We start from the raw sequence: 72089 nt of genomic DNA, 5'->3' as shown, positions 1-72089 counted from the left end.
TAGTCCAATATTACCTTTAGCAGATCAGGCATTTAATAAACTAATCTGATTATGTGAAAAAGTCATCAGGTCTAGAAGCCATTGAGGTTTTTAAATATCAGCTGAAGCTTGAGATAAAATTTTAACATTTCATAACAGAAACTATGTGAAAACAGTGCATAAAAAACAGCTTTCTTAAGTTTCTGGTCCTGGTGCATAATTAATAAAAACATTATTTCTGTTTCTCTTTGCTCTATGGTCTTGAATGGGGTTACAACACTGCCAGAGGAATCATATTCCTCTCTCGCTGATCAAGCCATGTGTCATTCCCCTCCATCTCCTTCACCAGGTCCTTTTGACCTATATTGTGTTTCTAAGAGTCAGCATTTTTTGTGTCTTTATGGACATGTAGTCAAAATATTTGCATGTCTTTTATTTCCTCCCTTTTCCTTTCCCCTAGTGTGTACTGATTCAGACACTCCTGACAGGCTGCCTCTCTTGGCAGCTTTGTTTTGCTTGAGTCCTTTTTCACTCTATGCTTGTATTCCCCCGTGTTTGTTTCGCAAATATCTCCTCTTGTAACAGCTGAGTTTTCTCTTCTGTTTTTCCTCAAAGACACTCCTGACAGATGTCAGCCTTTAAAAGAAGTAAAAAGAAACCTGAAAGCGGAAGTATTCAACCTTACACCCTCTATGTTCAATCAAGAATAGTATTCAGTTTAATTCAACGTTATATTGTTTCCCACAAATAATAACCTATTTAATTCATGAGTTTATTTGACATTTAGTTACCATTGGTTGAACTTATCTTTCTGTTGTCACCTTAGTCTGGTTCTGAATTTAATTTTTTAACTCAGGTGTTTGTATATGTCTTTTGAAACCACAAGTTCCTTCACCCCTGTCCCTTTCACTGCCCACACACACTTTCTGTCTGAATTACAGTTCTGCTGGTTGGAGTACTATTTGTAGTGCTCTCTCCTTCTTTCTCTGAACCATCAATCTAAAAAAAACCCCAAACAGTGCCTGGTTTATTTTAGCTTTGTGCATCACGTATGGAAAGACAAAAAATAAAATATCTACTGATTGACTGTGTCACATTAAGAATAGCGTTGGCAGTGCTGTTGTTATGACAGCCTAAAGACATAATCAAGACAGATTTTGTTGTTGGAAGCAATATCTTTTATTAGACCAGTTTGTGTCACTGGCAAAATTAGACAAGTTTTGGAGCATGTGAGTCCTTCCTCAGGTCTGAAATAGAAGCAGCAGATTTGAAATCTGAAGTACAAGTTGGGAGCATTATCTTCTAATTATGACACTAGCTGTGTCTCAGACCATATCAAAGAGAAAGTACCTGATGTTCCTGAAGGAAAGAGGATGCTGGAGGACAGAACAGAGAGAGGAAGAGGAGTCTGAGGGAGAGAGTCATCAGGTTGGTGGTGGGAGATTTTAATCTCTCAAAACTACTGTCTGTGAGTTGAAGTGTTTTGGTATCCAGCAGATTTGTGAAAGCACTCATTTTTTCTTTGGAAAATGTAGACTTCCTTCATTTTTCTTTGGAAAATGTAGGCCTAAGATATTCAAAATGCAGTGAATATTTTCTAAGAATGTTCCCTCCTTGATAGCTGTGTGCTTCTGTCCTTTACAGCTTGTATATGTTTGTTCGCACACACAGTAGTTGCTTAGTTTCACCTGCATAGTTACCCTGAGAGCACTTGACGCACTTGATGAAATTTATTATGTCCCCGGAAGTAGAGGCATATGAGTTGATTGCTCTGTGTTAAGGGGTATTTATTGTGAGAGAAGTTGGTTACATTTTGTACTTGGGAAGGGCCTAAATATATTCAATTTGTTTTGGCCGCAGGCAGCTTGCTTCTTGTAACGGGGTTTAGTGAGGTTGGGGCCTATGTAATTAGAGGGGTGGTTCTGGAAAGCCCTATTTCAGACCAGGATTGTCTTCTAATAAACCTTTCAATAACTGTGTGTGTAAATTCCAGCACATGAAATTGCAAGTGGGAAGGATGTGTAAGAGCTTGATGATACTCTGCTACCACTACACTATTTCAACACTGTGTGTATCTAGCAGTTTGTCTTGCTTTTCTACTTGTGGCAGTCAGTCTGATAAAATGTATTATTAATAAATACAAACAGAAAGAATATTCCCTTGCCTTTTAAGAACCGTGTCCTCGCAGCAAGAAAAGATAAATGATGCTAATGTTAGCTTTTGTATGGTCTGCGTAACCATGTGTCAAGTATGTTGACTGCACTATAGTTAAAACAACATTTATGCAACTGATTGAATCACTCTGTGGGGGAGGATTTGCTAATAGTGTTGCATTTAACCTACTCCCTAAATCTTTCTGTTTAGTTAGGATCCTAACCCCATCATCAGTGTATGATCATCATTAACGTTTGTTAACCTTATCTACATCTTGACCTTTCACACTTCTGCTAGAGTTGGTCATTCTTGGTGACTACTGGCAATGCTGAAATACAATGTCACCATTTAAGTGAACAGCCCACACTGTCCTGTTCACTGTAGGAAATCCAATCTGTGTCTAAACAACCAGACATCTGTTTATAGCACATTGGCCTTTTCCAAGAAATCTCCTCTGTTTGGGTAATTATTTATAATCCAGTTCTCTGGCTTCTCATAAAGCTGTCCCATGATGTCTTCTCTTTCAGCCAAAAGTTTTCCTCAAATTCTTCCTGAATGTCCAGATGTATATTCTGTCCTTACATGACCAAGTTCTCCACATGAGGGAAATCTTTAGAATTTCACTAAGTACCCAGTACAGGTGAGTAGTTTGCCTTTGTGGTTCTTGTAACTTCATTATTAAACTGATTAATATTAAACAATATTATTTCATATTAAACTTTGGAAGATTTATTGAAGTGGTGCCTTTGTAATTCTTTGGGGTTTGGGGATGACTGTGCTTTGTAGGAGAACTTCCCCAAGCTGTTGTATTAGTGAACACAGAGAAAAGAGCTAAATATCAGCAGCACTTTTTGCGAGGGTTAGTTGGCTAAGAACTTAGGGTGGTAAGGAGGAATAGCATCTAGACAGTTTTGGAAGATAAAGATGGACTTTAGGAAGATACCATTTGTCCACAGTAAAATAAAAATAAAATAATGAAAATAAAATAAAATAAATAAAATAAAATAAAATAAAATAAAATAAAATAAAATAAAATAAAATAAAATAAAAGAAAAGAAAATAAAAGAAAATAAAAGAAAATAAAAGAAAATAAGAGAAAATAAAATACCAAAAATGAAGCACCGGAGTTGCAGCAGTTCTTAATCTAGTGCTCCCTCACCTTGAAGTTGCATAACTTTACTTCTTACCAGAAGTAAAATCTTAATCAATTCATACTGTGAACCTCCAGGTGGGACAATATGTTTCCAAAATGTGTTTCCTCCTTTTTTTTCCATTTTACAGCAACATGAGAAACATGGAAAAGCCCGAGGTATTTAATAATGGTATTATTGTGTGCTGGTGTTCTCAGCATTTAGGGAATACTCATTTAGGAATAAAAGCTCTTGTAACTTGTGCTTTATTGTCTGATTTCAAAACACTGAGCAGAAATATTTTGGTTTAAAATTGTATCTTCTTTCACAACAAAACTTCCGGCAGTATTTCCGATATTTTTCCATCTGGCTCTAGCAGATACCAATATATGTATCAGGCATACATTGCTAAAAGCCATTTGTGAAGCTAATGATGTATCTTTAATACAGAATGTAACATGAGACTAATTAGTGCTCTTTAGAAGACAAAATCTCTGGAAAAAAGCAGTCCCCATGGTTATAGCTACAGAGGCTGTCCCAGGGTGATACCCTCAAGGGTCCTCTCCTTCCCCTTGAACAGGACCTCATGCTCAGGGCCTGGGTTTATGCTGTGGGGTGTGTTGCTCAGATATCAGGCAGATCCCAGCCCCAACAGATATCCCAGATGATGTGGAAGTTGCTGCATTACATAGTTATGTCCTGTGCAGCACACCTGAACACACCTGCCTGGCATGCTCAGGAGGATGCAGGCCCATTTCTTTGTGCAGGACATGCACTGTGTGGTTTGTCCCTCTCAGTCACCACCTTGGCCAAAAGCTATAAGATAGCCCTTCCCAGGGCAACACGGGGCTGTTCCTGCTGAGGGTTTGGCTGAGGGTGGAGGAATAGCTTTGCTTGGGAGCTGTGGCGTCTGGTAGAACCCCAGAGCACTGCTGCACTGGTGAGGCTTTATCTCGCCGTGATATAATGAAATGGCTGGTACAATTACAATGCCCGTGAACTCAGCCTCTTTGACATACATCCCTGTGTTGATGTATGAAGCTATGCTGATGTTTTTTAGCTGGGGTTTCTGGGGAGAAAATACTCAGTAGGGAGAATAAAACAGAATATAGGCATTTTTAATGCAACATTAATTTAATGTTGTCACTTAGGACTGTGGAAATATTACATAAAGAAATGCAAATATTTGACTGAAGAAGCTTCATCTTTTTCTTTTGCAAATAATTTTTCTAATGTATCATTTAGCTTAGTGACAAAGTACATATTCTGTTCACTTAGGGTTTTTTTCCATCTCCTCCCTGACTCATATTTCTGTTTGGGCTCCAAAGTTATGATTCAGAATATGTCTGGGTGATTATAGCCTACCTGATATATATATATATATATATAAATTTTTAATTCCAGATAACCCATAGGGTTATAAAGTATCCAGATTTGTAATCTAGAAAAGAACCTTTTTCCATGTTTAGAAAACAATAGAAAATGTGTAGTTTTGTTATTAGCTGAGAATACTACACAGTTCTTCTCTGTTAAAGCAACAGGTAAAAAGCTGTTTACTGTAAAAGTGCAATTTACACTAGCCGTTTCCCTTTATTAAAAGGGGGAATTTAAACCAATTCTGAATTAGAAAACGCAGTGTTAGCAGTATTTAAATTAATATCATGCATTATAGCTGTATAGTAATTAAAAAAGAAGGGAAAATTTCTTTGCTATTTTGTTTATTGTCTATATAACATATTCAAATATAGGTCAAACAAACTGCAAAACGTCCTTGGTAAGAAGATATCAGGGTACGGTTTTCACTACAGAAACAAATCAACCAAATATTCTTAGACTCAGTTTAAACTTTGTTCATAAAAGAATGGGAAGGAGGTAGATGGCATAAACTCGAATGTGCCATTTCTGTTTAAGTAGGCACTTTCAGATTATTTAACAGAGATCTATCTATTTCAGTCAGCATGGATCTTAGCATTCGTTTTTAGTATATGTGGCTCAGATAAAGCTCTTTAAAGGCAGAAATCCTAAAGTGCACTGCAGAAACACAATACTGTGAACCTATTACCTGAAAAACACAAGGATGTTCAGACCTTTAAAGACATAGTGAGCCAAAGAAAACTTATTTGATCAGTGTGTGTTAGGGGAAGATGATGATGCAGTACTTGAACTTCTATTCATGTACAGTCCTGTACACCTCCATGTGCAAGTCCTCCACTCTCTCTTTTTAATCAAGCAAATCTGTATTGCCTGCACACAACAGTATTACTGCCTCAGTCATGTGGTTTTGGAGCACTTTTATCAGTTGTGTGTATGCAGCTTAAAATCTGTTGCAGCACAAAGTCATCGGAGTACTTACGCAGTCACCCTGTTTATGCTCACAAAGTGCTCAGAATAATGTCAATGACTGAATAAATAAAACTAAACCCTTTTCCTCTGCCACCTTATTTTTCTAATACTAGGAAGTGAGCATTTGTGTGTCTGACAAGTGGGAAGTTCTTGCCTTCACGTTTACAACCTGGCTAAGAAAGTCAAACAGATCATGTCTCTTGTCAAGGACAAACCAGGATTGGTGAGGTAGCTGGGAAGAGCTATTTTCTGCTGTTGAGTCCCTAAGCTTTAACCCTGGGATCAGACAAATGAATGCAGGCAGAAGTCTGACCTGAAAATAGCAGGTTTTCAGTTAAGATCACTAATGAGGATTTTAATTAGTTGAGTAAGCCAGTGGCAATACGATCAGTAAACCAAGCTCCATGACCTAGCAGCCTACTTCTTTCTGAATGAAACAGTATTGTGGACATACGAATTTTGGGCCTTTCTCAGCCATTTTTTACCATTTATTGGCACAAATTTGGGTTCATTCATTTGTATTTTGATTAATTTCAAATAACATTGCTCTTCTTGGAGTGTAGATGACAGGTAAATACAGCTTTTCTCATCTGGGGCAGCCACCTATATCCCACAAGGGCTGATGTGGCCATGTGGCTCACTCGTGGGGACCTGCTAACCCAGTGTCTCCTTCGCCCCAGGCAGCTGGGCTTTCCCTGCTCCATCCTCTCCAAGCTGCCATTGCTTGCCTTTCATCTGGTTCCAGCAGTGGCGCTCCTGGGCTACAAAGAGAACTTTCCACTCAGTGCCAGTGGTTGCGGGAAAGCCCCTTCCCCAGTATCACTGTAGGTTTTCTGGGATGTTCCTGGGATGTGGCTGCCCCTTAGGTAACAACAACTAAAATAAACTTTTCAGCAGACCTTGTGTCCTACTCAGATTTTTACTGTTTTAACGTTACATGTTATGAAAGGGTTGGCAATGGCTATAGTGTTACAGCTTTAAATTAATCTAGATGATCTAGACATGTTCTGTGATGCAACAGGGTCTCTATCCTTTAAAACTAGAAAATCACCAGTGGAAACAGTTTGCTCCATTGGGGTGATTTGTTATTTCTGTGGTGTGAAGTCATGGTCACAGCAACAGTCAGCTAGAGCTGAAAGTTTATGAAGTAAAATAGGGAGCTTCTGAACTTGCAAATAGCTTAGGATGACTGCATGTATTATAAACAATAGCCTTGCAACAATCACCAGCAATCATAAGTGCAATACGTTGTGCAAGCACTGAACAGGAGAATCCCACATATCACAGAGCTTATAAAAAAGACTGGGTGAAAGGGAGAAGGGAGGCTGAAGTACGGCAAGAGAGAGAATAGTGTGATAGCTGGCAATCATCAGGGCTGCAGCATAGAGTAATCAGCAAACCAAGAAGGATTTGCTAATTAAAAGGGAAAACAGGCAAAGAAGTTTTCTTGCAATCTCCCTAGGATGTGAGGGAAAAGGAAGTGTGGAAGGGAGAAAATAGTACTGCTTTGCTGGACTCTGCTGGATGATTTGCAGAATGTCCCTGCTATGAGAAAGCTATACTAGCCTGGGAATATAATGCATAAAATGCCCAAAGAGCAGAGCTAGTCCTGGTACCAAGAACTGTTTCACCAGTTGGATTAACTGCTTTCTCAATAGCAATATGCAGGAAAAGCCCCATCTGGATAAAGCCTGCACCAAACTAAGTAAGTCCTGCTGCTGGAAACAATGTGTTGGTGAGGACTGTATTTTTCTGAATACAGAAAGAAATATAAACCACAGAAATACTCTCAGGAATGAGAATGCAGAGCAAAATGTCAGGTCTGATAAAGAAAAAAGTTCAGAATTAAATCAGAGCAAAATGTCTACTATCGACATAGGTCAATAAAGGACTACAGGCGCAGACACTACGTCATTAACCTTTTAAAACCTTTAAGCTGGGTTCTACATGCTATTGGGAACAAAATGTTATATTCAGAAGAGATGCTGCAAGCAAAGACAAAAATAAAAACTATTGTAAATTACTTCCTCGTATCTTGGTTATACAGACCATTAAGTGGCAATAGAGCAGTGTCAATTTGTATTAACTTCTGCCCTTAATAGCAGATGAAAATGTGGTTCTAATTTTACCCATCATTTATGATGTGCTGGTAATTAAGAAATATCATAGCTTAAAATAATTTTCTAATTCAGTAACTTTTCTTCTACCCTTTTATCTGATGAGTTCAGAGTGAATGAGAGAATTTAAATGGTCACCAATTAAAACTTTAACCAAGTTCTGTGAAGAGTATTAGATTTATTTTTCAAGTCTGAAACTTTTTACAGAAGCATGATCTTTCTGAAAAGGAAGTAGCAGTTTTTAATGGTGTTTGTCAACCAGCCTTGCAGGGAAGAGGAGCCCACATATATATCTAGGGTTTTCCCCTAGATACATGCTTTCCTAAGCACAACCCACAGGCTTTTGGAGCCTATTTTGACTGTTCTAGAGCCCTCTTTCACTTTTCTGCTCACCCTTTCCTTCCTACAGCAAACTCAGATCAATTAGTTTTAAATTTTACCTCTGTTGCAGGGCATTCCTACAAAATCATTAGCTCAGGTCTCAAATGGCTCTCTTCATTAAATGAAATGCTGCAAGGAAGTTAAGTTACTGCAAAGAAGCCTGTGCCACCTTTTCAGTGAAGAGGACTAGAATTACTAACGCATTGTGAGGCAGAGCTGCCTCTTGAAAATAGCTTTGGTCAAATTTTCAGCTAGAATAAATATTTTTGACCCCACAAACATTATTTTTATTTTTGGTTAATTTCTAATATGCTCAGAAGTATTGGTTTTATTTCAGAGTGTGGTCTAATTTTCACCACGCTTACCCAGATAACACTCAGCAAATTCTCTTTGTAAAAGTTAAAGACATTATATGAAAGCAATAGGCATTTGGAAGACAAACACGGTTCCTTTAGGACAGTGTATCCTGTTTATTCCTAAAATTGAACTGTCTTAGGTTCCTTGCATGTGAAGCTATAATGACAACTAAAAAGGATGTCGCGGATACCGATTATAATAATCAGTCTGCATGCATACCTAACCTGCAATTATAATTTGCAGGTTAAGTGATCACACCACAGACAATCTGGAAACATTATAAAGAATTTGTTCAAAATTAATTAGGACAAGTCATTAAAGAAAGTTCTGAGGGGGAGGAGGGGAAAAAGGAGGCAATGAAAAGAAATTGCTGTCGTTCATAATGTTGTATAAGGTAAAATCACTCTCAACTGCATACGGCAGTGAAATGGTAAAGGAAGAGTAGGGGAAAAAAGCAAGTGAAAAAATTGAAAAGAAGTAAACCATTGGTATAGGAAGGGAAAAGGGAAAAAACTAGATATATGGCTTTCTTAAATCTTTGTGTTTTCTGTTAGCTGCTGCACAAAGGTTGATGTTGTCCTTGGACAGCTATTTCTGGTTTCTTCCCTGGTTCCACATCAGCTGTCTGCACTCCTGTGACAACCTTTGGAAGGACTTCAATGAGGTGAATGAAGGGTAGTGCTGAGAAGGTACAGCCAGAACTGCACATCAGCCAGACCTGGAACTGCAGCATGACCACAGCTGCATGCTGATTGCCCTCATTTCTGGCTTTCACAGTGAATGTAATTGTTAAAATCTGTTAATTGTATTCCTCACTTTAAACTGTTCCATGGTTTCGGTTAAACCAGAACTTGAATCTTTTGATTCTGTAGTACTCCGTCCTTTTAAAACCAAAAAGTAACTAATAAAAGAACAAACCTCCCCAAACAAATGCCCTTTCCATGCAACATCATTACAGAGGAAAGTTAAAAATGCAACTAAAGTATAAACAGAGAATCTAAAAGGCCTGACGGAAAAGAATTCAACACTGCTGTGCTCTTTTAGATCTCATGGGTTTGGTTTATTGAGACCCTGATTTCTGACTTTTGAACCATAAATTAAGAGAGTGCTGGTAACAAAGTACTGCTGTCCTTCCTTGTTCCCCTCACAGTGCACTGCCCAGCCTTGCTGACTGCTTAGAGTTGAACAGCCCAATCACATAGCTCACACCACCTGTCAGCTTCCAGTCTAGCAAATGCAGGAGTTACTTAATTATAATTATTTATATTCTGGTAAGTGTCGAGAATGTGGATATTCCTGTTCTGGCTCTAGGATGCTGAGTGTCTGATTTGTGCAGAAGGCTGCCTGTGCCCACCTCCATATCCTCAGCACAGCTGCTGCCTGGTCTACCCAGCTATCATCTTCCCCTGTGCTCAAGCCATTGTCATTTATTCTTGGATGATCGTAGCACTGCAGGGCTGCTCTGGTGCCTGTTAGCCAGAGCACAGCATTTCCTCTATGGTGCACTAAAGGGGAAAAATGTATATCCTGACCCTGCTTCACACAGAGAAATCATTTCCAGCTGATTATTTCCTAGTGACCATGTCTGTGTCACACAGTTCACTCCTCTGAGATGTCTGACATGTCACAGAGCACCAGCACTTTCACTACAGATGTAGTGGTAGGACTGTGCCACTGGGGAGAGTGACAGACCAGTAACAGTCACTCAGCCTGTAACAAAAGCCCAAGCTCTGAGAGAGGTGCTGGGCTATTTACTCTCCTTTTATTACTGTCCATCAGAAAGTAAGTTAATAAACACAGAAAGACTTCAGAAAAAGCTAATTTTGTTTGTAAAATAAAAAAAAAAAAGGAAAGATAGATAATTCCACGGATAATGTTAGTTACAAATCTCCACTGACTAATACTTTTCATCCCCTGTGAATCGGTCTGAGCAAATTTTGCAGTATTGATACACGAGGATCAGCTAACACTGTTCACCCCTAGCCTAAAATAGTGTTACTCTGAGAGTACGCATAACTGAAGAAGGCTGGAATAGTTGCAGTTAAAGCCAGCATGATTTTTAGCAGTCTTTATGCTGTTTATTTGCAGGTTGCATCCAATACTATAGTACTATACTTCTCATAATTACTCACTAAACCAGATACTTCATGTAGGCAGCTTATGAAATGCCTTATAGCAAAAAGAAATAGTTTCCTGATCCTTTTCTCTGCCACACACTCCTAATCATTTTAAACCTGTTTCGGCAGTTGTTTACTACATGACTAGTCCCCAGTCAGCAGCTAGATTACTTGTGAAGCTGTTTGTGAAAGTTAATGTTTTCTGCATTCAAAGGCAAAATGTTGCCTTGTTTGTCTTGATAAATTGTAGGAGGACAAGTCAGTTTTAACAGAGGAGAGGGAATAAAATCACGGCCACATTTCTCTTTGTGCTTCCCTGAACCTCTCCTGGGCAATTCAGTCTTACCTGGTTTCTAGTGCCCTGTCTTTTGGAGAAATAAACCTATACCTTGAGTGTGCAAGGCACTCAGTTAATTTTCTTGCTTCAACATTTTATTGTGAAAGAAAATAATTGCTGTTTGCTGAACAGAATAAAAATATTTATTCTTTTTAATATAAAGGTTTTATTTCCTCATTCTTTGCTGCTCCTGAGACCCACCAAAAGAGGAGGTTTACAGCAACGTCTAAGGCTGGTCAGACTCAGACAGTGGTCCGATGGTCTCTGAAAGTTTGTTGTACAGCCAAATTCTTACCTGGAACAAGAAGTGGATTATATAGACATCAAAGCTTTTAGAAAGTTTGATCACTTCTTTTGCACCGTAACACACATGAAGTCTGGTAATCTGCACTTTTCCAGAAAAGCAGAAACACCTTAGTGACTTGGAGGTCTCAATTCAATATTTAGCGTATCTTCAATTCGATCTATTAATTACAATGGATGTTAGGGATAAGTCCTGCTCACTGGCATCTGTTGCTAAATAGGAGCCAATATAATATCTGAAGCTGGGGCTGATGTGCTTGTAGCTAAAATCATGCAGAAGGTGAGGAAGTACATTTTGGGTCAACTGGAATACTTCAGCATCAGTAAACTCTTCCTCAGATGGCAGCAGGTCCCAAAAGTCTTGGCTAAATGTGTGTCACACAGAAGGAGGAAGAGGCAAAGCTCATGCAGTGCAAGGGTGTAAGATGGTACTATCATGACCCAAGTGCCACCATGCTGTTAGCCAAGTCTAGCAAGCTTGTCAAACAGGGCTCAGTTTCTGTGCTCAGCTGACAAACAAGGGCATGAATGGAAAGGGGGAACACTGTCAAGTCTCCTACTACTTAACAGGTTTTCGAGAATGAAGAGCTGAGATATATGAAGGGAGGTCAGTAGGCCAATATACATCTGTTTACTGTCTGGATTTGTGGCAAAAACTGCAACAAATGCAAGGGCTCTGAGGGAAAAAGTAAGTAAAATGAAGAAAGGAATATGAAACCTACATGCTTTTCTTCACTTGCTACCTTCTGCTGGCAACTGCTTATAGAGATCTTGTCTACTCTGTGCATATTACTCACTTGCAGCTATTACTGGCAGGAGCTAATTCAGAGTACCTTAATGTGTCAAGAGAATTACTGGCAGCAGATGGATATCATAAGCTGAGATGAAAGGCAACGATGGCCTGGTATTACACTAAGTGGGCAGAGCTAAGGGATTACTCTATAAGGCAGTTAAAGCAGAAGTGAATTCAACAGTGTGATATGAAGAAATAACAAATATATATATAGAACAAAGGCCATAGCTGCCCATGTACTTACATCATACTGGCAGGAGGTCAACAGGCAGCTGATTTGACCTAAGCACTATATTTTCCAAAGGGTGTCTTTATAAGTAGCTCTTCACTACCAAATATCAGAGGGACGTGGAGATTTCAGAAGTTTTACCTGTGAAAAAAAATAAAGAAGAAAAATGGGAAATATGAGGGTGGGGAACTCCGTTTTCATTTCCATAAAATAGCTAATTTATTACCTATTAGATAGTATTAGTTTATTATTCATGCTTAATGTGGAAGTTCTGAAAAGGATGTTCATAATCCTTTTGACTTAGGTACTCGTATATGCTTTTGCATACTGGAAACAGCCAGGATGATAAACTCTGTTTTCTGCTACAGGTATGAGGGCAATCCTGTAAGGAAAGAGGAATGTTTGAACTGTGACTTTATCTTCATTTGAAGTTGCAGCAGGCTGTTTTAAAGCATTATTCAGAACATGCAGCTGCCACTCTTCACTGGACCTAAGCCTGTCCTTCTCAGGACTTTTGGTATGGGCAAGAACACACATGCCACTCTGATTCTGTTCTGAGCAGGTCACAAAACTGCTGTCTCCCTTTCTTTCCTGAGAGCATCAAGCAAAGGGGTTCTTCCTCTCGTGGTGTCAGATGTAATTCCACCGGAAATGCTGAATTCTGTTTCCATGACCGCACACTCGCTGAAACAGACAAGACATTTCTCCTAAGATAGCAAGTGAAAGGTACTTTAATTTGCAGGTGTCCTTATGTGATGGCGTGGTATGGGAAAAGCAATGGCTAATCAGAAATAAGGTAATATCACCACAATGAGCATATTTTCACCTGGGCACAAACTATGTCGTTGCCACCAGGTTCTGAAGTTCTTTTGTGGTATTGCAGAAGCACATCTAAAGGGGTCAGATGTTGTGTTCAGCAGCTTGTCCTTGAACTTCTGGTCATTACCATTACATTTGTCTTTCTTCTATTTAACTGACTCCTTGCACTTCCTCTCTCAAGAGGAAGGATTTATTACAGTTTTAAAGTAGTGCATGTTCTGTTCTTTTTTTCTGTTTTCTGCATGTAGGTTCTTACGCAGCCCCAAAGAGGTTTATTTCCAGTTTAAACTCTCTTTGTTCTTCCTCCACCAGGTGTGGCTCACAGTTGGTTTTGGCTCTGTAAAATGGACATTTCTGAGCACTATGTAAATATATTGCTGAATTAATCTTTGTTCTATTTGTATACTGAAATATATTCAGTTCCATCACTTGACAGGCAGCACATTTTAGGTGATCAGCTCTTTAAACACCTACTAATTTGTACTGTGTTTTTTATTGCATGAACTGGTTAATTCTCATTTATTCTTTCTGTTAGAAGAGGCATGACTTATGAACATTTGCTTTAATGTTGACACCTCCTGTTTTAAAACCATGGTGATGTAAACCAGATTCCTATCCCTTCCTTTGCCTCTAATATGGACCTTTCTAGGTAGCTAACAACCAGACATTTCAGTAGCTCACTCATCTTTCATGTTTTTCGGTGACATCAATTACATAAAATGTGTGTTCCCAAAGAGGTATTTCTAATTCCTTGTGCTTATAACCCAGGCTCCTGATGTACAAAGTTCTTCTCCCTTTACTGTGCGGCGTCTTTAGGTTTGCATTTTATTTTCCTCATTTGCCTTTAGCAATAAATAAATGAATAAATGACTTTAGAGCTTTTGAGCCATTGTAAACTTGTAGCACTTCACATAGTTGCTTGGCTGCCACTCCTCATGAGTCAAAATTCAGTCCTGCAGAAAAAGAAAAAAGGAAAGATTTACAAAATGTGATAGCTTATCAGCTGAAAGAACACGGACTTGGCAGATCTGGTACTACAGATTCAAAGATTGTGCAATCATACTTCTAAAGTTCCTGTTAAACAATGAAGGTAAATTTGAAGAGAAAGTTTTTAGGAAGTATATTCAGTTTCAAGTCACAAGTGTGGCAAAGGCACTTTGTTCTGTAGCAGTGCTGTGACCTGGAACAGTGTCAGGTTGTGCATCTCTCGGGCTGTTTCAACACTTCAGTATCCTCCTCCTATCAAATGTGTGAAGGCACTTCATCATCTCTATAGCCAGGGAGCACAAACAGCCCTTACGGTTCTTCTGGCTCATACAAAGCCCAGACAGATTCAAATTTTCTGTGGTTGCTAGTCTTTCCTCTTTCAATGCCGATTTCTGTTTTCCTTTACTGACACAGAAACGGAAATCTGATACCAGTTATTTGTTTTTTATTCAAAGAACTGTGATTCTTCATAAAAATCAAGACTCCTGTATTTTCTTGATTCCTAAAGAAGAGCTAGTGCTAAGCCCAAGTACTATATTGCCCCAGCTCTTTGTCCTGAAAGACCTTCCCCCAGCTCTGCATGTGGGCTGTTCTCCATGGTCCTTTTCTCCTGCCAGCTTCCCATTACATATTGCAGGGCAGCCTGCACCTCCACAGTCTCTGTCTTCCAGAGGCTTCTGGTGTTATACATACCCCACTCCCTTCCACCACGGAGATGCCAGCTGACATACTAGGTGTCCTCTAACAGCCTCCTCTAACGTTTTGTTGTGCAATGACGAGATACTTAGCATGGATGCCAAAAACGCCTCTGAAAAAGTAAAACTGTTTATTGTTTGACTGCATGATTGAGCATCCATAAATAATGTGAAAAAATGTGTTTAGCCAAACAGAAAGTGTTTGGGTAAAGAATTGCTCATAACTGCAGTGGGAGAGTCCCACCTGGAATAACTAGAAACTTTACCTTCCACAAATGCTTATTTTGTTGTGTTATAGAGAATAAACGTAAGAGTTAGTGATATTCTCATTCCTCTCCTGGCAAACCAACTTGTGAGAGGTAAACCAGGGCTAATTGCATTCACAGTACTGTTTTTATGCTTTAAAACCACACAACTACAGCATTTGTAGGATCAAAGGTTTATTTATTTAAACACTTCAGCAGCTATGACTTGCTTTAGATATTTGACAGCTTACAAGTATTATTTGTAAGGAGTGAAAAATCAACAAATACATTAACATTTCTCATTCCATAGAGAATTTCAATAAAGTTATTTACATTTATAGCCTTGCATCTGACCACTTCTTTCCTCCTGTCCAGAAAGAAAGAAAATGAATGAGTTGTGCATCATGCCCAGAGAGTTAACAGATTCATGCAAAAACAGATTTTGGCAAAAAAACAGAGAAAGAAGTTGCTTAGCTCAGAATTCTCTATGGAAATGGTCCTTGTCTGTAGCCCTTATACTAATCACTTAGGAACTTTGGTCCTGCAAGGGAGAACTTCAGAGGATGGTACTGTGCTGTCTTGGTGTAACACACAGCTCAGCACCAAGCATGACTTTGAACTCTGTGGAGGCAAAGACTGTCATGTTTAGTTTGGTACTGACTTGCTGAATTGCAGGGTTTGTACGTTTGTGCCCTGATACAGTCTGGGACTGTGGCTCTGTTGTTAACCAGTGCTTTGTGAGAGATGGGGCAAAAAGGCAGTATTTCTGTAAAGTCGTAGAGCAGGATCAAAATGGTGCTGTGCTGTAAAAGGCATGTGGTGTGTGTGTGGAGTACATGGGGATGTTCTTATCCGGGCAAACTAAACTACACCCTAGGTCTTCTTTCCTTTTTTTGTTTTGTGATTATGATACTCAAGTGATTTTAGAGCTCAAAAGTGGTGGCTTTCATAAAGCAAAGCATACTTCTCTGATATCTTCGTGTTTAGCTTAATTTAGTGCATTTTTATTGTTCATATTTTGTATCAAAAGAAAACCCCACTGAAAGGAAACTGCTACAGCAGATGACATTGAAATGCAAATAAAAGGTTTCACAGGAGCCCTGTCAGCAACCATTGCGTTGGAGATGCGTGAAATTACAATCCTGCAAATGACTTTGCAAAATAGGGAAGAAATGGAGGTTTAAGTAGCAACAATTACCTATTCCATTGCTCCTTTTCTGGGCAGACATCAATAAAAGACAATGCTAGAAGCTACAGGGACTTGTATAAGATTAAATTACATTAATTGGTGTTAATTGAATAGGAATGTTGAAATTCAAATTAGAAACAATGTATGCTATGCTAAAGTATAATTAGAGAAAGGAAGTACACCTTGCCAACAAGGATAACAAACACTACTACATATCAGCAAATCATATTAGAGCTGGGGCAGGTTTTTTTTCATGGTCTAGGTTGCAGGGCTGATGGCTTTTTTTGAATGACAGTTATTGTCTCTTCCATTTCAGGGCACTAAGAATTAGGACTCATTGCACATTCTTGTGTGCCACACTGAAAAACTCAATGTTCAAGAGATCGATCCTAGTTTTTAACAGCCTTTTTCTTCCATGGCACCCACTGGTGGGTACTTTTGTCTCGTGCACATGCCTGGGCTGGGTGTTGTGCAACAGGCACTTAGGTGACAAAAAGACCTGGCAGCCAGTGCTGGAGGCTCTTTGCATCCTCAGTAGGAGACCCACAGGTTACTTTGCCAGCAGGAGCTGATGAGGCCTGAAAGGGTTGGGCAGGGGCTCAAGGGATTTTGTAAACATCAATAGTTTTTAATTTTGCTTTGTGAATTCCTTCAGTAAGTTTCACTCTGGAAAAAATCAGTACATTCATGGGGTCACACTTTTGATACTTCTAGGCAAGCAGTGGACACTATGAAGAGGTGGTTTCCCTGAATATACACTAGCTGGAACACGATTCAGACACTTACAGTGTTCCAAGACAGGTTGTTCTGCTGGAAAGCAAAAGTGCTTCAGTTACTGTGGTATAATTTGTTTGTTCAAAATGCCTCTTCTGCAAAAGAGTAATGAATGTGGGATATCATCAAACAAGAATTTCTCACAGAATTTCAATGACCAAAAACTTTGTTTTTCTCCTTTTGGTAAACTCTGTGTGCAAGGAATTATGCATTAGAATAGTTTAACACTAATAATATGTTGACTTACTTAAAGCATGTCTACCAGTTTGAATTATGAAATTTTTCCATTTTCCAGAATTTAGTGATATCTTTAGAAGTACACTGTGGATTCTACTTCCTAACTGAGGTTTTGAATCTTGCAAACATATAGTCTGTCTTTTGTTAAATTTATCTATTTATTTGTTAGGATCGTGATGAGACCTAATACTTTTTCTTATGATTTTGCGATGAATATACTATCTAGCACTTACCTGCTGATAAATGTTTGTTCATACAGTGCTGTATAGTTTCAAAGTATTACATGGTAAGTCACTATTAACAGTTTTTGTTAAAACATCCTGTAAAACAGCGTGGTTTATAAAACAAGCACAAATTAATGAGCATCAAACTGATGCATAGTACAGTGGTTAGTGCTTTAGTACAACTGAACACATGGGGAGTCCTTCAGAAGATAAAAATTACTCCAGATAGGAAATGTCAAGGCACAACTCTCAATGTCAAGGCAGGTCTATTTATTCTTAGCTGTTGTAGGTTCCATGTCTATGTCCGACAGAGCACAGTAGAAGAGCATCTGAACATACTTTGTTGTTGTAGCTGTAATAGCAAAAATGTGTGAGACAAAGTTATAATGTATCTTAGACAAATACATGGATTTTGAGGATTTGAAAGCACTGCACAGATATTAGGAAAATCTTAAAATACCTTAATCAATTGGATAAAGCACGTTATAAATAGCTAAAGGCAAAAGAAGCCCAATAATTAAACAGAAAGTTGTGTTTAATCAGACTTTCATCAACATGTCCATTGAACTGTTGGATTGATAGCTGAGTTTAAACTGCATCAAGACGTTAAAGTTTTGTTTCTCAAGACTGCCTGAATTTGAGGAGTGGAAACTACCCTTCAGGCCAACAATTCATTATTTCATAATTTACAAAAATACACGTACTCCACTGATGCAGATATTCCATTCCTTGGACAGGAAGTAAAGTGGTGGTGGTCGTCTGGTATTTCTGCCTTCCAGGGTATCAAACTGCATGGATTTAGTACTCACAATCCTACCTGGCTTTTATCAAGCCAACATGTTGAAATGGCTCAACACCACAAATATTAGATAACCATATTATATCCACATATTGGATGGTTTTGAACAGGTATGGATGCTTTTGTTCTCAGGACCATGTGATGAAGCAAACAACCTCAGACCTGCCATATACAAAAGTGTAGCAAATCTTCATAAAGAAAAAGGATTCTAGGAAAAACTATTCTTTCTTACTTTTGAGCTAGCATTCAAAGTCTCAGCACACTGAGTAGGACAAGAAGATGTTATCCACCGAGTGGACAAGGACTTGGCTGGATGGTTGCATCAAAGAGTTGTGGTTAAAGGCTCAATGTTCAACTGGAGACGGGTAACAAGTGGTGTCCCTCAGGGGTCAGTGTTGGGACTGATCCTGTTCAAGGTCTTTGTTAGTGACATGAACAGTGGGATTGAGTGCACCCTCAGCAGGTTTGCTGATGACACTAAGCAGTGTGGTGCAGTGAACATACTGGAGGGAGGGGATGCCATCCAGAGGGACATGGAGAGGTTTGAGAAGTGAGCCTGTGCAAATCCCATGAAGCTCAACTAAGTGAAGTGCAGCATCCTGCACCTGGGTTGGGGCAATCCCAATCAACTGGATTGAGAGCAGCCTTGAGGAGAAGGACTTGAAGGTGTTCATTGACGAGAAACTGAACCTGACCCATTAGGTATACTTGCAGCCCAGAAGCCATCCTGGACTACATCAAAAGGAGTGTGACCAGCAGGTCAAAGGAGGTGATCCTTCCCCTCTATTCTGCTACTGAGAGACCCCCTGGAGTACTGTGAACAGTTTTGGTGTCCTCAGCACAAGAGGGACGTGGACCTGCTTGAGTGAGTGCAGTGGAGGGTGATGAAGATGAGAGGGCTGGAGCACCTGTCCTATGAAGAGAGGCTGAGAGAGTTGGGCTTGTTCAGCCTGGAGAAGAGAAGGCTCCAGGGAAACGTTATAGCAGCTTCCAGTACCTAGAGGGGGGCTACAAGAAATCTGCAGAGGGACTTTTTGCAAGGGCCTGTAGGGATAAGAAAAGGGGGTGTGGCTTTAAACTCAAAGAAGATGTATTTAGATTTAGATATGAATAAATTCTTCCCAGTGAGGGTGGTGAGGCCCTGGCACAGGTTACCTAGAGAAGCCTTGGATGCCCCATCCCTGGTAGTGTTCAAGGCCAGGCTGGACGGGGCTTTGAGCAACCTGGTCTAGTGGAGGGTGTCCTTAGACACAGAGGGTTTGGAACTAGATGATCTTTAAGGTCCCTCCCGACCCAAACCATGCTGTGATTCTATGTTGCTTACCAGAGAGCCACTGTAGACATTTAGGTCGTTTTTCAACTGGCAGATAGACTCCTAAATAATATGCAGGAACGCCTGAGAGGGCAATACCAATGCCAATAAGGGAACTGATTGTGTCGCTGTAGAGGGGAACTATGATCAGGAAAAGGGAACATAAACAGTATACTATAGGGAAGAAGAGGCTAAGCTGTGGAGAGAAAAAAAAAAAAAAATCCAACGTTCATTAAAAGATGCAGTAAAAATGTCAGATTTTGCAGATTAGACATGTCAATAATAAAAATATAGCTAGTGACTATATTATGTACTGCATTTTTATTGCCTACAGTCAGTACAATTTGCTACCTTATGTGTATGGTGCCGAGAGCCTCTTACTTGTACACACCTGAGTATCTGACCACTTTGTTGCTTTCAGGTCTGCACAAGCTGAATTGCTTTCCAATTAGTAAGAGACTGATCTTTGAAAGTAGTGCTTTAAAACTGAGCAGTAATGGGTAGTTTTGTAATTTTTATTGGGTTTTATTTTATCAGTATTGGCATGTTGATGCTACAGAACTAATGGACTGATTTACAACCATTTCTCCCGGACACTTAACAAGTATCATACCACAAGTAAGGAAAGTTGCAATAACCTCTATGGATTTGCTTTGCACTAAAATACTTTTCATTGCCTGTAGTAATGAACCTTCTCAAGAGTCCAGGAGTTGACATTTGAACACTAGCTGAAACTCTTGAGTGTTTAATGGTATAAATAACTCTTTTTCCTTATAAAGATTAAAAATGTAAGTCCATGAAAACCAACTGCTATGCTTCAGAAAAGCAAAAGGTGTATGCGGAGTTGGGACATAGACTAAGCTGGCAAATGCTGATAGGAATTAAATAGTCATTGTCTATAATCTGACTGTAATCCTTGCTTTAGTAGAGTCACTAGTAAAACTGCCAGTAAAGCAAGATTTAACCTTTATCTTAACCATATATTGGGGGAGAGTTTGGAAATGAAATATGAACATGCTTCAGGAAAATTTGTTCTGCTCTGGAAGACTGGAAGCTTGTAGCAGTAGGTGCTTAGGATATTTTATGCCTGTGAACCATGTGTTTATTTTATAATCAGGATGCTACACTTAAATGTAAAAAAAAATGTGTTGGTAAAAATGATTCCCAAAGTTTGGAAGTGGGAGTGACAAGGAAGAAATGTTTAGATTGCATATTAATTTGGATTTATCATAATTTTTGCTGCGTCACTGCTGCATCGAAATGCAGGTCATGGAGCCAACAGAGTGCAGTGAAATGGAAGCCAGCATGTGATATTGTGTGTGCGGGGGAAGGTGTGCATTTCCCTCCCTGCTTCCTGGACAATCACTGTATTAAAACCAGAAACAAGTTTTAGGCACACTTAGTTTCTGTGCCAGGTGCTTTTCTACAGTCAGTCATAAAACTTGCATTTTACTGTCTATGACCACTATGCAGGGGTAGGGAACAATCAAAATATATTTGATTATTCAAGCTTTTGGACTTTTGCATGAGCAGAAATTTGGGCATTTATGGGCTTTAGATTTTGATAAATTTGTTAAGTCATGTAATTCTGATCAGAGTGTTAACCTCTCTAGAGCCCACACCAATAGCTCTACTGAGCTCCTTTATGAGCAATACAAAAGGGGGGTGTTTCAGGATGGCCTAAGAACCCCAGGCCTTATTTATTTTGACATAAAAACAGTTGTAAGGTTGAATGAAAGGAAAAGGAAATGGTAAATATCATTTCAACCTCACAGCAAAAATACCAGAACAGATGTTCTTCTGGAAACTCAAATGGGGTTTGCTCCTTCATTTCTTATCCTCTATGTTGAAAGGATTTCTATGGCTGATATATAGTCTGTAACTGAACTGGCAATGTTATGGTTGTGGTATTATAGATCACATAAACACGTGCATTAACTGGCTTTTAGAGCTTGTTTCCTCTCTTGTTTACTTACTTTGATAGGCCGGGGTCTATGTGGCTGAGTGTATCTCAAATATATTAGTCCTGCAATAGACAGACCCACAAAAAGCCAGTAGTTGAAGCAGTAGTAATTAATGAGGAGGAAAACATCTTCCACAAGGAGATAAATCAAAGTCATTAAGCCCTAGAGATAATAAAAACAAAGACTTTTTAATGTGAAAATAAAGAGGTAGTAAAGTTATTAAAGGGCTGTTTCCAACATATTTTTCTGGACATAGGATATCAAGTCCTTGTACTTAAAACTCAGAAATCTGCAAATATGCTGTGTGAAACATGCTGGTATCTCTTCCTTAAACACCTGTGACACCACCGCATTTGGCTGAAGAGGTGTCAGGTTTGTTATGTTTCAGCACCAACAGAAAACCCTCCTAAAGAAGGCTGGATGAGGAGCCCCAGACTATGAGATTGCAACTTTTAGTAAATTACGTGGTATCAAATAGGACTGGTATGATAATGTATTCATTAGCCATATGTAACAGAGGGCAACGAAAGACACCAAATAATATATATGTTCAAATAAACAGCAGTGAAATGCTTTGGAATAATTCTACCTTTTCTGTTTGCGCATATCATCCCCTTTATTTTAATCTGCTGGATTTATGAACCATTTATTAAAATAATTTGTAGTAATTCTATACCTTATTATTCCTCAATTTGGTGTAATTTATTGTATAGTGACAGCAGGAAAAATGTCAATATGGCTACAGGCATCTGACAACAGGAATTTAATTTTAAGTACATTGTCACTCCTGTTGTAACGAGTTCCAGAAAACCAGCCTATGGCAGGGTCTGAGAGATATTCCTGTCATATTCTTCTCCAGAGGCACTGAAAACTCACATAAAGGCTTATACAACTCATCTACATACTGGTATATATTTAGCCATTCTCTGTTTTCTAAGTAATGCTATTGTACTTCCTCCTCGCTAATCTTGTTCAGAGAGCATATGAATGTAAATCAAGCCATACCCTTTCCGCTGGAAAAACCCTGCCAGATAAAATACCACCACCGCTACCACCCTCAGTGAGCTTTAGATACTGTGGGCATTTGAGGAAAGTGTCTTCAGTGCAGGAGAAGCCCAGGAAGAGAGGAGGTGTTATACTCCCTGTGTCCAAATGCCTGGCTGCCCCAGCCAAGCAGAGGTCTGGCCTGTCACTTACATTGAAGAGGAGAGCAGGGACTGGTGTGAAGCACTTCACATGAATCAAGCTCAGACTGTCAGGAAGGTGTCCTTCTCTGGCTCCAACATAAAATAGCCTAAAAAAAAAAAAGAAAGAAAACTTAACCAGGCAGTGTTGCTTTCTGACAAAGGCAACATTCATTCTTTTATTAATCTGTTGTAAATGCTGTGCTTTTCTCAAGTGGCTTTAGTTTATCAGTTGGTGCTGACCATGAGAAGACGTATCAGATTGTAACAATCCTTCCATCATAAATGAACTACTTGAATTGGCAAAAAATAACTGTTACTTTTACACTTTACTGTGTAGTAAAGAATGCAGATTAATAATAAGCAATTCCTTTTCAATTAGTTAAAATAAATCTTGTATTTCATACCTAGATGCTGCAATTATTGATGAGTTTAAGCCACTATAGCAAGACATGGCCACTGCTATAGGAATTATCCACTTAGCATAACTAAGGGTTTCACCACCAAACGTCTGTAAACAGAAAAAGGAAATAATAGTGAGGGCTCTCATATTAAGCATATGGGCAATCCTAAGGTACTCTCATGAAAACACACACCACCAAATACTGTGTCCATCCTTTCTTATGACACCCAATAATGACTTGGAAAATTAGAATTTGGAAAACCTGATCAGTATCAAAATAGAAATGCAGATGTATTAAAAAAGGATTTAAATCCCCCAACATTTCTAAGCCCAGATCAAATCAATGATGTAATAGAATAAAATGTATTGGCTTTAACCTATTCTGACAAATAATGGCTGTAGTAATCCATGAGTTATAATTGTACTTTTGTATAAAATATTGGTAAGGTTTTAAAAAGCATTTCATTGCACCTTTTTTGTGTTGAAAATATTGCTGTGATCTTGCAGCATGAAACATCACACACTATACATTAGAATGACAGCAAAACCACCCAGACTTTGCATACCTCTTTCCCTCTCTGGCCTTAGTGAAAGCATCTTCTACAGTGAAATACTGTTAGGAGCAGAATTCGCAGAGTATACAAGAGGTTTTTTGCAAGAGCAGATTTATCTTTACCTGCACCTGCCAATATACTGGTACTCTTACATGAAAATGAAGTTTAAAACAAAGCAATAATCTTCAGCATAGAAATATTTCAGTAGTTTTGCCAAGAAGTGTGCTACCTGAGGTTTTTACGCAGTGTCATCCATACAGTAACTTTCTTAATTATTTTATACAACTTACCACAGCCACTGCATCACTTGTGAGGAGAGCTGACATGTCCAACACTACATAGTATGCTATGTTAGTCAACAAATAAATAACAGTCACAATAGGCATTGAAATTGCAATAGAAAGAGGTAGATTCCTGCAAAAGGAAAGTGGTAAAATTATTTCTTGTTCTTTAAATAAAGAATATTTAAGTAGAATTGTTCCCAAATTCAAACATTTGTGAGTGGATACCCCCGTAACTTTTTGTACTACATCAGTTTGTAATCATGGGGTTACAAAATAATGTGCAGCCATGTGTGGAACAATTCCATAAGCAACATAGTTGGCTGCTGTGGGTCTGTCAGAAGTTTCAGAGAAACAAAAGTACATTTATACCTTTAAATTGCATATGAAGCAATTTAAGAGCACACTTGAGCAATGAGATTTAAATGCACACCTGAGGGGCAGAGATATTTCCAGAGCTACTCGTGGACTTTTTTACTTAACCTTTCATATTTAGCAAAATTAAACATTTTGCCCATAAACAGTAATGATGAAGATCACATGGTAAAACCGACATAAAACCAACAGAGTCTTACTCTATTGGTGGCAAAACCAGTCCTGGAAAAAGAATTGTTCTGTTTGACTGAATAGAAGTAGGGAATTTCATGGGGCCGGATGGATCCATGATTTTCTCCACTTTTAAAAGGGATTTGTTCTCCTCTTTAAAAATTGCTATCTGAAGTATAGGGTATAAAATACATATATGCAGACAAGTGATTTATTAGTGTGGTATAGTTGGTAAGTGAGGAAGTAATCAGAAAGTGTTCTCGTACTTCTTTTTCATAGAATCATAGAATCATAGAATAGTTAGGGTTGGAAAGGACCTCAAGATCATCTAGTTCCAACCCCCCTGCCATAGGCAGGGACACCTCACACTAAACAATTCCATGTGGTTTTTACAGAGAAAAGAGTTTGAGAAATTTCCACTCAGAAACAAATACAGAGCAGCTGGTCCTTCCATGTCACCTGTCCTACCAGGACACTTCAGCAATGCAAAAGAAAAGCACGCTTTTACCTCTCAGGATTCTGCATTTCCTCAGTGACGTAGTTGAGTGTGTCCCATCCTGAGTAGGAGAAGAGCGCAGAGTGGAGAGCCAGAGCAATCATCCCTGGGTTTGTTGCCGAGCCCTCAAATGGGGCTCTCAGGTTTTCTGTTTCTCCTGTGCAAATGACAGGTGCCTCTTAGATTTCAAGGATTATGACATAGAAGGATGCTACAGTAAAAGTCTCAGCTAACCAAAAGGAAATAAAAGCCCCCTTCATCCAGGCTTCATTACTACTTGCAAAAGGGCACAGCTTGTATTTTCACTTGACACATAGGAAATTTTCAGTCAGATGGTCAGACAGCTGCTCTTGTACAGGAAGACAGCAGAAGATATTTTCCCATGTTTTGTTATTTGGATAATTCTACCAGAACTCACAGCGTGCTCATCTCCTGGCATCACTGTCTAGCCTACAGAAGGGGGGAGCCACACTGAAGTCATGCTATGCCCTGTCAGCTAGGCAGAGGCACTCCTGGAAACCCAGTTTCAATTCCTGAATCTGTCTCATATTTCTTCCTCATATCTGTGCTTATATCCTGGAGGCATGGTTCTCAGTGGCATGCGCTGTCTCACAAAGGTGTTTCTAAAAATAAAAGGAGACTTGCTTTTCTTTCAAAATTCTCCTCTAGTTTAGCTCAATTGGTTGAGATGAAAACTTGCTGCAAAATAGACAAAATGTTAATGAATCTGTGTGAGCCTTCACTGTGATTCTGGAAAGGGGAGGAAAGGCTTTACTGAGTTTGCAAGAAGGAAAATCAACTATCTAATCTAACTGAAAGTGAGTTAAATATTAAGAAACACAGAAACACCTATATTAAGGAAGAAAGTAAGGTCTTTGTTGTAAAATGAAACAACTTCACTTTGGGGTTAAACTAAGGAGGTTATAGATACCACGAAAACAAATCAGTCTTTGAAAAGCAGTAACTACAAGCAGGCTGTTCAAACCGAGGAAGGTGAAGCTATGAGATGTACACACACTTTGAGGGAGGAAATGGTTGGAATTAAAAAAAACAAAAATCCAAAAGGACCAAGAAAACTGTTTGTTGTTTTTTTTCACTAAAGACAGTTCATATTCAATCACAGAATCACAGAATCACAGAATCCCAAGGGTTGGAAGGGACCTAAAAAGATCATCTAGTCCAACCCCCCTGCAAGAGCAGGGTAACCTACAGTACATCACACAGGAACTTGTCCAGGCGGGCCTTGAATATCTCCAGTGTAGGAGACTCCACAACCCCCCTGGGCAACCTGTTCCAGTGCTCTGTCACTCTTACAGTAAAGAAGTTCTTCCTGATGTTAACGTGGAACTTCCTATGTTCCAGTTTACACCCATTGCCCCTTGTCCTATCACTGGATATCACTGAAAAAAGCCTAGCTCCATCATCCTGACACCTACCCTTCACATATTTGTAAACATTGATGAGGTCACCCCTCAGTCTCCTCTTTTGCAAGCTAAAGAGACCCAGCTCCCTCAGCCTCTCCTCATAAGGGAGATGTTCCACTCCCTTAATCATCTTTGTGGCTCTGCGCTGGACTCCTTCAAGCAATTCCCTGTCCTTCTTGAACAGAGGGGCCCAGAACTGGACGCAATATTCCAGATGCGGCCTCACCAAGGCTGAGTAGAGGGGGAGGAGAACCTCTCTTGACCTACTAACCACTCCCTTTCTAATGCACCCTAAGATGCCATTTGCCTTCTTGGCCACGAGAGCACATTGCTGGCTCATGGTCATCCTCCTATCCACCAGGACCCCCAGGTCCCTTTCCCCTTCACTACTTTCCAGCAGGTCAACCCCCAACCTGTACTGGTACATGGGGTTGTTCTTCCCCAGATGCAAGACTCTACACTTGCCCTTGTTAAATTTCATCAAGTTTCTCCCCGCCCAACTCTCCAGCCTGTCCAGGTCTCGCTGAATGGCAGCACAGTCCTCTGGTGTGTCAGCCACTCCTCCCAGTTTTGTGTCATCAGCAAACTTGCTGAGGGTGCACTCAATGTCAGATACATTCAGCATAAGTATTCAATGTTTTAAAACAAGAGGTGTAACTGAGCACAGCAGCAGGAATATGTCATGGCTAAAATGTCATAACTGTTCTTTTCTTTAAAAAAGCTGCTGAGTTTCAGAGTGCATTGACCTGATCACAGCTTCCTCCAGAAGTCTACATCATTCCTCTTTCCAGTCCTTTCTGTATTTAAGTGCTCTGTTGTGCTTAAAGAAAGCAGAGACGAGACCTTGACTACCAGTAAAAACCCTCAGCATTTTGTGTTCCTCAGAGTAATGTTTCCTCTCTGCCTTTACCCTCCCCGATCCCATGAAGCAATGTGAAGGAACTAGTGTGGGCTGTATGGGTGCAGGAGCAGAGGGAATGACCCCTTGGCCAAGCTGCATCCTGGTGGCTGCACGCCAGCAAGCAGGCTGGAAGTTTTGAAGGACAAAATTTGGAAGCACAGGTAAATTTATGACTATGGGGACAGGACATCATGGGCTCACACCTTTGTAAAACTGCAGCATCTTCATGAGGGAAACTACTCCTTCATGGAACTGTGCATCTTCATGCCTTCAGGACTGAGTCCATTTGTTTGAGTTTCTTCAGACTTGAACAAACTGGTGACAACCGACATGCACAGATAATGGCTAAACAAAAAAAGCTGTCTTAAAAGCTGTTGAAGCATTAAAGCATAACAGCTAATGCAACTGCAGCCAAGGAAAGGAGAAAGACAGCAAACATGGAAAAGTAAGCATGCTTATAAAGTTTTATAAGCTAGTTTCAGCAGTAGAAAAAGACAATTCCTGATGTGAAGGGAGGAACCATCCTTATTTCAATTGAATAGTGTGGCTATTTGGCAATTTCATGGGAAAGGAAAATGAAAAAACCTTAGTAGCTGAACAGGAGAGCTGGAGTTGGAAGAGACTTCCCTGTACCAGAAGCCCAAATCAATAAAAGCAAATCTAGTGTCATATGCAAAGATCAGAGGTAGCACAGGAATAAACTATGCTCAAGCGTTTCTGTGTATTCAGCTCAGTGCAGTTACAGCTGATATGAGGTGGCTCATCTGTCCTGTGATGGCTTACAATACCACAGTGATTCATATCACAGGCTTCTCCCTAGTTTCTAGAAACATGCACATCTCTTCACCAACGAAGGCAAGGACTTGTGCCTCCCTTCCTTGTGCTCTTCCCTTGCAGGCTGCTGCAGTGCCTCTCTGGCATGGGTACACCAGGGGCTACGGTGCAAGGAGCAATGGAAAGGCTGTTTCTGGCAACTTGTGTTTTCCTGTCATAGGACAAGTAGCAACACTAGCCTTTAATCAGCATGAGTCAGAGACACTAAGGCTGACTTTAAACTAGTTAGCAGTAAACAATGTTAATTCAGGTGCTATTTGCTATTCAAGTCGAGCAATGCAGAAATTGGTATGTGGTCTTCCATCCACACAAAGGATAGAATAAAAATTAACACCCTGTTGCTTAACAAGCCAAAACATTTCTGTAATCTTCCTATAACAGGCAGGGTTGTTTTTTTTTTTTTTTTCCAGAAAAAAAACCCAGCATTTCATTACGTGTGAATGAATCTGATATTCCTGCACTGATTTTGTAATTTAAGTAAATTTGAGTAAATTAAAATGATTCTTACCTTTACCAATTTTGTAAAGGCCAACAGATATCACCAAGAAAAGGGCCATAACTTTTGCATAAGTGAAAACATCTTGTACTCGGGTTCCCCACTTTACATTGACACAATTAATAAATGTTAAGGAACCTGCGGAGAAAAAGAATATGCATGAGAGGAGCATATACACCGGGTTCTGAAAAGGGTAAGAAGGTAAAGGACCCTGGGAGCTACCAACCTGTCAGACTGTCCTCTGTGCCTGGGGAGATCATGGAACAGATCCTCCTAGAAGCTATGCTAAGGCACGTGAAGGATGGGGAGGTGATTTGCGACAGCCAGTGTGGCTGATGAGAAGCTGGACATGAGCCAGCAATGTGCACTCACAGCCTAGAAAGCCAACATACCCTGGGCTGCATCAAAAGGAGCGTAACCAGCAGGTCAAGTGAGGTGATTCTGCCCCTCTACTCTGCTTTCATGAGACCCCACTTGGAGTACTGCCTCCATGGAAAATTACTTACCCTTTTGGAAGTTTTTGCTGTGTTGTACAGTTTAAGCCATTTTTAAGCACAGCCTCAAAGGAACTCATATCCTAGCTTGACAAATCCATATTTATAAGGAAAATACTTTGAGTGCAGTCCATCTACTAGGGGACATATTTGTAATGCTTATCCCTGTGTTCACCTAAAACATATAGTCACGATAAAGTCAACTTTGTGGAGTGTCTGATTAAACTACACAATTTCTCGAGAGAAAACACTCATATTAGGCAGAGTATTTTTAATTCCATATGAATTTTATGATTTTTTTTTTTTCATTTTTTGTGATTTGCAAGAAATACAGGACAGAGAGCATGGACCAAATGTGGGCTGCCAATTAGGCCAATGATCCACAGAGATATATGTATCTTTAATCAGCAGTCAGGGTTTTCCCCAGCTAAATTGTTGTAATTCTCCTCTCTCCTCTAGTAATCACAGCCCCAAATAGAAAATGTCTGAATAAAGGATTATTAGTTCCTAGGAACGTGTTTTAGAGGGGCAGTAATTATTTTCCGTAATAGCAGGTGAAGGAAAAGAAATTCAGAAAAATCTCCCTGAGTATCTCTGAGTACCTACAATTATAGCTCTTATCTTCTAGGAATCATAACTTTACTTACATATACAAGCAGCTGCAATCAACCTGACTGCATCATATGGTGGCTCACAATGAGGAAAAATTGGTTGAACAATATAGTTGGCAAATGTGATTGCTATCACTGCCTGAGTTGTTGGTTCAATAATTAGCAAGGAAGACCAGAGTCTGATGAAGGCCACAAAACCACCAAATGCTTCCAAAATATAGGCATAACTGGCTCCAGATTTAATGATGGATGTTCCCAATTCAGCATAACACAAAGCTCCGAACAGTGAAAATATCCCACCAAGCGCCCAGATGACTAGAGAGAGTCCATAGGAAGCACTGTACATTAGAACACCTCTAGGTGATACAAATATCCCAGAGCCAATCATGTTCCCTACAATTAAAGAAACTCCATTTAGCAATGTGATTTCTTTTTTCATCTGCATTTTTTCACTTGTCTCTTCCATACTGTCCATTTCAGCTCTTCCATGCTTAGTTTTGGATTTCTTATTGCAGCGTATTTGCCAAGGGGCTGGCATCCTCAACTACCATTACCTGAAAACAAAAGGAAAGAACATCTTTTGTAATGCACATGGATGAGATAACTAGCCTGCAAGGCAAAAACAGTACATAGAATACTTGGTTTGCCTGCTTTTATTTTGCAGTCCAGGAACCACATACTAGTGAATTTACTTAACTTTCATTGTTCTGTATCTTTTGAAGGCTAATGTGATGCCACTGTCCTTGATTATAGATCCTGAAGCTTTCATGAACTCTCAGTTCACTTTCACTGTTTACGTTGAATTGTAATTCTACCTTACATTACTGCAGTTTTATCTTGGGGCATAAGGAGACACTGTACCCCTGGGAACGTGTTCTAATACAGCTGGAGTGTCCCCTACAGGCATCCTCTCATCCCAGGAAGAACTTTATTTCATTATTATCTGTTTCATCAAACCACACCCATCTGAAAACTATCTGCTGAGGAACACAAGAGAAAAGAGAGAAAAGGGGACTAAAGAGCTCTAGCCTCAGGAGGTTAGTGTTAATATGAGGGTAAAATGATGAAATCCATTTGCGGGTCCTGAGGGAGCTGGCAGGTGAAGTTGCTAAGCCACTGTCCATCATATTTGAAAAATCAGGCAGTCATGACGTCAAGCTGTGTGGGCTGGTCATCCATTTTCCCCTTCTTGAAAATGGGGGTTATATTTCCCTTTTTCCAGTTGTTGGGAACTTCACCTGACTGCCATGATTTTTCAAATACGATGGCCAGTGGCTTAGCAACTTCATTCGCCAGCTCCTTCAGGACCCACAGGTGGATTTCATCAGGTCCCACGGACTTGTGTACATTCAGATTCTTAAAATGGTCTTGAACCAGATCCTCTCCTACAGTGGGCCCAAGGTCTTCATTCTCACCGTCCCTGTGTCTGCCTTCCAAGACTTGGGTGGTGTGGTCAGAGCATTTGCCAGTGAAGACCGAGGCAAAGAAGTCATTCAGAACCTCAGCCTTCTCCAAATCCTGTGTAGCCAGTTCTCCTGATAGCTTCCGGAGGGAGCCCACATTGTCCCTAGTCTGTCTTTTATTTGCAGTGTACCTATAGAATCCCTTCCTGATATCTTTCACATCCATAGCCAGTTTTAATTCTAACTGGGCCTTAGCTTTCCTAACCTGGTCCCTAGCTTCCCGGACAACATCCTTGTGTTCATCCCAGGCTGCCTGTCGTTGCTTCCACCTTTTATAAGCCTCTTTTTTCCCCTCTAAGTTTCCTCAGTAACTCCTTACCCATCCATGGAGGTCTCCTGGCCCTCCTGCTGCACTTCCTTCTAGTCGGGACACAACACCCCTGAGCTTGTAGCAGGTGATGCTTGAATATCAACCAACAGTCTTGGGCCCCCCTGCCCTTTAGGGCTATAATTCTGTGACTCTATGAAGAGCTTTAGCTGTTCCTAGAGACGAGATTGCTGCTGCAGTGAACGATGCATGTTGATTATTAATCTCACTTGACCTTGGGGTAGGAGCCAGTAGCATGCATAGGGATTGAGTTTTGAACACCCTGTCCTTGGAACACTTTTGTGTAAGAGTCCTGCAAACACAACTGTGAAAGCTTCCCACTCTGGTGTTCTCATGGCAGGACACAAGTATGCTGGGAGCTGGGAAAAACAATTTAACTGCCTAGCTGCATGGATAAATCAGCCTTGTGCACACATCACACCCCTGTAGGGCTGAGGTCCTCAGGAATGGGGAAGGGAGATGTGACTGCCGCAACTGCAGTGAGCGTCTCGGTTCTTGGGTCCTGCTGACTCATAATGGTGCTTACTTAGAACAATGAATTTTTCTGGTGCCTGTCTCAAAAAAAAAAATTATTTCTGCTTTCCTTCTCTAACTCCACATGCACTCCACATACTTCCAAAAAACCTCCCTCAAAATCCTGTGAATTAAAGCCAAGTTCTCTGAGTAGATCAAAGCTCCTCCATGCAACACTGGCTAGAAACATCTGATCACAAATTTGTGTTGTTAAAACATGCGTCAGTGGTGAGTTTGAAATGAACAACCTGCCCTCCCCAAACTTTCTGAAAGGTTTGCTTTCCTGTACAAAGCATGTCTGGTTCAGCAATCCTGAATAATTTATAATTACATGTGTTCTTTTCCAGCTTTTTTTTTGGGCAACTCAGTTTCCTAGTTGATAAAATAACTAAGGAAGTGTGATGAGGATTAAAGATTAAAAGATGTCAAACTATCTGTAAAGATTAAACGCTTTTCTCATTCCACTGGCACTTTCTCTAACCACAGGAGCACGGTGGGAACATGGTAGTAAAGTTAAATATTAATTTGCCATAGGTGTTCAAGCGTGATTACTGAGTCCCCCATGTTTTGCTGATGGATGCCACATTCAGGTGGCTCCTTTTCACTTTGTCCCTTTAAGAAAAAATATGTCACCTTGGTCTGGGAGGGAGGAATTATAGGAGCTACTACTTCCAGAACCTCCTGGCTCTGTTTCTGCTTTTCATGGCTATGTGAAATGTTGGCAGAAACACACTCTGGTGGTTGTAGGTGTTCAGAGAGCCTATCAGGACAGCAGAATGCTGGTAACTTGGCCAGAACTCTGTATTAATACTCCTTGGGCAGCTGGGCTAGTTTAAAATTACCTCACGCTTTTTGTGCCTCGTCTGGGATATTTACATTTTTTATTTTATTTTTAATGTGGGTATTCAGAGCTCTCTGAGCCAGGATGCACAAATATCTAGGTGGGTACTGCTCAAAGGGAGTGAGAATTTAAAATGCAGCAGTTCTGGAGGGAATGCGAGTGCGAAGCTATGCCAGTAGTGATCAAAACCAATGGCTACCATTTTTCCTCAGATGAAGTCTCAATGACAAATGAGATAAATATATGCTCCTGTAAAGTAGGATACATAAAATACATAATGCAATTGACAGGTTGTAACTTGTAGAGGTAACTTGCATACATGATATCCAACCTGAACATTGATGTCTAGTATGGATAACCTGGTAGCTAAAGGGAATTTGAGCATTTAAAGTGGCAATGCTACTTACGACTAGTAGAACTTTCACAATCTGTAGCTTTTGTGAGAGTACAAAGGTAAAGTTCAAATTATTTTCTTAACACCATGTTTTGCATATTTTTTTGTTCTCTATTTCAGATCTCTCATAGGAAATATCTTTCACAAATAAGTGTCTCTGGATAAGACCATTTAAAAAGAAGTAGAAGAAAAAACAGTTAAAACTTTTGTACTTCGAGAGATGTCACATTAGCAAAACTTTTAATCAAACTCTGAATTAAGTCCATGAATATGTACGGCCTAAGAATCAAAGGATAAGAGATTCAGTTTTCGGAACCAAGATGTGTAAGTAACTTCATTGTAGTTATGTTAGCCCAATTTACATCTGCTGAAAATATGCAAAAAGTAGCAATCTGAGAACAAAATCTTTCAAACAGCTTCTGCCTGTCCCTTCGCTGCCCTCTTCCCCCTTCCCTCCACCAAGCCAGTGGCAATATTCCCATTAGCTTTGACATTGCACTGATTTTGTTCAATGGAGTCACAATGTTGTGAATAATTAATTTATTAATTTCCTCATTCAGGACTATGTCTTCCTTAAATAAGATTTGACTGAGGCACGAATCATGCTAGTTCTCAGCAAAGTTTTCATGCAATAATCAGAGGACTGGAGTACCTCTCCTATGAAGACAGGCTGAGAGATTTGGGCATGTTCAGCCTGGAGGAAAGGCTCCAGGGAAACTTTACAGGAGCTTCCAGTACCTAAAGAGTGCTGGAGAGAGGCTTTTTACAAGGGCATGTAGTGACAAGACAAGGGGGAGTGGCTTTAAACTGGAAGAGGTGAGATTTAGATTGGATATTAGGAAGGAATTCTTTACTATGGGGGTAGTGAGGCTCTGGCACAGGTTGCCCAGAGAAGCTGTGGCTGCCCCATCCCTGGCAGTGTTCAAGGCCAGGTTTTATGGGGCTTGGAGCAACCTGGTGTAGTGGAAGCTGTCCCTGCCCATGGCAGGGGGGTTGGAACAAGGTGATCTTTAGAAGTCCCTTCCAACCCAAACCATTCTATGATTCTATGATTAAACAGTCTCCTCTACAGATCTTCCTGTATAATAGCAAAAAGAGAAGAATTTTTTGTGTAATGTGTAAGAAATTTATTGCTGTTACAATCCAGGCAGTGATGTAAACAGTTTGAGGATATGCCTAATCTCTGTCACTATGGTTCCCCCATTTTGCTGTTTTGGTTCTACTGAACCTGGGCCGTAGTCCTGCCCTACTGTCATCGCTGTCACTTAATCCTCATACTACCACCTCCCCTTTCTGGGGCCATCACTGCTGCTTCTGCTTTGAGCTTGTTTGCCAAAAAACGTAAGCTAAGAAGCCTAGATGTTCAAGCATGACTCTGTTTCTGTCACTTGGGCATCTCTGTAGGTCACATTTTGAGGGTGCACATAATCCAAATGAGAGCCAGTATGAGCTAAGGTCTAGGAAGGCTTATGTGCTGAGGACAACCATCAGAGCTGTAACAAATTGACTTCTTCCAGGAGGGTTGCCATTTTCAGTTAGAAAATCCTGTATTATGGTAGGTAACAAATCCCCACAGTGAATCCTCTATCAGACAGGAATGCAGAATGGCTTCCTGAGAATGGAAAAAATTTATGCAGTAATTAAAAAAGGGAGGTTTGTTGCATCCTGGCATTCTGCTTTAGCATATTTTAGTACTTAAAAGCTAGTTCTACTGCAAAAATAAAAATTCATGGCAGCAAAAATATTAAGTACAGGTATCTTTGTAGCTCTGCTGTATGAAGTCTGAGGATAATGACATAAAAGCTTCCTACATGAAGGAAGGTCCTTGCTCTGTTGGTCCCCATGGCCTGAGACAAGCAGAAAGAGCTACCGCTTTCTGGAAATCAAGAGATTCAGATAGGCACCAACATGCTGATGTGCCTCAGAGGCTGCAGCAGTCTAAACAAAACAGCTGCACTTGCCTGTGCCTTGTGTTAGCCAGTGCTCTCTACTACAGAACTTCAGAGCCCTGTTTTCTTTCAGGTCCTGCTCTTCCTTAGGGGTTCCCTTAACTAATGCAGGAAAGTGTCTTAGAGAGAAAAAAGAATTACTTGAGAGTGCAAACAGCCACAATGGCCCTAAATCCTTTGCAGTCTTATGTTTACCTCCTAGCTGTATGCACAAAGAGCATCAGAAGGGAACTTGTAGACCAACACCTGAGAAGTTAAAGAAAACAATTGCTCCACACACAGGTAATTCTCAATAGCTATTTTTTTAGTCAAGCCACTGCCAGAAATCACACATATAAGTGAAGGAAGAAGGTACAGCTTGATAGTAGCTGAAAACCAGAGCTGAAATAAAAAACAGTTCTTCCATAAATTAGTGTAGGACTGGTTTGTCAGGGCAGGATTGCTCAGACACTTTCCATCCTTCAGGGCCTTACAGCCTCATGAGTGATTGCCTCCTTCTTTAGGAGGTAATTAACCTTTGCTAAATGTTTCTACAAGGCTTGGCCACGAGCTATTGAAGTGTGACATATCTCAGCTTTTAATTCAAGAAAACTGATAAATAAATTAGAGGATCTCTCTTAGATACCACATATTGTTCCATTCAACAGATTCCTTTCTAAACTGAGGGCATTCAAAAGTCATCTCCTATAAAGATGCTGGAACATGCTGACCATCAAGCGTACTCCTTATTTCAGATAATTTCATGGATTTTTCTTTAGGTGATTATTGTCTACTGACACATAATGTTTAATAATGAAAGTCTGCTATTCCATCAATAAACATAGCAAATCAAACCAGGCAATAAAAGTGATAACTGGAGGCCATGATTGCAGGTAGGCAAAGGTGATGTGCAGGGAGATCAGATGCTGAGAAAACCCTAGGTTTGCTTGATGCAGCAGAAAGGCCAAGCCCTGACCCCCCCAAAAGATGAAGTTGTGAATGCTCCATCCCTGGCAGTGTTCAAGGCCAGGTTGGACAGAGCCTTGGGTGGCATGGTTTAGCGGGAGGTGTCCCTGCCCATGGCAGGGGGGTTGGAACCTGATGACCTTAACGTCCTTTCCAACCCAAACCAGTATGTGATTCTGTGATTCTGTAAAGCCCCAATGTTTTCTTGTTTCAGTTAGAAAAGTAATGACAATAAGGATGACATTTAAAAACAAAGTCTAGCAATATATGTGTAGAAAGCTATTTTTAAAGTAATGAGCAATCTCTTATTTTCTCCATGTACACTCTGGGTAATTCTCTCCCACATGTAACAGCTTAACTTAAAATAAAAACTCCTCCAACCATGGACATTTATGTTAACCAAAAATGTGTAGATGATGTGTAGTCTTCAAAACATGCTGAGCATGAGCATCAACAGGTCTTAAAGCGGCAGATTATACTGCTGAACATTTTCCAGTGAGAAGGGAGATAAAGCAAACAAATCAAATTGCACATTATGAAGGAACAGCATAAAATAAAACACTGTTAGGAATAACAATAATAAAACCAACAAAAAATCCACTTTGATCTCCTCTGAAGAAAACATATCCCACTCAACAGGAAACAAGCATATTTCCTTTTGGTTTTTGAATTTTATGTTTATAATAATTTTCAGTGAATTAATGCTTCACATGCTCCAATTTCATTACTGTGCTCAGAGGATGGATTTCCCCTAGCAGAAACAGAGGATATTTGAGAGAAAAGCTACTGCAGTCCAAATATAAGAAAAGTATTTTAAAGAGAAGGTAGCAGCTTACCAGAGGGCAGGTGATATGCTTGCTTCCCTTAGCAGGAAGGCTACTGTAATTGAATAGTGACTCTCTAGCTGCTGCTCTAAATAAGCACACATTTGTTTCACCAGGGTGGGTGGGTGGATTAACACTAACATGAATAGCCTCTTCTCTGGCTTTCAGTTTAGCCTTGCCTTTAGTTGCTCTTTTTACTGCAGTAGCATGAATACTAAAATCAATGAGAGCTTTCAAGAAAGAAGATCCCAGACTCTCCTGGAATTGGTTTCTCCAAAAACAGCCTCAACTGAGGTCATTAGCAGGCAGAAGCATCAGCTTAAATATCTGCTGCTCTCTTTTCCTTAGAAAGTTGTGATAGAAATAAGACAAAAGGAATTTTTTTTGAAAAAAAAAATCTTTCATCCATGCATCACTGAAACCTAGAGCATTTTCCTAGATGTTAATGTGAAACAAATGCAGTCTAATTCCTTGTTAATTTAAAAAGTCACAATGAGACTTCTTACTAACACTGTACACAAAGAAAACGTCTATTCTCATGGTGCAATTGGACAAAACAGAAAGATTTTCACGTGGGGAGACCAGTAAAGAGTGCTAGTTAACTGAAAATCATAGGTATTATTTAATTTCAAACAACCCAATATTTTTGTTTACTTTTTTAAAAAATATACATTTTCTTTTAAGTTTAATCTACTTATTGTTAAATATTTATCAACTCAGTTATTTTTCTGAACTGGAGAATTATGTATCTGTGGCTTTTCTAATTTATGACATAATAATAATACAAAACAGACTGATCTGGTGTTAAGATATTATTTTAAACAAATAAACTTTAAAATAATATTTATGATAAAAAATAAGCAAAGAAAGAAATTACTTACCCAGCGTAATCAGCTTTGTCTTCTGAAACAATGTGTTCCCTTACTATGAAGTACTTTTGGAAAGCCAGTATGGTATACAGCACAGTATTTCCAAAACAAGTAAACATCCAGAAAATAAAGCTTTCTTGGCAGAGCAAAAAGTTAATGAATTCAAGAGCACTAACCTGGGATTTTTATTTTCCATGAATAACAAGGCTAAATAGTAAGGCAAAAATTTGTACTTACGTGTCAAAGAGCATCTGGAAGGAGCTGATCCAGCAAGTCCAGTCTTAAGTCACGGGACTGAGTAGAGGCACCAGATAAGAGGACTTCATCAGAACGGGCTACTAATCCATGTAGGAAAGTGAAATAACTGAATTCAAGCACAAATATCCCTCCAGTCAGCCCCAGTAATCCAACTTGAAAACAAGCAGGAAAGTTGCATCATATTGCACGTTCCATACTGTAACCCTCAGTGACCCAAATGAATAATAGAAACAGCCCAAGTCTTTCTACTGAAAGTCAGTGCTCCTCCTATTTCTTCCTTTTAAAGTAACGTCTTGTAAAAACATGCTTTCCTTCATAGAATGAGACAGGTCTGCAGTTAATGTTTACACAGAAATGGCTGCCCTTTTTAAAAACACTATTCAAAGACAGGTATGACAAGTATTTTGAATAAATAGCTCCCAAGTTGCTTTAGTTTTATCTGTGAAGGATGGTTATTTATTCCTGAGAGCTCTTTAAGTCTGCCTGAAATGATCGCACAATTCCAGCTGCCTGCAAGTCTGTGGTTACGTACTTTATAATATATCAAGAACATTTTGGCAACAGAATTGTTTTGCAGGGATGCTGGTCTCTGCTGTAAGAACAGAGAGGCTGAGAACAATGTTCCTTAATGAGGACCTCTGTCATTTTAAAATCTTTTTCTTTGGTCAGGGCAGTGTTAAGAAACTATATTCTAAAAACTAGAATGCATATTTTCAAGGAAGTATAATTACCTTCACTCTGAAATTCAAACTTGAATTTGTGCTGTTTCTAATTTGGGTCATGAGATTGGCTTTTTGATGGTGTGCTATGCTGTGCTGACTCTGTCCTCAGACATTTGCCCCCCTCTTAGAGCTTTAGTGCACCTTTATATTTTTCATATATCTTTCTACAGAGCCAGCCTCAGCCCTTTGTTTTAATTCTGTAAAGGCTGCATGCTGGAAGGTGAAACAAAATGTTTTCTTCATTAATACTACTTTGGTCTGACCCCAGCGGTTACATCCTGCTTGACATTTTCCACAGATTTACAGTAACAGGACATAACTCAGCACTGAGCAATCACAAAGCATGCAGACTGCATGAAAACTTTCTTGATTACCCCTATCTTGCATTTTACATATGTAGGATGGATACCGTAAAGAAGTGAATATGCCTTCCTTTATAACATATGCTTCTCATTCATTTTCACAGTCTTGCAGAACTTGGCTAGCACTTCTGGAGTGATGATTCTCCTGTTCCAGCTTACTGCTCATAGCAATTCTTCTGTGTGTTACAGCTACACAAACAGGCATTTGCTTATGGAACAGCAAAGTGAGGTATGCTTGCCTGAATGAGCACGTGACATTTTCTGGTTTATTGCTTATACTTTCGTAACTGCTCAGGAAGGTTTTTCATACTCTGCACTGGAAACAAGAGTACCTCAATTATTTCCAGAGCCCTCTTCATTCATACCATTCTCCATATGCAGCAAACAGTTCAGCTGCACATCTGCCAAGCCCTCCACTCCCTCCTGTTCCTTACCACTGCTGGCTGCATCTTACAGCTCAGCCAGCACAGGGTCCTGCAGTCCTCGTCTATAACAGATGCACTTACAATTAATCCCAAGTGCACAAAATACTGTTTGTGTTGGAAGGTGTGTGTGTGAAACCAACCAGCTTTTCAAAGATTAGCCTTCCCAAGTGCTTGCAACCCTTTCTCTCACAGACCAGGGTTCCATTGCCACATCCACAGAACTGGCATGACTTCAGCAGACATGCCAGACTTGGGCTTCCTGTCAAGAGTTGCGCATGAACTGCATGACTGTGCCTGACTGTCCTTGCTGGCCCTGGACTTGCTGCCACAGTCAAAATCAGTGCCAAGTGTTGCTGTTACACAGAAACTCCGTTCCTCTTTCATAGTACTGGAGTTAAACAACAGAAGAAGCATCAGACTTTGACGTGTCGGCTTATATGTCTGTCAGCTCCACACACCCTTCACACACCCTGTGTGGATCAGGCACACAGCCTCCACCTCCCTCGCCCCATGGCTACCCCAAAGCTTCCTCCTTACCCATTCTTCTGTGCCCCTCAAGTCCTGAGTGTGGCTGTCCCCTCCTCCATTTCACTCCTGAAGAAATGTGTGTGCCTAACATGCTGGAGAAGGCAGGATTATGGATTCTACTCCTTTGTGAAAGGGAGGCTCAGGGTCCAAAGAAAGAAGAGGGAGATTGGACTGAGTTCTTCTATTGAGTGGCCTCAGGGTTTCCTTGGAGGGGTGGGCTTTGGCTAGAAATATTTTGCCTATGCTGTGTTCTGACAAATTAAAACCTGCTCTTGAATTTTTCATTATTATTATTTTTTAACTAGTTTTGAAGCCACCTGGGTAAAAGTCACTAAAGCTTTCTGAAATGACCTGAAATAAATAGCACATACCTTTTCCTCTCAGGTGGCCCCATTTCTGCATCAACATGTTAACACCATCTCTCAGACAAAAACGGGTGGCAGAGATGTTGTCCAGAGGTTAGGCAGGTTAGACCCATTCACATCACTTCCAGCCTGGCAGGGCAGTGCATACTTGATCTTTGTACATAACCAAACTACTGCTCATCATGTAAATACTAAACATAAAATTGAATTAGAAGTTTGATCCAGCAACATGAGATGAGAAATATTTACAAAGATAAGGGAGGCATTAACTAAGAAAATGTAAAAAAGGTATGAACTACGGGTGCTTTTGTATAAGATGCATGTGGATCTCATCCTACTATGACTTCAAGAAGAGTTGAAGTGGTTATAACCAAATAATGTAAAAGGTTACAGCTGCATTCTTTCTGATGTATCAGTTCATAGCAGAACAAAGATGATCAGCACAAGGCCCTTGGGCTCCTCTTCGGACTGACATTCTTCTTACACAGTGGTGTGAAGCACTTGCCCTGGCAACAAAATGGGAAAACCAAACCGAAAACAAGAAAAAAACCCTATAAAAATTCAATGTAATCTTCTTCCCACCTTCCTCTCAACCCTGGTATCTCAGAAGGACTAGTCGATACAGCTGAAAGAAAATTTACTGTACACACAGCATATAAGCACTGAAATACAGCATCTAGGTTTTTTTCCTCCTCTACTGAAAAGACAAGGTGCAGGGAGAAAAACCAATACTCCAGGTTGAGTTGGGTCATTTGAATCCTGTGAGATGAAAGGAAAGGATATCTATAAACAGAAAATATGTAAACCAGGGAACATTTAATGTTTTTTTTCTGTGTCATGTGTAAACAAAATACTTTAATGAACTGAGCCAACAAGTGTCTAGTGTTTGGCATTATGGCTGCACTCCAACTAATGAATTGGTAACCCACCAAGTGCAGTCTAGATGAACTCAGTGTCATTTCTGAGACTCTACAAAGGCATAGTAAAGACAAAGCAGTACATATATAAAATTACTATATAGAAACAAGAATCATGTTGTAAGAAATATTCACATGGTTTCATATAGAAAATAAATTTAAAGATGCAGTCTTAGAGAATTGGGAACAATGTCTGGATAAGGTTGAAGTCCTAGCTGTTTGTTATCTTTCAACTTTTGTACTATAATTCTGGCAAATTCCTCTCCTTGGCTATCTGAGGTATCAAGCAGTTGTCGTACTTTTGATGTCCTTGTAGGTTTGGTGCTTATAAGTTCATAGTCTTCTTTCATGAGTAAAAATCTTGCTAGAAGAGCATCCAGTGACTGATTCAAACATGCTTCAGTCATCTGATCAATAATTTCTTCTCTTTTGCTTTGGATCCATTGATGAGCTACATTCTGTTGTATGGTTTCCAAAACAAAAGCTGAGATTGGAGAGGATTAAAAAAGAAGTATTGTAACTGTCAACAAATAGTGCCACAGAACAAAGACAAAGCTGAGAAAGAACTGTTTAACACTTATTTTTTTTTTTGTCAGAAATATACTAGACTGTTAAACATGCTTTTAACCTTTCACTACTATAATCTGCATTTAAAATGTTCCATTGTTTCAAATTTGGTGGTTGAAGTATTTATTTTATCTGAATCACAGAATAACTTAGATCAGAAGGAACCCTCAATGAGGTCTTCTGGTCTAATGGCCTGCTCAAAGTGGGGATAACTTCAAGGATAACTAAGGTTACTCAGTGCCTTGTCCAGCTGAATTTTGTCCAGTCCCAAGTGATGGGACTTCTACAGACCCTGTGGGAACCTGTTCCAACGTTACACCTGACCTGATACTAAAAAAGAGAAAGGTGGCAACCTCACTTTGGAGTGGGATTTTTTTTGAAGTTTTCTGAAAATATCCTTTTAGTTCCTGTGTATTTTCCTCAAGCTGAGGATTCACATAGTGAAAAGGTGTCAGGTTCTATTGTTTCTAGAAGAGAGATGATGCGGCAGATCTTTATAAAGTTGCATGCCCATTAAAGTTGTATGGCCCATTAAAAAAAATGAATCTGAATAATTCATCATGCACTAAAGTTTCTTTTTGTTATTTTTTCTGGAAGCAGAATTTTAACAGTTATTTGAATGCATAGGAATATAATGCAGTGGGCTGTCAGCTAACAGAAAATCATTAAAGGAATGATGCTGACAGAGCTGCCGTTTCTCTTTGCCCCATAATTACTAAGAGGAGGATTGACAAGATTAAAAAATGAGAAGTTACAAGAAACAAGATGACTTAAGCTCAAACTAACTTTTTTTCCTGTTCTGCTGGATTGCAGCATTGCTACAGTAGTAGGAGAGAGGAGAAATAATATGAGGAAATGGAATGGGATAAGGAAGACTGATGGCATCATGAATTAAGTTTGCTTAAAAGGAGTGAAAAAAGGTAGTAGCTACAGGTACATGTACTTGGTCACATTTTACATTGGTTTTACTTTGTAATGTAAGGCTACAAGGACAGAATTACTTGCACTGTTAATTTGTAGAATGCTTTGTTTTCATTTTACAGTTGAACAATAGTTAAAGTTCCTATTTCATACACATATATATCTGACACTAGGACAGTTATTGTGGGGTTTGGAATTAAATCAGTGTTTGCTGTACCTGAAGGAACTGGTGATGACCGCAGCATACATGATGCAGGATTTGTGGCATCTGAAATACTCTTGTCAGATGAAGGAGAACAACTGTATGGATGCACAAGAAGTTTGGCACTCTGAGTTACAGAGATATTTTCATCCGTGCTCTGACTGCTGAGAGACTGTAGACCCCCAGAACTTCCACCTAAAAAAAGTAAATAAACAACCAAAGAGCCAGCTGTATTACTTCTATGTTCAAATAAAATACAGCCATTGGAGACTACTTAGAATAATACTTAGAATAATTCCATAAACCAAATCATAAACAACCCAAATTCACTTCAAAATTCCTTACACTCAGGTTCTGAGTATATTTATGTCCCTTATCTTTTACCAGGGCTTGACTGTGAGCTGGGAGGTTTTGTGTTATTTCAAAAGACCCGATGCCAATATCTGCATCAAGTAATTTTACAATGGAAAGCAAGACTGATATTCCTTGTATTTTTAAAGTTTACTTCTGCTGTAAACACTTCTGCTGTTGTAGGGTTTTGTAGACACTATTTTCATAAGCTTTACAGTACCTATACATACATACAACAAAGCCTAAGCAGTAACTCTATAAAATGACCACCAACTTACCAGTCAGATTAATTGTACCACCACAGTCTCAATAATAACTTCCAATAACCTCCACAGGCAGGTATGACAATTTGTAACAGGAACCAGGAGCAAGAAGGGCTGATGCTTACAATTATCTTGTCTGATTACATTTACAGTCCATGCTCATATTCAAGCTAATATTTAATTTTCTAAAATTCATCACAACATTCCTATTAAACTTGGTAACCTCAAGCTTTTCTTAACCTTTAAGATTTTATACTATGTGTATAGATAAATGCTTGGGTTGAGGTACAGCCAAACTACACTACATTTGCTTTCTGCCTTTTCCATTAACTGAAATTCCTTAAGCCTCCCATAATTTATTTTCCCTGGAATTCCTGCTATATCTTTCTAGTACACTGAATACAAGCCCAGAATTGTGGATGTGTTCAAAAACGAACTGGAAGAGAAACTGCCTGTGCCCTCCTACCTCTACCAGAATATCTCCCGTTTTGCAGCACCTCAGCACACTTTTTGATGCCCCACTTTATAGCAGTGAACTCAATTGTCTTGTCTGCTTTCACATCACTGGTCCTTGTGAAGCCAAAGGATACTGCATTCTTTTGAAATGTATGTTTTCATTCTTTTGAAAGAAGAAACTTAAAGGCAGTTTTAGTTTCACAATGTACTGCTATTCCATCTGGGTCCCATCACTTTTTTTTCTGGCTTCTGATGTCACAACCTCAAAATTGAATTCTATCTGAGAATTTTTCCAAATTTTAATCAGAAAAGGCGACAGCTACAAAAGGTCTGTGCAGATATTTTTGCAAGGCAATCTATTTATTAAAGCTGTTTTGTTTACTGAATTAAAAATGATTGATAGGTTGGGCTGCATTAGAAACTTTCAGTTTACTTGGCTTTAAAAGGGGCTCAAAATGTTTGGTGCTTTTTATCTTTAGAAGTAGTTCACAAACGATTAACTAAACTGACAAGAGTCTGAAGGGACAAGTAAATGCTACCTTTGCACTCACAACTCTGAAGACGAAAACTGAAGCTGGAAGCTGGGGGTATTTCTCAAGTGACAAGAACAGAAAATCAGAGCTCAGATATTCTAGTTTTTTTTTACCCAGAGCACTAAGTTTACAAAACACGTCTTTTCTGACATAAACAGAGATCCAACTTTCTACTGTGCAAATGTAACGTCACAGTGGGAGTGTAAAGCTGCAATGGCAACTTAAATTTACACAAAGTCATGAGTATCTCTACCTGATGAGAGGATATTACACATGGGAACAGACTTGGGTCTTGATATATCTGGAGAGATGCTTCGAAGGGGAAGTGCATCACATTGAATGGAGCCAGAATATGTTTCCTGAAATGATTCCATATATTCATTATTCAATATATTTCATATATTGAAAAGGCACATTATATAAAGTTGCAATTTTTTACAGAGTACTTTCCCACCACTGCGTTTTCTGTGCTAAGCACTCAACAGTGAAATGCAGCAAACCAGACGAAATTATGTAATCCTAATATTTGTGTTTTCCTGAAGCTGACAGCAATTTTGTATGGAAGTTTAACTATCAGTAAGAACCAAAAGCAGCAGCATTAAGAATCAAAATATAAAAGCAAATCTGTATGAGCCTATATAAGCAAGCTGTGTAGGGGCATAAGGGAGCAGAAGACAATCTCTTACAAGTTGCATTCTTTGTGTACCGCATTCCTCCTCAAGGGGATGGCTTTCCAACATTCAGAGGACATACCGAACATGCCCTTCTTATTTCTCCTTGCCCACCCTTTACTGTCTTTACCTATATGGTTATGCATTTGTTACAGCCCGGGTCTACTAATGCATTTTATACCTTTCCTAACTGCACAGGAAAGTAAACTACAGAACAATTCCCTCTTACTAAGTTGACCCCCATTTTAAGCTCTCAGGATCTTTAATGATGCTGACATACCAAATGCACTATGCAAAATATTTACCTCGTGGGGATTCAGAGGTATATTTAGTGATATCTGCTCCACATCTGCTTGCTTTCCACTCTTGTAAAAACATCGTGATTCGTATAGTGACTGGAAAAGACATGTTCACCTGTATTAAATTTTTGCTAAAAGTCAAGATGACAGCTCTGTACAGACACATGCTTCAGCCAGATACAAGAGTAGATAAATGACAAAGGAGGTTACATTTCTTTTACCAAGCAGAAGTTACTGACTTATTTGACCGAATCATAACTGTAGCGACAGGCACTTACTTTTGATCTCTTCAATAGAATAACTGCTTCCAGCATGGGTATTTCATCAAATGTTCGAAGCACTGGCTCAAGGTCTATTAAACATTCTAAACAAAGAAAGAATAGTTTAATGAAGGGTTCAAAGTGGAAATTAAGCTTTTAATTTGATAAAGCTACTTTTTTATATTTACAAAAGTAATTTGTCTATTGATACATATCAAACCACTTATGCTGCTAAACAGAAGTTTCTTCCTTTTACCTGTTGCAACATTTTGACATCACCAGGAGAAACCCTGTCCTGATCTGGCCACCTCGGCACCCTGTATCAAAAGAGACCCAGGACTGTGCCAGACTGCAAGTCTCACATTCCTGGAATGGATAGATGGGTGAGTTTGGTATGTTTCCAGATAGATCCAACGAGCCTGACTGATTAGCTAAATGGGACCAAACAGCTGTCCTCTCATTCAAGCAGGTGTGCTAAAAATTCATATGAGAAAAATAACAACAACCTGCCATCGCAGCAATATCTAGAATAGATGCTGTGAAGCAGCGCCAGAGAAGATGAGATAGTCAAGTCACTGACCTATCACATCGTAAATCTAAATGATATTGTCCTCAGTCCCAGCATAGGCAGCAAATCAAGAGAAGCTAAAATCATCTGCTCAGATAGGGAGGGATGTGACAGTTCAATGATCAGCTGTCAACCTGTGCTATACATCCTTTCTTTCCAATGCTTAGAGGTATACAAAACTAAATATTTCAAATTTTCAGATGAATGTATTGTAAAAATGTTTTCTTTGAAACTGTGCTGAAATACAACAAAACCTCTGGAAAGGATGATGGCATGCCACAATCCCACTGCATTTCTATGAACTCCACCGGTTCAGCAAAGTCCATTCACCATACTAGAAATCCATCACACTACATCCTTATTTACATGTTTCTAGTTTTTACTATAATTTTACCACCGTTCTTCCACATTAACTTTTTTCCACTAGCATCTTCAAGACATACATTCAATACTGGGATTCTTACTGTTCTTACATCAGCTAAAACAGAGTTTTAAAGGTTTGCCACTCCATTTTCCACAATGAAATATTAGCACTGTTGATCTTTGTTGATTATAATCAATAGCTTAGGTATACATTCCAAGTACATGCAGAAACATGGTGATAAGTAGTCTTTATTCCTTATTTATAAGGGGAACAGACAGGTTCCCCTTAACAGAACCAAGGTTAACAGAACCAAGATTTTCTATTTAAAGTTTATTTAACAAAAATGGGGCTTGGTTGTTTTGTTCTTCCCCCCCTCCTCCCTCCCCACCCCCCTGTGCTATGGTAATTGCAAAATTTCCCAATCAGCGAGCTTTACTTCCCTTAATTTTGCAACAATTCTGATACTTCTACTTTCTTTTTATAATAGTAAAGTAGAGGAAAAAACAAAGCATTTTTCTTCAAAGACCATCTTACACACACATAGCACTAATAAAAGAACTGAGGTTAGCTCATTAATATAGAACATATCCCACATAATTATCCCTTCACTGTGACTGCAGACTTTGATTGCTATTTTGTTTTGTTTAACTGGCACAAGATAATAAGAATACACAAAGAAACACCATGATCTCTACTCTTCTTGATTTTAGGAAATATTATGAATGGCTATATTTCCTTGCTTGGGAAAATAAAAAAATAAATTCACAATTTAAAATCACACAAACCAGACTCAAGCCAACATAAATTGACATTTCAAAATATTCCTAATAAAAAAATAATTGCCTCAAAAAAAGGTCACATAATCTTGGACTGTAAATTGAGCATGAAGATACTCTATGTGTTTGGATGTGTCCCTTTTTGTCCTTTCTCAAACTGATGTGAAAAACTGAAGTTATGAACATTTCTTTCTAAGCTATCTGAACAGCAATTTTCTAACACTTTCCAACTTGAAGTATTCCTGTAAAGGCTTTCAAGTAAAACTTCTGTTCAACAATGAAACATTTAAGACTGTGGACCTCTCTATTTGTAACATTACAAAACTCCTCAGGAAACCAAAACAAAATCCAAAACCAAAAAGCACCAGAAAAACCTAAAAATCCCCATTTACTTCAGGTCTGAGTCACTACACTTTCAATTTAAGCACTGAGAAACTTACAGAATTGTTTAAGCCAGAGCTCTTTGTAGTGTTCTACCTTTGCATACATTCAGTAACTCTCTTATTCTATGTTTTTGCCTCTCCAAGGTGATCCAGCTTTCCCTACAGAATTAGGATTGTGTTTTCTAAAGGCGCAGGGAGGAAAATTTGAAAGCACACACAAATTTAAACAAGCACTGTGAGGCAGCTGCAGGAAATACTGTTAGCCTCACTACACTGACATTAGTGACCACAGCAACACTCACAAGAGGAAATTTCACAGTTGAAAACAGGTAAGCAGTTTCTGCCAATTTTAATGGAATTACCTTTCCACAACAGCCAAAGAACCAGAAGTCACCACAAAAATAAGCACGTTGAGAAATTGCTGGGGGATGGGGGGGACGGACGAATTTGGACTCAACATGCACCAAGTATCTCAGTTAAGTGCAACAAACACAGGTTTGCAAAAAAATCGAAATTTTTTGCAGCTCACACTACAGCACTCTAACCTCTACAAATCTGCACCTCAGTCTTTTTCTCTAAATTCTGCAATCCACTGTAAAAAGGCTGCAAGTATCTATATTTAGTGTCATGGAAAAAAAACGGGACAAAGCAAGGGTGGTTAAGCACGTGGGTCCTACCAGTTTCTGCTTGATCTGGGAGTGGAGCAAAGATAAAGTCTCAATAAAAAAGATTTATACTGAGATGTAAACACAAGATGAAGTCACTATAGCTTATCTGATGTCCAATGGGTTTTGGTGTGTTTGTCAGCTTGCTCATAAATCCCACAGTACTTATTCTACACTTCTCCCCCCTTCTTAAAAAGTAAGATGTTCCCTTCAACAATAAACAAAAAAAGCCAAGTGTAAGTAGTTACACAAAGCATGCTGCTTTTTTACAAGTAAATTAGAGATGGCAAATGCAAAACACTCCAGCTAAAAATTTTTTTTAAGGGTACATGTGAAGTTCCATTCATAAATTTTGTTTACAGACATGGTGGTAGCAAACAAATACTTTAGCATATGCAACAAGAAGAGCACGTACATCTCGACATCTTGAAAACTTCCCTTTTCTGACTATAACTTTGCTCTGTAAGTACCATGTTCAACAGAAAGCTGGCAAAAAAATCATGATGCAAAGCAAACTCACTTAAGAACGATGGTCTTTCATCTGGGTTTTGCGCCCATCCACTTTCTATCAATTTTATGATGATCACTCGATGAGGAATGTCCATTGATAAACTTTCTTCACTTAAGTCTAGTCGCTGTCCTTGTGACACACTATACATTATCTGCAAGGGGTTTATAACTTCTGTCAAAATAGACATCGTGAAGTCATTAGAAATATATGTAATATAAGTAGCTCACTATAGGAAAAGTAATATAGTTTGCAGACAGTGCATTTATAGTTCACCAAAATAAGGTTATATTCCTCTTTTAATGAAGAAATATATTTTTTAATTTATTAAACATTGCAATTTAAAAAATATGCAGAAAAAAAGAGTCTAATATTAGAAGTAACTCAAAGTCCTTTTCAATAAGCTTAAAAGTTGAGTCATTAAAAAGTAACTCCGAAAATGAAGTCCCCAGGTACCCATTTCTCAGGTTAAGCCTTATGTAAAATAAGGCTGGAAAAATAAATAAAAGCCAAGACATGGCCTTACCTTCAAATGGCTGTTTCCTTGACATCACTTCCCACATAATAATTGCATAGCTGTTTAAAGTATAAAACGTATAGAAGATGTTATTTCAGATTACCAACACACTATGTGCTTGGCTTTACATTTTACTAAAAATGTTTTGCTAAAATGATCCCAAATGCACACACAGGACTGACTATAGCTAGCTACAGTGATGACCTCAATATACGAAAACTATCAGAATTTTAAACAGTCACTTCAGCTAGAACCGGTTAATAATATTAAGAACAAAAAAGATACATGGCATATAATTTCCTATTAGCAATAGCTCTGCTCTACTAGTATGTTGTGAATTACCTACACACAGTTTAAATCTCAGTATGCAAATTCCAGTGAGCCCCAGATTCCCAGCTGCTCTGTCTTAACTGCAGTACTGTGGCATCTCTACAGTCTGGATCAACACTCTTGTGACATTCCCATGGGAAGCAGGTTTCTACCAGGGATGATGGCTTCGAAAAGTTTTTTAAATTGTTCTTCAAAAAAACTGAAATCCATTTTCCACTGAAGCAATAAAAATAAAACTATGCAAAGATTTTTTTTTTCTGAAGAAGAATTATACTTATCAGAATGTTTGCTCACCCAACTGTACACAAAGACAGTATTTTCCTGCATCACTAAAAAGTACCAAATTTTGCATTCAGTTTACATTTAACTGCCTTTAAGCACTACATCATACAACAGCTATCAATTAGGAATAATAATAAGAAAAAAGAACGAAGTAACTGACGCTTAAAATCAATCAGATAAATTGAGCTTTCCTAACTGCTTATTTCGTTCACAACATAACGTTCATCAATGATAAAATTTATTCAAGTAAATTTTAATGAAAGCAGTCCTCCCTGTTAGAAAGCCTGCTTTTGGTGCATTCCTGAGAAATTAATGCAGGCTGATTTTTCTGGCATGGCAAATTGTTCCCTTTATAAATGTTAATGCTGCTCGACTGTTGTTTAAATGATTTGTTTAAGAAAGATCTTTACTCACAAATTAGCTTCAATATCTCAACAATATTCAGCAGTATCTTCTGTGGTCAGTTAATCAGACACCTAGCCTTTCATTCAGTTTGGTATCTCTCTAAAATTACAGGCTATTTTCTCAATTCTACAACACTGTAGCATACCACTTCCTGCTGAATCTCCTTTACACTATTCACGTTTTCCTTTCCTATTTCTGCTTCATAGCACCTCTTTCTGATCCTGAGCACAGACCTTCCTCTGTGACCTTTCTGGCAGTCATTTCTTTCACTGTTTTTCTACCTTTACGTTTTCTTGCCTTGAACTGCCATCACTCATGATATTGTCTCAGTTTCTTTTCTGTCTTTTCAAACAATCCCTTCCTAATTTATCAGTTTTCTAAGCCCTTCTATGGATCTTTTCTTTCTTATTTTCTCCTATTTGGTTGTTATTCCTCTGCACACTTTTTTATTTCTAAGAAACATCTGCCTTCCTCATCTGCACTCATTAAACCTCCAGCCACTCCATTTTTCCCCCCATAATATGCCATTATTCCTTTTCAGCGTCTTCCTAGTCCAGCTTTTCTTAGCAAAGGGTGAGGAAAGCAGGTATGTTACCATCTCTATTCTTTGGACAAGAAAGTCAAGGAACTTTATGTGCCCCATAAGCATAAGGACTAATTAAGGGAAGTAGTGGTCTCCCTGGAAGTCAGTAAGACCCTGTGAGACTGATTCATCTTTCACCAAAATACAGTTATAAATCTAACACTAAGAGCAATTACTGTTTTGTTATAAGGGTTGCCACTACTCTACTACTTCCTATTCTATTACTTCTACTACTCAGAAATGACTAACACAAATCTACCTGAACTTTCGTAAAATAAGCTATTCCTTAAGGAAATCTGTCTAATTATGTCCTCCAGCCTCATTACCCTACTTTTCTTCTCCTAACCACTTAAAAAAAAAAATGTTTTCTTATTTCCCTTGAGTACATTCTGCAAATGATGTTAATTGATCCACTCAAATTACAAAGGTATGTGCAATGAGATAATGGTGTGAACAGCTTTTTTCCTTCCCTACACTATCTGTATATGTACACTCATTTATAGAAACCAGTCTTCCCTGTTTCTGTAGCTCTGGCTTGATTTCTGGAGCATTACACTTGTCACAGTGTTTCCTAAAGAAACGATGAGTCATTAAATCCACCTACAATTATTTTTTTCCCGATTCAATTTGCTTATGCACCTGTGATACTACTACTACTGAAAATAATAAAATTGCTGAAAATATGTTAAAATCTAAGTTCAGTAAATCAAATTTGAATTCAAATTGCAAAGCCTACTTGAGAACTACATGACTTACCTGTAGATATCGTGTTTTACACTTGCACGGGTTTTCTGACTGGGATTGTAATCTTCAGGTGGCATATAGATAATTGTCCCTCCTTCTGGTAAAGAGGTTTCACTTCGTGATTGTGACATGGATATGACACGCCATTTTGACATGCCAAAATCTGCAATCTGGAAAGGACAGATCAGTTGTTCTGAGAAGAAAAATTGCATTTATCGGCTGACAGCTATTAGACAAACAAAAAAACCCACTGAGTACTTCCAGCTCCCTGGTTGTGGAAAAGCACAAATTTAGTATAAATCGTAATAGCTCTATGTAACAGCTTGCAGATAGCCCAAGACAGTTGTGCTCATAGAAAAAATTTAGGGCACTTCACCTCACCCCCAAAACTATGAAATTCTTAGATTAATAGAATTAATAGATTAAATATTAATAGATTAATACATTAATAGATTTGACATTCTGATATTCTGTGCTTCAAAAAGTTGCTGAATATTTTCTTTATTGTACAGTCTGGGGCCTTGTCCCTTCCTACAGAGTTTACAGTGCATCTACATAAAGAATTAATTGACATTAATTTACATTCCCAGATATCCGCAAGTCAGGGTGCAAGATCAGGCTAGGTTATGGGTAAGGGGACAAACAGCCAGCAGAATACACTGGCTGACTGAGCTGCAGAGTGTCTGGCGCACAAGGGAGAAAGATAAGCAGCCAGCTCTGCACTTGTCCAGCATTTGCCTAACAGCAAAAACATTCTCAACAAAGATGCCTGTGCGAGCACTGTGGCAGCAAAGATAACAGAAATAAGCTTTCTGGAGAGCACACAGTCAAAATCCACAGTAAAAAATAACCTTGCTTTCCCTACAACTTACTCTCATCAAGCCTTCCTCACTGTCGTGTTATCTTGCTCATTCAGCAGATCTGGGACAGTCAGCAGCACTCTATGAATGGTGTTACTGTTATGCATTCTATTTTGCATGCATTGCATGCCAATTCCTTGTATTTCCTGTCCTAATTTGGAGAATCTTGCTTATCTCCCCAAAACACTCAAAAACCGTAATGACAGTCTTCCAGACTCCTTACAGGAGGTAGGGCAGGTATTCAAGAGTTAACCACTTCCCTTCAATTGCCCCAGCAAGCAACTGTTTAGATGTTGTTAAGCAGAGCACCAGACCATACCAATGCTGTTAGGGATTAAAAAAAGAGTAGATAAAAAATTACTTGCACCAGGTCCCCAGTCAGGTTTAACAGGAAGCTCAAGAGATGGCAATACCAGCACAACTGAGTGGGAGGAGGTATGACCTCCTGAGGGCGTGAGCAGAGACAAAGCTGTGTAAGGCACCTCATTGCCAAGAAAAATGTTTTTGCAGTGGAGAAAGAAATCAGCACCGGATCTTTGATCTTTGTCAAAGGACTCACAAAAAGATTAATCTCATGGTAACAGATGACACATTTGTCATTCAAGTATAAATTAAGTACAAAAAACCTCTTATTTCATGTTTACTTGAATAGCATATTCTATCAATTTTAAAAAACAGAAGTTTGAAAAAAAAAAAAACCCAAAAATTCTTGCAGTTATGGAAGCATGTAACCATTTTGTCAGAAGTACTTTTAGCCTCTTTTTCACATCATGGCAGTGATATTTTAAATAAATGAATGTTACTTCTCTATGTGTGCTTGCTTGCTTGCTTGCTCTAAGGAGTTTCACAAAAGCCATCTTCCCACATGTTCAGATTTCACAGTTGTCACAGAATCATACAACCAGCTAGGCTGGAAAAGACCTTTAAGATCAAGTCCAACCATTACCCCAGGACTGCCAAGACCACCACTAAAGCTTCGTCTACATGTTTTTTGAACACTTAATGTTTTCAAGCACTTAAAGTTATGTTTTACATGTTCTTATGCTACTCTAACAGAACATAGAGTCATAGAATAATTAGGGTTGGAAAGGACCTTAAGATCATCTAGTTCCAGCCCTCCTGCCATGGGCAGTGACACCTCACACTAAGCCATTGCACCCAAGACTCCATCCAACATATATGTACATATCACATGATAAATATCAAACGGGGTATTAAAATTTGAATTTGACCTACTGTCCTCCAGAACTAACTTGTCTGAGCATCTCAGACAGGAACACTTTCTATTTTCTTCTCAGAAGGGGCCAGATGTAGCTACAGCTGGGAGGCTGAAAATGAGAGTGTCACTGCTATTAAGTATCAGCTACTGCTCTAGCAGAAACAGCCCCAATTCTGTCTTTTTGGTCTTTTCAGATGGAGCATATTCACACCTGAGCAAAGCAGAGTTTTCAAAAGAAAAACTCAAAAGTTCTTTCTGCAAGGACAGAAGAAAGCGTCTTATCATATAATTATATCTGCTCTGTATGGCCACATCCTCACTCCTCCTCTTCTAAAATAATTAAAACATTTTAACTCAGTCTGGATACTAAAGAACATAAGAATAAAATAAATCTACCTTGACATGAAACTCATCATCCAGCAAAATATTCTGGGTTTTCAAGTCATGGTGCAGCAATGGAGGATTCATGTTGTGCAAATAGTTTACTCCCAAAGCAATTTCATAAAGAATGCGGAATCTCAGGCACCAGGGAATGTCAGGATATAGATCTTTCTGCCAAGATACAACCACAAAACCAGAATATAATCCTCTAGTCTGATCTAACAGCACATCACAAAGACTTTTGTAAGAAGAAGAAAGTGACTTGGACAAGCAGTAATCCTTTAAAACATATATTACATGAAATCCTGAGCATTAAGACTGGTTAGCTGTTAAAACAAATATATAAACATTAATGATGCAGTGTTGTTTCTATTCCCTGACATTCATGTAATAGTTCATGACTGCTATATGATGTAGGACATTTGCTACATTATTCGTTCATATGGAAATACGATTTACAAATGAACTCCGTATGAAACTTGTAACCCACAGTTTACGAGTACTACACAAAGGATGGCAAGAATCATATTTTCGACTGACACTGGGGACGGGGGGAAAGCTGCAGTGAAACCAAGCACAAAATACTACCTTTATAAATATTAATACACCAAGAGTAAGGCAGTAAACTGAAATCTTAAAAGTTAGACTGCCACTAATGCCCTTATGAAAAACAGCTGAGCATGAGATTCGCACTGATTAAAGGTACAGCAGCTTTACAGTATCAACACTAGATGCTCATACCAAGCTAATGGGAGCAGCTGAGAGTTCAGCACAGGAACTTACTCCTGAGAGCAGGATCTGGTAGAAATATCTCTGTTTAGGTCAGCAATATTTGACTTCTTTTAACTAAAGTAAAATTCTTCAAATTTATTTATTTATTTATTTATTTATTTATTTATTTATTTATTAACAAGGATTCAAATTCAGGAAAAATCAAATTCAGGAAAAAGCCTCCTCTATGTGACATTTACATTGGCAATAATTCTGAAACCCAGGCTGAAGGAAGCAGAATTATTTCAGCTTCTAATTAGACAACAACAGAGACTTTAAAGTGATAGCATTAATAATTAAACACAAAGCCAGTTATAGGTGATGACATCAAAGGAAAAAATGTAATAGAACTGAATTCTGATGAGTTTGGTTATCTTCTTGGGATGCAGAAAGTCTGTCTGAGCACCAAAAACTACCAGTTGAAACAACTCTCCTTTAACTTGAAATATTACTAATAATACACTTTACTACTTCCTGTAAGTATGGAAATCACAGTCTATTTGACACAACCAAGAACTGTATTTAAAGACTGTAAGTACACTTACCCCATGTAAAAGCTGGTTTAATGACCCGTTTGTCATGTATTCTGTTACTATCCCCAGAAATTCAGGCTCGTTGCAAATTCCCAAAATTGGCAGAATGTAACTAAACCTGGCTTTGTGTAATATCTCTGCTTCTTTTAGAAGGTGGTTTCTATCACTTAAAGAAAACAAACAAACAACATTATCATAGCAATACTAGGACAATTAAAGCCAATGTTGGGTTCCCTATATTCTCTTTAAAAGTATATACCTACATATAATACAACCGCATTTCACCATTTGATTCCCACAATGATGTTTTGATAAAAACATACTGTAAGAACAATTAGAATCTGCAAATGCAAATACAAGATAGCTTCCCCAGTTTTGTTGTATCACTATTTCCATCAGACATTTAATCCATGATTCCAGTAAATAAGGATAACAGTCAGAACTCTGACTTTCACAGTCTTGTACGACCATAACAGTAATAACCAGCTACATTTGTCCTATTTCACTGCCCATCTTCAAACCTGAGTTTTCACTGAGGACCAATATTTACCTTCTACAGAGTGGAGATTTTAATATCACAATTCCCCAACCATTTAAATTTAGTGGACACTGATGTGCACTAAAATAAAGGAATGCACCTTCTGTTTCTGAAGGAAAAGGAATGACCAGCTATGTTTTCTTTTCACATAAATTGATCATTCAGTTGATTCACAGATCAGTGAAGATACTTGGACCATGAAGGATAATCCTAATAAAAAATAATAATCAGATTTCATGCCAGTAGAGACTGATACAGGTACAGGTATGTGACAAGAATATCCAAATACAGGACTTTTACAACATATCTAAGATTGATCCTTTGGATGTGAGCCAGACTGATTCAGAAGCAATACAGCTCTGCTGGGGCATGGCTGTGTACAAGCCACAACTATAGCCACCACAATGTGCTCAGCACAGCGCCATGTTAATGCAGCTGTATAGTTCCCAGGTGAGAGCTGTCTTGTGTCCATCTAAGTCAGGGCATACACTGAAGTGCTCATGTCAGTCTGGACGCATCAGTGTAGATCTAGCCCTTACAAAGAAAACAAAGGACATCAGAGTAAATGGGGAAAAGAAGCCTAGAGAAGTAAAGCCCCTGGCTTCTATGACAGGAAAACTTCAAATTTAGGTGGATATGAAATTAAGGGCAACTGCTGGTCCTTATCTGTGTGATGGAAAAGGGCTTCTATTATAAGAAACTCTAGGTTATGACAGAAATAAAAAGGTAGCCTTCATGAAATGTATGGGACAAATGACACAACTACCCTTCCTCCCTCTCTCTAGAAAAGACTAGGTGTAAGAAAGCTCGGGGTTTTCCCAGACTGTGAGGCACATCTGCATGGGATTCAGCTGTAGCCAGGAAAGGAGTTGCAACGTATCAAGGTCTATTCCTGTGTCTGTAGGTCACTTCACCTTTGTCTGTTCCTTATCAGAAGGACATTGAGTAATTCCTAAATTAGCACAGGCCCACGACAACTACCCAACTGGCATTGCTCTTTGGCTGGTCACACACCGAGTTCTGGGATTCATGGCGCAGGATTCCTGTTTGGGGAATTAACTACACTGTGAATGCTTCCCTTTTCTTGACAATATTTACAGGATGGCATTTTATGTTGCCTACTATACAACCAACTTGCTGCAGAGACTAAGGTGTAACAGATTGCTTACAGGCTTTTGGTCTTCTGATAGGACTTACAAGCTTTGTATGATATATGGTAGGAAGCTGAATAATTTTGATTATGTCAGTTGCCCTTTTCATCATGATTCCACAGGTTAGATGTCACACTAATCTAAATTCTTGCAAGGCTAAAATAATATTTGGTTTCTCCCAACTGAGTTCAGAGGATAAACATTGTATTTCTGATTAGCAGGGATTTAAGCAGCATTTAAATTAAAGAAAAAAACGCCAACAAACTAACCAACAATAAACTTGTCAGAGAATACAATATTCCTGGTTAAACACATAACTGAGATTCCATTTATTTCTGGCAAGATTTCAGAGATAAAGCCGGTGTGTACACACCTGGGGAATAAGAGGTCAAATAGCTTAAACCAATTTATCTTATAGCCTAGCATACTGGGTCACAAGACTTGAAGTCTTGTTACTCTGAGTGAAGGTATTCTGCCTAAATGCCCCGTACTAGATCAAAGAAACCCGAGGCAGTAAAGTTTAACTACAATTAGATAAGATACGAGAGGCAAGTTTACAAGTTGGGTAGGCTTCAGACAGCCTAAGAGGCAAACCTGCATTGACAGGATAAAAAATAGGCACAACAGGGAATAAACAGGTATTGATGGATGAAAAATTGTTACGTGTTGCCTCATTACATGGAGTAACAGCTCCTGTAATAAACACACGGTTGCTTGGGCCCAGGAAAATTGGGAACGTAAATACTACAAGAGCTAATGGAAAATATCAGTTGCACTTGGAGCCTACAAGGCTGTTATTTTAAACTAGCTTCTCTCAGAACTGTGAGATCTGGAGCAAGGAAAAATATCAATTGTGTATGATCTTGGAGAAGCTTCTTCTAGGAGCTAGAAGCAGTCGCTAATAGACACAGATATATGGCTTATGTTCTCTCTCCCTCTGTAAACAAATCTGTAGTAATCACTGCATTTTAATACCCTGCTGATACTTCAGCAAAATGGTTAGCAACCAACAGACCCAGACAGAAGCTGAACTGTGCAAATCCCACCTTCAGCATGAACCGCTTTTCCTTAAAAGCCTTCAAAATAGGCAAGCTGCTCAGCGTCTCACAGGCAGAGACCGAAACCACCCATTTCCAACCACGGAAAGAGAGGAAGCTCCGGGGCTGCTCCGTGCTTTCCTTGGCTCAAGGCGAAATCACTCTTCGTGGGATCTGCTTTGCCCTTGGATGTACAGGAGCGCTGCCCACCGAGACGCACACTCTCTGATCCATCAACCTGAGACACCCAGCTTCGCCCCAGGGGACACGCTCACGGAGTGTCCCGGCAACGCAAGAGCGCGGGACCCCCCTCCTGGTTTAGGGGAAAGGCGGGTTCAGCTCTGTCCTTCCCCCCCGGGCAGCTCCCCACCCCTTGACGCCTCATCCCGGCGGTCCCCCCTTTCCCGTTACCTGTCCAGCAGCGGCCCCTGCAGGCATTTGAGGGCTACCGGGACCCTCCAGTCGGCGTGGCGGGCCGCCGACACGGTACCATAAGCGCCACGGCTGATAAAACGCAAGTCCGGGAGCTTATTGGAAGGGATAGAGGGAAGGGCGTAACTGATAGATCCCGCCCGGCCTCCACCATCTCCGCCGTTCATCCTCGCACTCCGCAGCCCGGGGCGGCCGCGCCGTCTGTTCCCCGGGCGCAGGGGACCCCGGAGCGCCGCTCTTCTCGCCTTTCTCCCCCGCCTCTCTTCCGCTCTTCCCGGGCCCGCCTCCCCTCCAGATCGCCGCAGCCCGCTCCTCCTTCAGCCTTACGGAGCAGCGACTTCTCCTCCTCGCAGAGAGCAGCCTCCCCCGGCTCCCGGGAAGCGGGAGGCGGAGCCGCCACGATGAGTCTTGCAGGGAGGAGGAAGCCGGGAGGGAGCTGGTGGGGCGCGGTGCCGGCCCTGGCCGGCCCCCGGGAGAGCTGTGCTGGGGCAGTAGCCCGCTCCTTCGGGGGAGCCTGGGTACGGTGGCAGGGGGAACCAGCCCGGGCCAGGGATGGAGCATCCCCCCACCCAGTCCGGGGGCCGTTGTGCCGGGGAGTATCCGCCGATCCGGCGGATGGGGACAGGGCAGCAGCACCCCGCTCCGTGCGGGAGGCGGGCGGGGTGTGTGTTATATTTGTTCCCGAAAGATGATGCGGGATGCCAGGCCGAGCCCGGCCGCCGCCCTTCGGAGCTATGGTCTGTGCATTTCCGGGTGTACAGTCATTGTTCAGGTGAAGTGAGAGGAGCGTTAGCTCATGGATTCGCTTGTCTCCTCCCTGTCTGTCCTAGGACAGGATAGCAGGCGTTTCAAAAAGGTGATTTTGTAATTTCCAGAAAGTGCAAGTTCACCCTTGTCCCTGCTCAGAGCGAGTTGTGGGTCGGCTGATGTGTTTGTGATAGCTTCACGCCAGGGTTGCGCAGGAAGGTTTTGCAAGGCTTGTTCAGCATGCCAAGTTCTCATAGACTATGAAAATGCTTTAATTTAAAGTTAGAAGTCTGTAACTTTCCACAAGGAGTGACAGTTCTGCAGGATGAAATGGACGTAAATAGAGCAAATCTCTCGCCCTCCCGTGTGTGTGGAACTTGGGCTAAACCTCTGTGGCTTTTCACCTCTCCTCTTTTCTCCCAGTGATGATATGTATAGTAGAGAAAGGGGAAGGAGCTAAGCTTTCAGACTATGATACGTGCAGTATTTCACGTCATGCGTTTTAAGACATGGCATGCATTTTTCAGTTGGCTCTAGGGCCTAGTACTTTGGATAGCTTTGCTATGTTTTGGTTAGTTTTTTGTTTTTTTTTTTTTTTTCAAATTTTTTATATCTTAGGTGATTTATATCCTCCAAGTGCTGCAGCATTACTAATGTACTGAGCAGCCATATAACGCAAATGATGCCTTAATCTAGTTTGAGTTTCATTTAGCCTCTGTTCTTCTGACACACTAGGTGGTTTCCCAGATGTGTAATTTTGATGCAGTGTTTGCAGTATGCAGGTTTTGGATATCTATTTATGCATGTCTCTTTCTGTATTTACAATGTTGGTAGTGCAATTTGTCATACTATTTCAGCTTTTATATATAAGAAAAAAAATGTTTTATAAAATAATACACAATAAGCATATACTGTGAACATGTACTACAAGACATTCTGTAAGCACGTACTTATGGTATTTCTCATTAAGAGATTATGAATGTCACTATACTAAAAATTTTGAGATACTATACAAAAAATTATTTGCAGCTCTTGTTGCTATGTGCTGTGTTGATTTCATGTATATTTATAGTTTTAAGTGTGCTAACTTAAACTGCAAGAAAATGATTGCGATTCTAAAAAATGACAGATTGATAACAGTGCCAAAATTATTATGAAAGTCTTATTTAACTAATTGTTTCACTATAAAGTGTAGAGCTGTATGTTGTTATATAATTTAAAGTGTACTGTTAGATGTCATCTAAAGAGCACATTCATTTTCATTGATATCAGTGGGTTTTGGGGTCAGTTTCTCCTAGTTGAGTGGAAGCAACATTGACATTTTCAGCAAAGTAAAGGGATACAAGATGAGTAACAGAAATAAGTAGTTAGTTACTGCTTTCCACAGACCTTTAGGAATTTTGCCGGAGTTTGAATGCAAGCTTGCTAGTAAGGGTGAAGAGGAAAGAGGAAGGCTCCATTTTATCCAAGTTCTGTGGCTGTAACACTGTGGTGAGCTCTGTGTTTTGTTAACATACTAAAACAGAAGTTCCAGAAAGATAAACAGATGACTTGGAGCTCCCAAAAGGAAGAGGGGCTTCTGAGGGAAAAGTTATGGTAAATCATTACTGCTTCTGGAAAACCCCTTTTGTTTTATGTTAGTGTATTAAAAGACATTCTCTCAAATGACCTAAGTGGTATCACAGCTGGCTTAAGGTTTCATTGTTGAAGTTATGTGACATAAACTGCTGTATTATCAGTACAAATTAAAGCTTTGAAATATTCTGAGGATTGCAGTGAAACTGTTAACTGTTGTAAAACTTGACCATGACATGACATGAGTGGCAGTATTATATGTGGTGTTCTGATTTTTAGATTAACTGCATAGTTGACTTGAAATCAATTCTGTAATGGCATTCAGGAAAGCCATATAACAATACCTGCTGACTTTCTGTTTGCAGCTGTAAATTTGGTCATAGCATCATATCTGAGAGTTTTGTATTACACTCACTACCCAGTATGTGCAACTGAGTTTCTTTTTAATCACTCGTAACAGTGTTTGAGAAATACGTTCATGACTGTGTTTCAGGAGTTCATCACAAGTGAAAAAAAATTAAACTTCATTGTTTTCATTGTGCCCTAGTTTTGGCTGGGATAGAGTTAATTTTCTTTCTAGGTGCTGGATGTCTTTGCTTTAGTCTGAGAATGCACATTGTTACTAATTTTTACTTAAAAATCCCTTCGAGATCTCTAAATCCCTTCTTCTAATGTGTGCAAAGTGACCTTCAGGAAAAGTCAGTGGCAGATTTCAGGATAACCAGTGACTAAATGATGAACTCTGATTCATTTTTATGCCTTCAATTTGGTGATAATTGAGAAAAAAAAAAAAAAAGGCAATTTCTTGTAAAACTCAGTATACCTGTTTTTTCCAGCCATAGTGGCAGCTCAAACTTCACTCACAGAGGAAGTGTAGCTTCCTCATCAGTGAAGAGTATACAATGGGCTTCCTAAAGGTGTGGTCCTTATGAGAAGGGTGATGGCGACAATGTGTAGGGAAACTGTCTGTGCCAGTGCTCATTTGTGTGTTCCTGTCTGGTTGATATTAGTGGGATACAATGATTACCTAGAAGAAACTTGAGTATGTCTGTATCTCAAAGCATTGGCATTTTCCGCCCCAGTTTCCTGGAATCAAGTTGGACAGTTAAATCTGTGAGAAGTCCTAAAGCAGTAAGCAGTAGATTTTCTAGATAAATTATTCTTGATTATTTCTATTTGAATAATACCGGGATATAGAAAGAATACGGACCAGGACGTCAGAATCTAGGTCTCAGAGCCTGAGCACAGCGCTGGGGAAGAAGTGTAGGCTTTTGTTCCAGTTCCTGGGGCTGGCAATGAGACCACATCCCAAGAGCTTTGCTTGTTATTGCAGTGGCCTTTAGCAAAGCACAGACACATTAAATTCTAGCTTGAAAATTTGCAGTTGACAATAGAGTAGATGCATAGTATACTAATAAAAAGAACTGTCAGAATATCTGATAATCATATTTTAATGTGTTCTTTATGCAATAAACTTTTTTTTTTGCCTAATAAAGTCTACGTTGTTTCTGACAGTGCTGCTACTACATTTGAAGGAGCACGTGATGTAATCTGTAATTTGTCCTCTCTCTTTGTGTCAGGTGATGAACTAGCAAGCTGTGCATTTCACATTGCTTGTTATCTAATGGAGATGAGAGTTAAAAAGTACTCTTCATACTCAAAGAGAAGTTTCAAAGTGCTTTATAGCAGTGAGAAATCATTTCCAGCCCTGATAGTGTCTGAAAGAAAGCATCAGGTGTTTAGCTTCCGCCTGAGATCGTGTTTTACCTGCTGCAACCCTGGCAATATAATGACACACTTGCTGAGGTCAATTAATAATGGGGGCTACAACACAGGAGCACCGTGGAAACCAACACCCTTTGCATTCATCTGTGTAGTCTCCTACCAGCCTTAACCAACCCCTCCTTGTCAGCATGTGCCACAGACTAGCTGCGATGTTCCTGGACATCTGAATTCTTTTGGAAATGTTTGGCTATTGTTTTAGATGACTGCTTACACAACAGTTTTTGTTAAGAGATCTGCATGAAAGTACTTGTATCCAGCTATTGTGGCATGTCAAACCTGGTTGACTGAATCAAGGGGCAGAGATGCTAGGAGCTTTTCTAGCAGTTGGGAGGGAGGGAGGGTCAAAGCCCTTGGGAGTACAATACTTCTGAGTCACCTAGGATTTTATTTCCATGTTGTGCTACTGCTGGTGCTCATGTGGTGATGACACATCTTAATTAAAATGCCAGGCTAAACTCTGGTGCTCTCTTGAAGATAAATGATGTTTCCTTTCAGCACTAGCAGTTTAACCAAGCCACCCCATGCCTGAATAATTTTGAATATTTATTTGGGGATTTCACTGTGCTGCTTCTTTTCTCCTCTTGCTTGTGGGATGTGGGCAATTTTATGATGCCAGTCCTCTTCCTAGCCACCTGCTTTGCATGAACCCAGTAAAGCTTCCTGTGTGAAAGTAATGCAGAAGCGAAAACCCGGCAGAGAAGGAGGAAGGGAAAGACGAAGTTTTTGATGGATTCTGCTTGAACATGGTAGCACTGTGGTACGTTTCTGTATCTTTCTCAACATGTGCTGTCTTGGACTTTCTGAGGCCACATGAAACCCAACTCCATCCTAGCTGCTGAGCTCATGCTAATAAATTAAATGTGTGCTGGACCATTTCTTAGCAACAAGGCCAGCCAGCATGAGATGGCTGTCATCCATCCAGAACAGAGAATCTGCATCAGAAATGCCTGTTAAAGAGTTGTTCCTGGCTCTCACTCCTGAAGCATAGGAATTGTTCAGGAGAGTGTTATTTCTTATGACCCAAAGGGGATTATTCTAATAGACTTCTAAGACATCTATGTTCTGGCAGAAGATCGAGTGCCAGAGCCTGGGAACATTCCCTGACACCTCTGAATTTGTTAGTACTAATAATATAAGGTATTCAGTACTCTGCTATGTTCAGGATCAGGCTATATTCACTTTTTAGGCTGGGGTATTTCCTCACATGCTTCAGTTTCCCTCTCCTCCTGCTGAGATTTTAAACTTTATTTTTGGTTTTGGTATAAAATGCTGATGTTCATGGTGTTTCCCACAAAATTACTTCATCTGAGAACAATCTGAAAAATTTACTTTCAGCAGTGCTTTAGAGCAGATTTTATTTTCCTCTTTTTTTTTTTCCCCCTCTCTTTTAAAATTTAAACTGTTATATAAGTGTGGCAGATTTGATGCAAAGCACTGCCTAGAGTGTCAGAAATCTCCCAGATCTGTAATTACTGTTCACAGAATACATAATCTGTTGGAGCTCTGTCCTGTAGCTTGAATAGCTTGAATAGCTACAATTCTCTCCAAATAGCTGTCAAGCTGTCTCTCATGACAAAGTCATAGAAGATAGCATTTATTACTTTACTACAAGACTGCAAGGAAAGGTTTAGGCAATCAAATGGATGCATAGAACCAGGGGTTAGTGGGAGCTGGAAATGTCAAACATTTGCATTTATTTTCTTAGTGTTTCGCGCTGACACCTCAGTAAGGGTAAAAAATCATTGTGTTTATTTGACAACACCTATGTGCCTTGAAATGGAATTAAGATGCAGCCTGTATGTAAGTGCAATGAGGAGCCAAGACTTGTAAGAACTGGGCATACTTTGTACAATATAAGGCTGAATTCTCAACAAGCATAGTTGCCAGCTCCAGATTTGAAACCCTTCAGGTCTGAGAAAGATCACATCTTGCCCAGATTCCGTGACCCTGAGGCATCTCCAGCAGGTTCTCTTTCATTTAATGAAAGGTCATTTTTCTTGTATAAAATGAATGGCTATGGCAACACTTTAGTTTTATTTTTGAGGGAGAAATAAAGCCTCCCTGGTGTAATCCAAGCCTTAGTAATTTTGTTAGTAAGTGCAATCAATTTTTGTTTATTTAGGAACAGGTAATTCCTGATGAATATTCTGCTGAAGATCTATGGCTTTTAGCAAGAGTACTTATGTCTTGAGGAATTTATAGTAAGCCAAAGTGAATCAACCCAGATAATAATTTCCTCAGGTTTTGAGCATAAACACATGGCCCTCTCTTCCTGTTTGTGTACGTAATTAGCATGTGTCATCTGAGAATAACCTAAAGTATATTTTCAGCGCAAATGTCTGGGAGAGGGCAAAATCCAGGAAAAGATCTTAAAAAAAACCAACAAAAAAACAAAAAATGAAGGTGGTATATTTTCATGAACAATATGTCTGTCATTCAGGTATTAAATGAGGAGTCCATTTACCAATCCCCATGCACAGGGTACCAAACACCACTCCTACAGGTTCTAATTGTCTGAATGCCTACAGGTATTAGCGTGACTCTTTCCCAAGTCTTTAGCCTGGAGCACACGGACTTCTTCTTTGGGGGTCTTCTAGCTCATTGACACTTGGCTAATATATGAAATGCATGTAAAGATTTAGCAGGCCTGGAGTTACCCCAACTCACCACATACAGAGGAAAATAGCACAGACAGGCTGAGATGGTAGTTTGGGTGGGACCTAAAGACAGTTTGGGGGTTTGGGAATGCATTTGAAGTGATTTGCAAAATGAAGATGTTTCCCTGGAGTGCAGTTCAGAAAACTAGGCACATCGCTATGATGCTGTCTTTATTGGCAATAGCAAAAATGTGGTATCATCTCAAATAAAGCATATGAAAAGAAGACACCCCAACAACTAGCTCCTAACAACTAACACCCTCACAGCTTTAATGTGCTTTAGCTATCCCAAAAACATCTGCTGAATTCAGAAGTGTGTGTGGTAAGGAAAAAATTTTTCATTGTACTCAGACAGCCGTCAATGTGAACAGGGTCAGACCTTCCATGGTGTAGCGCAGTGCTACCAGATGCCATATTTCTTAATTTTTAATTATAGTTTAATGTAAAAAAAAAAAAAAAAACCCTCTTAATGATTTTTTTTTCATTAAAATGAAGATTTAGCACAGCACTGCTACATGCATGATGGTCTGTCCGGTTCTTATGGGTATTGAATGAAAATCATGGAAGGAATTTTCTGAGGTTTACATTGATGGTTCTGAACTTTACCTGTGTGGGTAACAAGACACAGTGTCTGTGTTAGAATGCCCCAATATACGTTTATACTAGAAAGAATAGTCGCTCTGTGTTAATAAAAAGCTCGTGCACTTCACTCATTTCCCAACGCAGAGAGCTTGGACTGAGAAAGACAAATCCCCACAAAATATTTAAAGTGGTTCTTAAACCAGTTTCAATGTTACGGTAATGGTCATCTGATAGGAGTGCATAGTTGTTTTCTACTGTCGTTTTTCAGGTATACTTATCATCTGTTTCACATGCCACCTTGTGGTCTTCAGTGAAAAAGCAAAATTTGGTTTGATTTGGTAAACTGGAAATATGTAGGTATTTCCAGTAAATGAAAATCTGTACTATACATCCACATCTCAGAAAATGTACCAAACCCAAATTTTTAAATGCTTTATAAAGAATAAGGTTTAAGAGCTTCAAATACAACTTAGTTTAGAACATGACCTTCAAAGTGACAGTATTTATGTTGCAATAATTGTGCTGTACATAGAGTCAAAATAAAGATTAATTACTAGAGGAAATATACAGAATGCAAATCCTTTTCATCTCCAGCATAGAAACATGAATAAAAATATTTCAGGTGTTGGCCAAGAAGACAACTGTGTTTTAATCAGTAGTACTGACATTAGTTTCAGCAAGGTGGTATGAATTTTTAGGATTTTCACTACCTGAAAAGTAGTTATCTTTTCAAATCAGAAAATTTTGCTGTTTTGAAACAATTCAGAAGATTGTTTTGCTATTGCGCTTTTCCTGAGTGAGAAAACCAGAAGTTAATCCTGTTTAAATTTTCCTTTGGGGACAACTTCTGAGACAAGTTGAAATTGGAAATTTGTGTTTAACCTGCTTCTGTAAGTCTGGAAGGGTTCAAAGTTCTTGTAGGAAAATACCCATTACATTTTCTTACTTACTACGTCTTTAGGGCTCAAACATTTAAAATTAGGTCAGAAATACTTGTACTTAATACAAAACAAAAGATTCTGTTTTCTGAAAGAGTATTAAAACTGATCAAAGATAATTGAAGAGTGCAAGGAATAAGTGGGAAAGAGGGAGAAAATAACCAGGACAAGTAAGATTATTTAAGTAAGCAGTAAAGCTTGAGCTGTAGTCCTCTGTTGGGATGAGTGGCCAGCTGGAACTCGGGAGGGGATGGCATCCGAGCACTGGCTCTGTCAGGGTCATTTGCTAGGAGCAAGCTGACCTTCCTGCTTCATATGTGATACAGTGTAGGGCAGAATTGCCTTTGATGGTAACTCCATGCTGACTACTCCCCATTACCTTTTTGTCCTTCACAGGACAAGTTGGAAATGTTTCCAGTATCTGTTGCTTTATCACCTTCCCAGGGCTGTTGCCAACAGCAGCGGTGCTCTAACATAGCAGAGTTGCCCCAGGGACCTTTGCTAGGATCTTTAGGGTTCCGTTTGGGACCCTAATTAGCCTCAAGAGTTCCATGGAGCCCTATCTGGGCTTTTCAGAGCTCATTGGAGGCCCCTGCTGCCCTCCAGTGGTCTCCCCATTCTAGATGATATAGAAGTCTAAAAAAAAAAAAAACCACCAAAAAACTTTCAAGCACAAATTCACTTCTGTAGATATTCTGAGGGGCTGTACAGGTTACGTTTGTTATAATCCATTGTTTCTGTGCTTCTTAGCCCCCAACGCTCACATCTGGATCCTCTTCATCTTCCTCCAAAATCGGCGAGAGTCTGGGAACATAATAAAGAGTTCTCATTTCAATTCCAGTTCTCATTTTCCTGGTCCTCACCTGAATCTTCTTCAGCAAAATCAGAGGGGGTGAATCCTCTTGAGCCATCCACCAGCTCTCCCACAGACCAACCATCTTCATCTACTTGTCCAAAGACATAAATTACCCAGCACTTAGAGGAAGCTCTGGTTCAGGCTGCTCTCTGGTCCCATCACAAGGATCATAGCTGTATTGAGCAATGAATGTTCAAAGTTGTCCCAGTTTGTCCCACAGCCTGCAGGATGATGGATTGTGTGCTTGCTACCAGTTCTTCTGTTTCACTTGCAGTGTCCTCTGAAAGAAGGCAGGACCCAGGACTTGCCTCTGCCCAAGCTGACCCTGAGGAGCTCTGAAACTGATCCTCCAGTTCACTCGCCTGAGCTCCAAACGGTTGTATGGTGTCTCTGTGGTCCCTTTTTATTTCTTCCTGAGCACTTTCAGCCATTTCTTTTGTGTCATCCTGTTTTCAGTCTGCATCTTTCAGTCGTGTTTGAAGAGAGATGATGGTTTGGATAAGACAATTTTTCTCCTTTGTCACTCGCATCAGTTGCCCCACCAGGTCAGCATTTTCAGCTTGAACCTTTTCTGCCCAGCACATCTGCCCACGGAAGTGAGAATTTTCTTCAGCCAGTCTGGCATTTCACCTTCCATCTCCATGAGCTGCCCCTGTAACTCCTCACACCTTTGTCAGAAGGTGCTCACAGAGTGTGAGCTCTTGTTGTCTGCAGCCAGCTGGTACTGAAGCTCCTGCTGTGAGACATCATTCTGCTGGGCCTGTGGCAGCAGAGCTCTGGCAGGCTGTCTCTGTCCTCCAGCCCTGTGCTGAGGAAATGCCTTCATGCATGGCTTCTCAGCAGCACTTTGAGTGGCCAGTGGCACTGGAGCGTTCACCAGGTGCTTGATGGTGTCCTGGAGATGCCTGCATCTTTCTTTTGGCTGCTCAGTGAGGGCAGCTAGCTGAGCATTTCTCTGCTGGAGCCTCTCTGCCTCTGCTTCCGGAGAGCTGCTCTTTCCCAGAGGGTGGCTCTCCATCTCACGGGTATTGCGTTACCTCTCTAGGTCTTCCAGCACATGCTGCAGGTGGACCTTCTGCTCCAGCAGCTGGCTGCAGGTGCTACCAGGAAGCATGAAGTCATGCTCTGCAGGCTCTGGCACCTTCTGCTCAGGGAGGCCAAGGGCCGGCTTCAGACCCCTGCAGGGTGGTGGGCCACCACGTGCCGCAGGCCCTGGCCCACAGCATCCTGCCTCATGGCTGAAGGCATGGGAAGCAGGCTGTCAGCCACCGAGCGCTGCTGCCAACAGGCACCTCCAGTCATGTTCCCTGGGTCTGCGAGGGGCGGCAGCCCCCTGAGCCCATGTCAGCTGCTGCCTCCCTGCACCCCGCAGGATGAAGGGAGGAGTATGGGGTAGATGTTGGAAGATTTGCTTTTGTTTCCCATTATGATGGTCTGATTTGATTGATAGAAACTAATTTCCTTGAGTTGTGTCTGTTTTGCCTGTGATGGTAATTGGTGAGTGCTCTCTCCTTCTCCTTATCTCGACCCACAAGCCTTTTGTCATATTTTCTTTCTCCTGTTCAGTTTAGGAGGGGAGCGATAGCGCAGCTTTGATGGGCACCTGACATCCAGCCAGGGTCAACACAGCACAAAAGAAGCTTGTACATCCTTTAGGAACTTGAAAGCCATCTTCCGTATTTCCTCTGCTGTTTATCTCTGTCAGTCCCCTGAGGTGCTCCAGGGAGGGCACTGTTGCAGATCTGTTCAAGAATCATCTCAGCTGCAGAAGGACATCTGGTACCTTGGCCTGCTGTGTGTATTCCAAAGCCTGCCACTGCTTTTCATCTGCTTAAGCCCTGTTGTAAGTATCCATTTGTGTAGTGCTCTTACAGTGTTCTTACACTATTCTTACAGAAAAGCTATGGAAATTATTCCTTTCTGATGTAGCACATTGATGAATAATGACTTGGGGACATCAGAACAAGAAAACAACAAATAAATGAAACCGGACATTTTGTGCACACTGTGTGTCTCTGAGAAAGGAGTTGCTTATCCACATGGGCTGTAATTACAACTATATAAAAAGAAATTCCTTTTCTGCGTTGTTCTTATCATGGTTTAAACCCAGCCGATAACTCAGAAGCTTGCAGCCTCTCGCTCACTCTCCCCCATCCTTCTCCCCCGGTCCTGGAGGAATAGGTCTCTCTAAAGTCTCGCACTATGTGAAGAAGTTTCGCAGATCACACAGACAAAATACCGCTTCCTTCTTGAAATCTGAAGATCAAAGTCTTCACACTGGACTCTAAGTGTGTTCCCTCAACCCAGTTCTAGATACTGAGGAGAGCCTTCTGTTAAAGGCATGGCTTGCAGATGCAAGGTGTGATATGGAATTACGTGTAGGCAGAGAGTGTATTATTATCTGAGACGTGCTCTGGATGAAAGCTGCATGAGTGCACCCAGCACTGTTGAAAAGCTTCAGTGATCTCTGGCAGATTGTCACTGCCAGAAATTGTCTACTCTCATGGCTAAAGCTACAGCCTTAACATGTAATCAGCAAGGCCAACAAGGAGGAAATAGTGCTTTTAAATATTGAAATGAAACAAAACATAAAAAACCCCACAAAAATAGAGAACTAAAAAAGGTGGAAATTTCAGTAGAAGTTCTGTCACACTGTTCATGGGCACTGGGAGAAGATGAGAAAAGAAACAATGGAATAGGAACATCATGGGGATTCCATAAGCAACAAAAATAACCACATGAGCATTCATTGCACCCCTGACTACTGAGTGATCCTTGCACTCCTGCTGTCCCTCTCAGCCATGCAAAAGGCCAAGCGTATGGCTCAACCATCTGAGTGCTTATGTTCATGATTAACTATGCAGCTGTTCTTGGTGACTTCATTTGCTGCATTGAGGTTTTCTTCTGAGGCATGAGAGCACTTGGAGTGCTGGTTCTCTTGATCATCAAGCTAGCGGACCAGTTGGAGGGCGTGCTGTGGTACCCGTTCAGCCTGCATACACAGATTGTTTTACGCAGGTAAAAAGCATTCAAGGAGCAAGAGCACGTAGGCATAGGTGAGTCTGTCAGTGTAGAGGCTGAGTAGGGCCAGAGCAAGAACCAGGTAGAGAAGCACTTCTGGCGACAGATATTAGCTACAGAATTTGGCCCAGGTCACAAGATTGATGTTATGCACATGCATAAGTGCTTGTACAGTTCAGGCTTTGTTCTTCAGGTTTTTGATGCCAGCCTTTCAAGGGTGCAGTCCATCCTTTGGCAGATGCTATGCCTTTGTATTCGGCTTGTTCTTTTGTCAGTACTGTGTGGGTTTGCTACGTTGTACACAGGATAATGTTAAAAATGCTTGACTGCGAATTTAAACTGCATGATGACAGTCTATAGTGATTTCACCTTTGTAATTGCTGCACAAACAGTGCTAGTTGATTTAGAACTGTATACTAGGTCTACACATTGGTGTTTCCGTTATAGCAGGCATTTCACAGCAACACACAACAGCAATTAACAACGGTGACCACTCGATGTCACTATTGTCATTCAAATTCATACTTGAAAAAGCCTTGATAGCCATGTTTTGCTGTTAGTGTTAATAGGAATGTGACATTTCAGATGAGTAGCACGACACATCCTTTCAAACAGATGTATAAATCTTTATTAAAACACTCTTAGGGATAGATTTTTCTTCTGCATGTTCTTCAAGTACTTGCAAAATTTAAATATAATAAAATGTGATCTGCATTTCTTATTTTTCATAAAATCCCTTTAAAATGTAGACTAGCTAATTTAAGGTGCCATCTGTATTCCAACGCCATGGGTAGAAGCTTTTACAGATCAGAATATTTTTAGTGATTATCTCATACAGAAACACATTTCAAGACAACAGTGTTTTACTTTTCGTAGAGGTGTTTATTTGATACAGCTTTAAGTCTTCATGTACACCTTACAGTGACAGAAAACACATGAATTTTTG

At 39.8% G+C, this 72089-nt stretch overlaps 2 protein-coding genes across 8 annotated transcripts; both read right to left on the bottom strand.

Annotated features, from left to right (window-relative positions):
- Positions 1-15164: 15164 nt before the first annotated feature.
- LOC136008798 (Y+L amino acid transporter 2-like) lies at positions 15165-38506 on the bottom strand. Of its 6 annotated transcripts, none has more exons than XM_065668544.1 (11): positions 38073-38499; positions 33262-33405; positions 29746-30263; positions 28617-28742; positions 24962-25106; positions 23917-24040; positions 23077-23180; positions 22683-22779; positions 21498-21647; positions 19534-19717; positions 15165-17762 (listed from the first exon to the last, which is right to left on the bottom strand). In XM_065668544.1, the coding sequence occupies exons 3-11, from the start codon at positions 30245-30247 to the stop codon at positions 17677-17679; spliced, it is 1518 nt and encodes a 505-aa protein (XP_065524616.1). In that variant the 5' UTR covers positions 30248-30263; positions 33262-33405; positions 38073-38499; the 3' UTR covers positions 15165-17676. The 6 variants fall into 6 exon arrangements, with proteins under 6 accessions (XP_065524616.1, XP_065524617.1, XP_065524614.1 ...); XM_065668545.1 differs by lacking the exon at positions 38073-38499 and adding an exon at positions 37848-37979; XM_065668542.1 differs by lacking the exon at positions 33262-33405.
- Positions 38507-41292: 2786 nt separating this feature from the next.
- Positions 41293-59657, bottom strand: RIPK2 (receptor interacting serine/threonine kinase 2). 2 transcript variants are annotated; one of them, XM_065668540.1, is made up of 11 exons: positions 58962-59657; positions 55837-55990; positions 54536-54691; positions 52073-52230; positions 49726-49775; positions 49212-49373; positions 45954-46039; positions 45682-45771; positions 44959-45064; positions 43118-43297; positions 41293-41896 (listed from the first exon to the last, which is right to left on the bottom strand). In XM_065668540.1, exons 1-11 carry the CDS (start codon positions 59147-59149, stop codon positions 41571-41573), a joined length of 1656 nt encoding a protein of 551 aa, XP_065524612.1. In that variant the 5' UTR covers positions 59150-59657; the 3' UTR covers positions 41293-41570. The 2 variants fall into 2 exon arrangements, with proteins under 2 accessions (XP_065524612.1, XP_065524613.1); XM_065668541.1 differs by lacking the exon at positions 58962-59657 and adding an exon at positions 58560-58831.
- Positions 59658-72089: the final 12432 nt, after the last annotated feature.

This window comes from Lathamus discolor, chromosome 2, assembly GCF_037157495.1.
Source record: "Lathamus discolor isolate bLatDis1 chromosome 2, bLatDis1.hap1, whole genome shotgun sequence".
Lineage (NCBI taxonomy): Eukaryota > Metazoa > Chordata > Aves > Psittaciformes > Psittacidae > Lathamus > Lathamus discolor.
Note: the sequence above shows the minus strand (reverse complement) of the source record. Positions and strands in the feature narration are given on the sequence as shown.

Coding starts and splice junctions, on each gene's coding strand:
- LOC136008798 (XM_065668544.1), bottom strand. CDS start 30,247: ATGCCAGCCCCTTGGCAAATACGCTGCAATAAGAAATCCAAAACTAAG. Junction 22,780..23,076: donor TCAATAATTGCAGCATCTAG/GTATGAAATACA, acceptor TTTTTTTTTTAG/GCTATTTTATGTTGGAGCCA. Junction 17,763..19,533: donor ATGTCTACAGTGGCTCTCTG/GTAAGCAACATA, acceptor TTGCTATTACAG/CTACAACAACAAAGTATGTT.
- RIPK2 (XM_065668540.1), bottom strand. CDS start 59,149: ATGAACGGCGGAGATGGTGGAGGCCGGGCGGGATCTATCAGTTACGCC. Junction 43,298..44,958: donor GTGTAATATCCTCTCATCAG/GTAGAGATACTC, acceptor TACTTTTTTTAG/GTGGAAGTTCTGGGGGTCTA. Junction 41,897..43,117: donor GTCATCACCAGTTCCTTCAG/GTACAGCAAACA, acceptor CTCCAATCTCAG/CTTTTGTTTTGGAAACCATA.